Raw genomic sequence first — 67,006 nt, 5'->3', positions numbered from 1 at the left:
CAGTATTCCCTTTTGAATGATGATTGTTAGCTTTATGACGTTTGCCTTAATGACTGTAAAAAAATATATAAAAAAGATTAATTGTGATAGTTCTTTCGATCTCGTGAGAGGTGTATGAAAGAGTACAACTTTGTATGCAGGAAACTGGGAACAAATCAATCTATCCAGGGTGTCCTCCCGAAGTACATTGCACTTGGTGCACTCGCTACAGGAGGAAGAATGCTTCTTCCCCCCCCCCTTAGATATACAACTTTTGAATGACTTTTTTCAACCGTGGATTTTTACAGTGTTTTATGCAACCTTGTATATAGTGTACAATAAAGCTTGATGCTGAACACCTTTGAAGTAATGTTTGTTTTGTGCTCGGCGTAAAAGTGTATTGCATCCTACATGTTTGGCGTGAGTGCTACCATACCTACTATAATCACCCAGAAATGTCAACGCTCGTGACATCACCACATCGACCATCCCCCCCCTCATTAATATTCATGAGCAAGTGACGTCCTCCAAATGGACACCCCCCCCTCACTAATAATCATGAGCAAGTGGCGTCACTCCATTGAACAGCCCCCCTCATTAATATTCATGACCAGGTGACGTCCTCCAAATGGACACCCCCCCCCATTCATAATTAGTGGGTGACGTCACTCCACATGGGGGGGCGAGGCGCCTCCTCCCCCCTCCTCGGCGTCAACTCACAACCCTCACTACAAAGGCAGAACCCTCACGTCACGTGATCTCCGTAACGCAGTTGAGACATCGAAGTAAAAAGGACGTCATGATGAACAAAGGATTATAACCTTAAAATGAAATAAGTCTGTCACCGCGCCCTTACAAATTGCACACGCATTATTGCAATGAATATCACGTCGCGGTTTGCTTTTCGCTTCAGATTTACTGCAATACACAAGGCCTTGGACGGGCAAAAGGCTAGATATTTATAACAATACTTCCAAGGGCAAACGCGTTTTGGATCGCCTGACATAACACCGTGTAATAAACATTTTTTTATTTTCGTTCCTGGGTAGTAAGTGTTATTTCATAATTGCTTATGCCTCAAAGGTACAGAAAACGGCTATTATTCTCCACTAACTTTGCTTTTGTGACCAGGACAGTGGTATTTTTAAATGTACCTATTTTCAATGAGAAAATGTGTGCATTTGTGTCTTTCGTTCACATAAAGTCCTCCTGGTCACAAAAGCAAAGTTTGTAGGGAATAATAGGCATTTTCTATACTTTTTAGGCATAAGCAATTAAAAAATAACTCTTCGTACCCAGGAACAAAAATTGTGTTACAGAGTGTAACCCATGCGGATACGTAATTGTTTGTTAACAAATAACATTGCATGTCATTACCCTGACACTCCTGTTATCCGTAGCGATGTGTGGATGCTATCGGCAAATTTTATTATCCGTGAAAATTACTTGTTATCCACACTGATGGTTGTTGGGTAATGGGATGATGAATTGTCTATGCTTTTGGGTCACACTTAGTTGTGTAATACCACTGACAATAGGTTGAGTTTGGTGGCTCATCTGCAGATAACAGATTGCCAACACTTTTTTCTCACTACCAATTTGCATATCTTATCCATGTTTGAGCATAGATAATGAGATGATTCATCACAACCTTTGGATGACTTTCGATAAGGTGCATGAAAGTAACCCTCGGCCCTGTCAGGTTGGTGAAGGTGGGAAGCAGTCTTACCACTTATTTTCTGTGCTTCCCACAACGAATTCGATAGCCTATAACGCCTGAAAGTCAAAACTGCCGACGCGTTCGTAGTGAAGTCCGCTAACCTCTGCGCCGATTCTCCACGCAATTATACCCGCCAGCAAATACACTTTATGTAATTTGTTATATGATAACGTGAAAGCCTTATTTCATTTTGTGAAAATGTATCCCTTTCCATTGACATGAGAACTGTTTTTAATTAGATTTCGCACGGAATTTAATTAGATTTAACAGCAGCATTGAATTGGCAAAATCATTGCGCACACCCACCCTGAAAGGTGTGAAAGGTTGGGGGCAGTAAAATTGTAAAACATTACGCAATGGTTGTTGCTCTGCACGGATAAGATTCTGTTTTGTTTTGTCATTCTGACCTTGCCATTTTCTGGTAAAATTATTATTTTCCCATTGGAGTGAAACTGGAAAAATGCTGCTCAACCTTGTGCAAAAAAAAATCTACGTTTTATTTTTATTTTTGTATGGAGGTGGAACCAATGTGCAGGTGGTTAACGCATTGCGATATAAACCTGGCAACCTGAGTTTGATTCCTGGCCACGGCTAAACATAAGTAGTGAGTGATATTTCAACCAGTGCTGGGCCGAACCACCCCCCACCCCCTTACCAATACGAACCGACCAGCATGGTGAGGTATGGTCAAACAACCCAAATTATACATATGGTGTGGGAAAGCCAGTAGATTGACAGAGGGGCTGTAAATCATAATTACGTGTTGTACAATATAATGGATTCACCTTACCCTGCAGTCATTGGAGGAGGTTACATTCAACAAAGTAAAAACAAAAACTACCCTATTTCTTCTTGCACCAGAGATCCGACAGGAATCATGACAAGTCCTATTTTCCCTCCTAATATAACAAGTGTTAATCGGATGCGTCTGCCTTTTATAGCACATTCGAAAAGATCTGTGATGTCATTGTTCAGGTGATGGTGCCCATCATGTGACCCGTCACAGTGTAAAAGCAGGCTAATATTGTCTGCAAGCATCAGAACGTCAGAGCATGTGACTCAACATTGCATGCGGTTACAATCACTGGGCATCTGTCAGACCGAGTATGATGTAACAGAAGCGTAATCGAGGCCAGAAAGAGTTCGCAGAAGTCACCCAAATGTCAATTACACTACAGTGGCATGTGTCCAGGTGGCGTAGGGGTCAAAGCCCTGACCCTGCACTGCTGAGATCTTGGGTTTGAAGTTTCTGCCCGTGATTACACTGGATTTCCGAGTGTAGCTCGTTGAAATCAGCCTGGTCACCAGTGACTGCACACACAAAACATCCATCGCATTACATTAGAGTTTGCACTTAATTTGGCAAAATGTCAACCTTGTGAATGAATAAATGTCGCTTTCATTGTCACGTGACGAACGTTAGTCCCTCGAGCACGGCGGGTTGGGGAAGTTGCTGCCCCCGAGTGCGGATCAGAGATCACTTGAGATTTCAGAAGCAGTTCTGTGATGTCTAGTTTTCTGCAAGCCATTCTTGAACGTGCACCGGTGAAGGAGGACTGCTGTGGGAGTGTTTCAAATGGAGTCCTCGTCTTGCGATGTTGATAGTGTGCCATTGGGAGAAAGGCAATTACTGTACATACGTAGATTCCAGATTTTGCTTTGGACTTCATGAACAAATAAACTGTAGAAACAGTTGTCTGATTACATTAGCTCATTGTGAATTTCATCGTAAATGTTACTTGCAACAACACTCACATTTTAAATGCACTCAGCTTGATAATACATTCACAATTTGTTCTATTTTAAAAGTTGTCATCTGATTGGGGATGAATGTTTTTTTTACCAGTTACGCTCTGTTACATACACCTGCGATAGTGTCCATGTATCGATTCATATATCGTAATCGATTCTCATGTTCATGATACGCGAAAGAGAATTACCCGTGTAAAGGTCGATTATTTTCCATGTATTTGTTGAAATTCATTTTTATTGATCCTTGCAGCCACATTTACCACGTCAGAAAAATAATCGATTCTTGAATCATGGCACTGAATCGTGACAAGTAATTTAATTTCAAGGGGAGAGCACCTTTACAATAATGTGCAATATGATGTTGCAATACAATGCAATGTATTCACTGCTGTCCGCTGCACGAATGAGCATGCTGCTGTTAGTTGTGTAGTTGTCTACCTTTTTGGACGTTTTACAACAAAGTCATGTTGTGTTCCCCGATGAGGGAGTCTAAACACTGAGGTTTGCTTTGTTTTGAGTAACTGCTGGCTCCCTTGACACCAGTGGGTCGGTTGATGTCAATGTGAAGCTAACGGAATGACCTAACCCTCAAATAATGGTTCATCTATGGTATATAATCTCATATTGTGCTGTTTTGGACCATTACACGTTCTGTAGTAAATAAAATAAAAAATATTCTGAACTGAATGCCCATTCAACTCTCCACATGGAATTATTCTATTTTTCAAGCCACCAGGATTTTATGAGCTTTTGGTCCAGAGTTTACCTGCTTAGCTTTATGGGATTGTTTGACCATACTTCACCACGCTAGTCATTGTAGGTAGGCGATTGGGGGGGGGCGATTCAGTTATCACTCGCCACCGACATTAACTGAGGTCAGGTCTCGAACGTAAGTCACCAGAGTTACAGAGTTCAGAACGCAGCGCACTAACCACTGTGCCACCACTCTACCCATGCACGGTGCTGTATAATAGGTTTTACGTGGATCAGGGGGGGGGGGGGCTTGAGTTTAATCGCTGGGTTCATTGCGTCAACAACTGGCAAACTAGTGTCTTACCGAGGCCCCATCAAATCCTACATTGCACCGACAATGCCCCCTTGCCCCCTCTGATCAGATTGTCTCCTGCGCATTGCATGAGCTATGCACGTGCTCCTATGGATTTGCAAAAGATAGGACGCAGGATACACGAAATATTGATGCTACTGTCTCCCTTGAATTAATTTGTTAGTATTATTGTACCCTGCTTTGATAGGGTAGTGATAAAAAGTACGCGTGGCTATTATTGTGCGTGCTCGTATTGACTGAATTGTGTTTGATGTTTTTTTGTAAATAACCGTAAGAAATTGCATGACAGTATATGTGGCATTTGAAGTACTGAACCTAATCTCCCTGATATTTTTTGTAGATTGTTTTGTTTGTCAATGAAGAAAGAAATTGTAGAAACCATTGATATCAGCAAATGAGATGGAACATATTGATTTTACACTCACTGCCGGTCACGGGGTGGTGGGGAGGGGGGTTGGCGCGCTCACGGCTAACACCAGTGACAATTATCTGAACCGGTCCTGGGCCTCTCCTAGGTCGACTCAGCCTTAAACGAGTACCTGGTGCGGTGTGTAAAACATCGCCACTCGGGAGACAAAGGCGGCCGAGCGTGGTCCTGGCCACCCACCCCCTCGTGTGCCGTTCCGGCCTTCATAGGTGCTGCACTTGCACCCAACAGTCTGTGAAGGCTACACGGGGCATCTTTGTCTTTGGGGAGGTGGGAGGGGGGAGGTTGTGGGGTTGTTGTTTCATGGACTCCAATATTTCGAGAATTGTTTTATTGATGATTTTGTATTGTAGAATGAAGTCAGTTACTGGAATGCATACTTTGTACACAATATTGATGAAAACGTAAATGTATGTATTTTCCTTAAATTACATCCTCCATAATCCCCGTGGTTTATATTATCAGGTCACAGGCATCCCAATTGTGTTCCTTGTAAACTCTGAGTAATACATTTTTTACGTACAGAATATACAATTCAACCTTGGTTCTCTAATCCTACACCTCTTTTTAAATCCTTTATATTAAGTTCGCGTGCTTGCGTGCTTGCTTGCTTGCTTACGACCGTGCAAATCTTTCGGTCGTTTTTTAACCCACTTCCCGTGATCCAATCGAGCTGACATTTTCCACACAGACTCGTTGTGCGTGACAATTATTTTTCGTGAATTTTTTTTTTTTAAATCCTTTATATTAAGTTCGCTTGCTTGCGTGCTTGCGTGCTTGCTTACGACCGTGCAAGTCTTTCGGTCGTTTTTAAACCCACTTCCCGTGATCCAATCGAGCTGACATTTTCCACACAGACTCGTTGTGCGTGACAATTTATTGTCGTGTAAAATTTTTTCCAAAAATTTTTCCAAAATTTTACACTGTTTAGGGAATTTTTTAAAATATTTAATTACCAATTGCTTAATGGTGGCAGACAATCATCTGACCCATAGGTGGCAGCCATCTCAAGCCAGAGGACGAGAGGACTCTAGCCGCCACGCATATAAAGGAGTTATAGTGAAAAACTTTGTTTTTACGGGTTAATTTTTCGAGAAGATATTAGCTTTACGTTTCATCTTAGTATTTTTTTACGAATGAGACTTATTACGGTATATATGCTGCCTAATAAACTGTGTACTGCACTAAAAACCTGTCAAAATGAGTTAGATTACTGGCAAGGGCTATCAATAATTGCAGAGTGATGTCTTCACCGGTCCTGGCCTCCCCTTCTTTGACCTACCTGCACTGACCAGCGTTGTGCATGGTCAAACAACTCCCCATGACCGCCAGTGGATTGACAAACGGCTGTAAATATATGATAAAGAATACTTTGTGATGGACATTCAAATAACAAGTAAGTCTTGAACAATCACGCAGTGCTTGGATAAAAACAAGATGCATCAGCTCAGGATCACGACTGCACGCTACCAGACTTGACTCGTTTGGTCTTCTTTTGCCAATGTCACATTTTTGTAATTGCAAGGAATTTCTTTAGAAAACAATTCTTGTTTTTTTTTCCGAGGCACGCGATACAGATATGACGTCTTGTAACGATGAACGCTTTCCAATGGTCGGTGCAGTTTTATCAAATATTTCATGTTTGCAGTACACTCCTTTGTGTTCTGTTTATGTTTGATCAAATACATGGCTGCAGTTTGTGTATTTTATTATTCGTAAAATTATTTCCTTCCTAGGACAATTAAATAGTAATAAACATCGCATTTAAGTGTTCTTCAGCCTCACCAGTAGAGTGAACGCCTCCCAGTAGCGTCATTAGCAAGGCTAACAGAACAGCGTGAAACCCACTGGTAATTTTGTTATATCTTTTGGAGACTTCAAAAAAGGAATTAGTAGCAAATAAACTCGCATTATTTACCCACAATGGAAATTCAGAATATGTTTGCTTTGAATCCTATACACATGTTTTTAATGTTTGCAATGCCAGCAGTTAATGATTGATAATTAGATTAGTTGGGTTTGATTGTGTCGGTATATGGTCAATGTTTTTAACTATCATTATATCTACATGATCTATCTCAAAATAAGCTAATTATGAATTGTATTATTAGTAGTGAAAGCCTACGTATGAAATTTAAACAGTTAATGATTCAATACTATTCACCTTAAATCAGGTGGAAGCTTCAATAATCCAGCAGATAATAGTGATGCCATTTAGATGTTTTGGTTTAAATGCATATATTTGACCATTATGTAAATAAACATCACCTTCCTTTTTGTGTAAAATCCGAAGCAATATTTTTTTGTGCATGAATAAGAATGAATAAGGGAATGAGGTTCAACATATTTGACCTCTTGCCTGCTATTTTTAACTCCTCGTCGTTACTATCCGTCCATTACAGTTATATACAAAAACAAATCTGGAGCGTGGAAACAAAAAAAACCGAAGTTGTCACCATGCCAATTAGCTAGCGGGTGCCCCAATATATAACATGGCTATATAATTAGCTTTTAGTGTCATATGGACTTTCGAGTTTGGCTGACTCATCCTACCCCGGAAGAAGGGAAGCAATTGGCTAAAGATAAGATCGGCGGAGGGCCTCCTGGGCGTTTAAAGGCACGCGGTGGGCAGCCACTCACGGACTCCTCCGCCTTTGCTATATACCCCGGGCGAGGGCTACGAGACCTGCAGCAATCTATCTCTCCCTCAATGTCTGCGGTGACAGGTAAGGTGCACCCGTTTGAAATTATTTATTCCTGTATTTATTCGTTACGTGAACGTGTGCTGTCGTGTTCTTGCATGGGTGTGCTCCGGTGGGGAAGTGCCTCTTTAGCCGTCACAGTGACGAGGTTCTCCACGAGTGACCGCTGCAGGTGAGCTGCAGGTGAGTGAGTGAGTGGAGGGAGAGTCCGCTACTTTATGGGGAAATGAGTGTGGAAATGCGTCCGTGGGTATTTGACTCAATCTGATTATCGCTGGTACTGACTGGAGCGTTTCTCGTCAAACTATTCCCCGAGTTCACTGAGCACGTGTGAATAACACATTTAACTTCCATGGAATGGGTTCAGCGTTGATACCGAGTAATGTATGTAAATGTTTTATTATTCTTAAATGCTGTGACCATTTGATCCGATAAGCACGGCTGGCTGTATATGGTGCGAAATAAGTTCAACATACATCATACTTAATTTACAGGGTTAACATGTAACATGTTTTGAATGGTTTACAAATATACTTTTCAGGCTTTGCTGAAAGTCGAGGGACTTGTAACTTATACAGTCGGTTTTTTTGCTTGCAACTGAACGAAATGCAGCTGTACCAGCACGGGACTGACATTCCAGAGATGCGCGGATAATTTGCGGGGTTCTCTTCACCGTTTTCTTGCTTATCACTTACGTGCAGTTTTCTGACAATGTTCATACATTGTGGAGAGTATAGCAGAAGTCCACCACAATCCATGTAATTATTCACGCCTCGACACATTCGCCAACCCGCAATTGACCCAGTGTGACGGAAGTTTGGTAGGGCAGGTCCTCATCCAGCAGTGGATTGACAAAAACTCTGTGTTTCTAGATTTGAAGCTTTCGTGACTGCAGGGATTCATACTCTTAGTTTTTTCGGTAAAGTCACGTAGGTAAAAAATAAAATTAAAATTAATAAAATAAAAAAAAATCACGACGTTTCGGAGGCAACACATTTGCTGTATCAATTATGACTTTGAAACCCCCCGCCCACCTCCTACGCATTTCCCATGAATATGCTAAATTCCTCTTGATATGCACATTCTTTTTGTTAAGGCGCTCTTCTTCCACCTCCAACCCAGCTTATGTATAAGCTCCTAGCTTGGCAGTGTCTCATTCTTCACCTGAAGACGGCTGCTTGCGTTGTAGCCGAAACGTCGTGAGAATTATTTTTTTTTATTATGTTTTATTTTTATTATTTTATTACTTCCCTTCTACGTGACTTTACCGAAAGAACCAAGAAGATGAATCCCTGCAGTCACGAAAGCTTTAAATCGAAATTTGATACAGCAAATCAAGTGATACAGCAAATCTGGCTGTGACGGTCCCACCTGATGATGGAGACTTGTGTTGCCTCCGAAACGTCGTGATTTTTATTATTTTATTTTATTAACTTTAATTTATTTTTTTACCTACGTGACTTTACCGAAAAAACGAAGAGTATGAAACTCTATGTTTTAGGCACATAAGAGAGGCAAGTACTGTATAGATCGTAATTGGTATGTAGGCCTGCTTGCTTTGTACGGATGTTACACACACACAAATGGTTGTGCCAGTCCAGTAAATGCGATCGTTACACAATTTTAGAGTAACTCTGCCATCTGCTCATGTAAGCACTTTGAACAAAAAAACAAGGATACATTCCTCAGATCAACAAGATTATTTGGGCCTTCGGATCTAAGGTCATCTGTTTAATGATCACTTTTTACTCTTCACTGTCCACTGCTCAGGGATCCACTCTGCAGTGTTCACGGTTCACTGTGCACTGCTCCCCGTATATTGAATTAACGAAAAGGGCACTTTCATTAACGAGGTTAACTTAGCCAGATATTCCGGACTGCTCGTATCATGTGAATTCTGTGGGGGGAAAAACACATTGATTCAATTCACCGTAACGGCACACCAAGCGTGATTGCTGTGCAAAGAATGTTTGCTATTTTATTTATTTATTAAAGACTAGTTTAAGTTATTGGCAAACAGCTGCAATGCACTCTGCATTGGATATTTTCTCCTGAACTCCTATTGCTTGGCAATTATAGATGGTCATGGAAGCACAGAAGTAAATATATATATTTTTACTATAGTTAAGCAGTTTATAATCATGTCGTACATAAGGTAGATTACCATTCATTGGAGAAGGTTAATTATGGTGGTGCAATCGTTAGCATACTATGCTCCTAATCTGGTGACCCAAGTTCGATTCACAGCCATGACTCATATCAGTGGTGACATATTTCCCCCACATCTTCGCAAACAAACACAGACCAGTATGGTAAAATATGATTTTTTTAATACTGTGACCGAAACGACATGAAGAGGCCTGAATCCAGCGGTGGCTTGACAAAGGGTTTTACATTGTAATGATTTTAAATATTATTATAAAAAATATGAGAAAAGTGACATTTTTCACACGTGTGTCTGTGTTCTGGCCAGACAAGGTCTCCTATGAGGAGCTGAAGCGGTTGCTGCAGAGCAGAGACGTCAGAGTGTTCGACGTGCGGGAGCCATGTGAAACGGAGGAGGGAATGATACCTTCAGCCATCAACATTCCAGGTACAGCCACAGCCATCTCAATCAGCCACTCCATAATTAATTGAATCGCATTTGTTTATTGATTCAATAATGAACTCTTTCACGGTACATGTTGCCTTCTACTAAATTCTACCAAATCTCTTTCATATCATGATCATCGTTGATATTTGAGTTAGATCACATGAGGAAAATGCTAATATGTGTTGTACAACCCTTCCTCTTCCCAACACAGCCAAATAAAGCTGTCACGTGAACAAACGTGCCATTTAATTTCTGCTTTCACAAACCAGTGTGTTGTTGAAGAGTAATCCCACTAAATTTAACATTTGGGTACAGACAATCCGCCGGTAGTGGCAAACACAATCATCAGGCAGTTGCCAGATTTGTGAAAATCTCCAGTGTTGGGCCTTAAAAAAGCCGAAGTGTTAAATTCCCTTTCAAACATTTATCCATTTCATTAATTCACTCATTGAAGTACAACCACTATTCACACATTCAGCCACTCATTAACTAATTCACCAAATTACATTTTTCTAATTTAATTAATTTAATCATTCCCTCATTCATGTACATCCACTTTTCACTAATTTAGCCAAATACTTTTCTACATTCACTCATTCATCAATGTGATCACTCATTAAGGTACAACCACTATCCACTCATTCTGCCAATCACTCATCATTGTATATACACATTCAGGTTACAGCTCCATTTCACTCATTCACTTTCATTTATTCACTCATGCATTAATTATTTCACTCATTCAGGTACAGCTGGTATTCGCTTATTCATTTATCATCCCTTCACAAATAGAATTATAGTTCAACACTGATATTCACTTACATTAATTGGGCACGTTAAACATTAAACTGTTGTTTTGCGATGTATATCATTAAATAAGGACTGACTACAGCACTGTACTTTCCGTAGACTTTCAACCACTTTGCACCCACATACCACCGCCCATTGCATAACCGCAAGCATTGTGATACAATCATTAAAAAAGAAAAACAAAAAACTGGTTCGTCTTCTTTCGCTGAATCCTGTTTCGTTGGCTTTTGTGCTGTGCTAAAGAAACAGAACGGTGATTTCGGTACAAAATGCTGTGTGCTCACTACGGTTTCACGACACAATATCAATATTTTACTAAATACGATGATTCATAGAAATGTCCGTTTCCCATAACTTTGTGAATGTATATGGCACCTCTGTTGTATTTTGATTCCTTTTGTCATGCTTTCAGTACGAATAAAGATGACTTAAAGGGTTCTTCAAGTGCAGTTCACGTAACACAAGCCTGCCACAAGTCTTCCAATCACTGCAACTTTACAATCTATCATAATAAAAAAAAAACTCGTAAACAGAAATGCCTTAAAATAAAAAGATATAATCTGCGACGTTTCGGGAATTACCCTCTTGGTCAGATATGAAGAAGAGCCATTGCCCACAACGTCGGAACATATTTAATATATTAAAATTTTTCTTACTAAATATATTTGTATATATACAGTTTACGTATATTTTCATATGTATATTCTTATTTGCATATTTTATATAAGTGTATTTTTCTTTTGAGGCGGTGTTATTGACGAGTATCTTGTTTGTTTTTTCTGTTGACTGTGCTTGCTAGTGCACCACCGCCAACACAGCAGCAGCAAGCAGCATCACCAAATCACGTGTTTACAATCCATAGTGCTGAAAATAATGACAAAATTAAATTAACCGCAAAAAAATAATTTTCATTAATCGCCAAGTCGTCCATTACGCTCGATCATATTTTACCCAGGATTAATTGAATGAATAATGGCGTATCACTTACAACTTTACAATTATTGCCTTTGTATGTGTGTCAGGATGTCAAATATACATTAAATAAATACAAGAGCAACGATAATCAATACTGATGCCACCATGTTGTCATGGTTAGCATACTGGACTTGCCATCCTGCTTCTGTCTACTCCTGAGAATAAATGGGCACATAACAGTTCGTCCATCGGCAGGTCGCGTGTGGTGAGGAAAAGTGTGAGTGCTCTCATTTTTTCCCGAGATGTCTCGCCAGCGTGGAAGAGTAGGCCAAATACCTCACAGAGAGGTTCTCTAGAGCTCCCTCTAGTGGAGGCCCTTCCTCCAGACGCGGCGTAAGAATGTAATAAAAGGCCTGCGCCACTTTATTACCTTTACTTAATCACGAAATATTGACATTTAACAAAACGGACGATACCATTATCGTGAATCTTATATCGTGGCATCACCACATTGCGGCACACCCTCGTGCTTCAGCCAGTGCGAAGTTGGCGATGAGAGTTAATTTTCCATCGGGGAAACAATTGTGCCACTTGTGATTTGGCCCAGATTTATTACATGGGTATAACATCACACACTTGCGGTTATAATACTGTACAGCAGAGGGGAGAACTCGACCAAGAGTACCGCCATCGTGGAGATGGAATGATGAGATAAGTTCATTTGTAAGAGTGAGATGGATGGTAGCAGCATTGGACCGTGAGGAATGATGACCGCATGGGGTGGTTTACATCCAGTAATGGATAGATAATGACTGTTAATGATATAATTCACATGTATAAATAACATGAATGCAAAATGTCAGAGAGAACACGGGTCTGTGCACTGCACACGAGTTATTTAACCTTTTTTAGAAAAATATTATTTCCATAACCCGCGCCCCTTTCGATGTTTGTCCCGAACACGCACTCCTGTGTTGCACAATGTTTTCAAGAACGTAATGTTCTTGTCGTTACTTGCTTTGTCTAACAAAAAAAAGATGACATTTTTATCTGGGCTTTTTGTTGTAATTTTTTTTATTTTGTTTGCAATATTTAAAAAAAAACACACCTTTGTGAGACGAATGTTTACAGTCTCTTTCTTCAAAATAACTTGTTTTAACAGGTGGCCCGCTGATATTGTCAGTACTCCTTCTGTCAACAACAAAACTGTGCTCGAGCTCACGATGGGGGATGAATGGACATGGCCATGCCACTTGACTGTAAATCCTCAGGTCAATGCTGTGATTGTTCTAAATACTTGTGATAGTATCTAGAATTATAATGATGCCCTTAAGAGTATGGGCCTAGCAATGGGATAATTGGGCAATTTTATGAAAGAGCGTAAATGTGTGAAAACACTGCCTGAGACCAGGGGGCTGCAATGTGACACTTCTATGCAGTGCTGCCAACTTCTCAAATCGGAAAATTGCCAAATTAACCTCAAAAGGTCACCAGATGTCGCAAAATATCACTTTTAATGTCGTCAAAATGTCACTTAGCAATTTACCAAAAGCGGTTCACGTAACTAAATTGATACAGAACACTTAATACACTACTGGAATCGCTCCTAAATTTGCATGTCCTTGTCCCAGAAAGTCACAGGAATCGTCATTAGTCGCTTTGCAAAAAAAAAAATCGCAAAGGAAAGCCAAAACATCTCTTGATCTCGTGACAAAAATCACGATGTTGGAAACACTGCTTACATGTGGTTACTGGCAACACTTACACAGCAATCGAATAAGCTCTAAATAGTTTGTTGAAAGGGGGGGGGTCAACATTTTCCACTCTCCTAACTCTCCTGCACCATTCTTTATCATCCCTCTCTACTCTGGACTGTGCGGGTCTAAACATTTCTTCCCTTGCTGTGCCCTTCCAGTGGGGAAGATCAACGACGCTTTCATCCGAGATTCTGGCACCTTCAAGGGCCTCTACGGGGTGGACATGCCGCACAAGGAAGACAACATTGTGGTTTACTGCCGATCTGGAATGCGTGGACAAACAGCACTTTACAGTCTGCGAAAACTCGGCTACACAAAGTACGCACTCTCAGTTCTGGTTTTAACCCATTCACAATGCGGAGACGTGTTTGTTTTGTCCAGGTCGAGGGCAAACTGGTGTCGGAGATCATTGTTCGGAGTTGGGATTCCGATCTGTTTCAGCGACAGCACTTGTTTAACCTCCAGGATTGTTACAGCACTGATAAATAATCCCTTGTGTTTTTTGGGGGTGGGGGGGAGACCAATAGTAAAGGCTAAAAACAAGCGTAGAACAAATATACCTTACAAGCAGGTATAGGCATGTTCATATTTTTTTTTACAAGCACTGGCTGATCTTATTTACAAATCCAGTATTATCTGGATAACACTCACTTAACCCAACCATTAATTTTGGGGCGCCACGCTGGCGGGATGTTAACTACCTCAACTAGTCTAGAGGAGATCATGGGTTTGATCCCGACCTTGATGCTTATATATTTGGAGTTTGCACGTCCTCCCCGTGGTCGCGTCGATTTTTCTCCGGGTCCTCCAGTTTTTTCCTTCACATTTCTAAAAATGCATTTAGAGAATTTGGCTGCGATAAATGTCCACATGATAAGCAACTTCGTTGAGCTATAATTTAATTTGTGGCCAGGTCGCTTCTGAACAGAGCTATATAGATCAGTAGGCCTTAACTGGTAAAATTAAAAATAATTCATTTTGGTTCAGTTTTAGTTTATATTTCTATTCTCTATTCTGTATCATGCATATTACTACATAATGGGCTTTTCCCCTATCCAATTGAAATACTGTATAAGTTAATATACTTTGATTTATGCACGTGACTACTGTATTTAGTATAACATTAATTCAGAGGCCTTTAGCTTACGATTGTTTTTTTTAAAGACCTTGTCCATCTGCTCCTTTGGGTGAGTAAGAGTTATTTTAACTAAATTTTCCATCAATGATAAAATGCACTTGTGTTTGACAGGTGTGAAGGTCTTTAATGGCCACAAGCAGACTTTGTAATAGCACCAAGATATGACCTGTTCACAACATACTGCCTCTGACTTTGAGGTCAAGATCGCGGTTTTAACTTTTAACACCCGGTCGTAGGTCATGAGCACTCGTTCCACGTTTATGTAACCCAGTCAACCTATTAAAATACAATTTCATAGTTCATATATATAAAACACATTCCTGCGGAGGGAGCTGGTAGGAACGTTGGGTTGCTCGGTCAATGGCCAGGGTCAACGGCAGCGTGGTGTATTCCGCAAATATGGCCGACTGTGAGGGCGGGCACAAGCCGGCGTGAGTAGGTTAAATGTTGAGTTTTATAAGGGCACCACGGGGTGACCAGCCCCTCCCTACCCAGCCACACCCTCCCCACCCAGCCCCTCCCCACCCTCCCTACCCAGCCCCTCCCCACCCTCCCCTCTCCAACCAGCCCCACCCCTCTCATTTTTTGATGCACGATGGACGGACACAATAATCCCCTGTGGGTTGGTGGAACCAGGTGGTTCCTACCAGTAAAAGCTAAATTCCAGCTATCCTCGATTCACCCATGGATACAGTCCTCCCCACGTTTTCTACTGGTCAGTGCAGGTTTGTGAAGAAGAGGGGAGAGGAGAGGACTGGGTCTGATATCACTTTCCACTTTAATTAGGCATGGCCAGGGATTAAACTCAGGAAATGGGTTCATAGCGCACCGTGCTAAGCCGTGTACCACTGCTCCACCCTGTAATTCATATAAAGGACGGGCAGAACAAGGAAGTGCTGCTGCTGCATTAGTCTTGTTCCTCTTCATTTGCGATCGTACAGAATAACAACAGATGAAAGAAAAACATAAATCATGAGATTAATTTATATCATGGAGGGAAAAATCAGACCTCGACATTCTGATTGGATGGTCCTTTTCAGACTTTGAGCACATTGATCAAAGTTCAGCAAATGTAATTAATAATTTAGTTAAATAACTTAAAATGTAGAAATGGTGAGTAATACTACTGATAGAGTGGCAGCCATAGCAGTGGACTCACTCGTGCATAAGGCCACCATGGAGATGGAGCAATGAATATGAATTCGCCTGTATGCAGGATCTAGATTGTTTCATTTCAAGAAAGGCAGTGATAGCGATGGCATTGGTAAGTCTTCATCCAGCAGTGGATAGATCATGGCTGATGCCGATGATGAAGTTACCTTAATTTTTTTATGAAAAGCCAAGTGCAATGTGGTCTCAGATTGTAAGTCACAATATTTTGGTTGACCATGGCCTTAAACATTACTTTTGTCTACATGTGTATGTTTAGTTGTTGAGCAGTGCTAACAATGAAAGTGGCAGTCAGGTGGTTTTTCATCTGCTTACTGCTGCCAAGTGGGTTCCCTACCCTTTATTTAGGCATTTGTAAATACAACGGGCAATTGTGTCGTTTAATAACTAAAACGCAAACAAATAAGTAACTGATTTTGAGGGCAATTGTAGCCAGCTTGTGTACACTGCACGGTGTCCTAGCAAGCAGGTTAAAATAACCAACAAGCCAGAAATGTCAACATTTCAGGGCCATGCGACTGTCACTGCCCAACAATATTAACAAGGACAGGACCCAGGGTGACTGAAGAAGGTCAACGGAAAGCATTCATCATCGATTCATCAAACAAGGCTGCATCCTCTGTTATTTATGCAAGTGTAATAAGGGACTCGATCCTGGTTCTGTCTCCGTCGTCCTTTATTCGGGTTCTTACACTTTTCCCGCACGGCCCTCGCTCAGAGCTCTCCCCTTGGCAGCTCCGTAGCTGCCCTCGCTCCCGTAGCCTCCACACCTCTGCAGCTCCGCTGCAGACCCCCTGTGCAGTCCTCCGGCTGCCCTCACTGCAGCCCCATCGCTGCCCTCACTGCAGCTCCACCGCTGCCCGTTGTTCCTCCGTGCTTGGTCACCGCTGGCCGACGGTGCCAAGTCTTACCCTCCGTGTATCTGGCGATCTCGCCACTCCTCGACCTCCGCCCTGCGTGGCCTCACTCTAACTCTGTCTCCCACACTCCCCCGTCTCTTCCGGTATCTCTCCCTTAAGACCTCACCCCTCTCTCCCACGTGACCTAACTCCTCCCCCCATGACGTCATATCCGCGAAGCCGTTTACGCCCGCATTACACAAGGATATATTATGCAAGCCGTCCACGAATTCAAGTTTTAAATAGAACCAATGCATTGGCAATGAATAATTGAGCCAAGTCAATGTGTATGTTGTTGTTCTGTTACTTGTTATACAGTGTATTACAATATCATAATTAGATTTCATCTAACATTTAAATAGTAAAAGCATCTCAAGGGAAACCATATTTGAATAATCAACACATACAGACAAAGTTAATCAATTTATTTGTACAAAAATCTAAATAAAATCACGGGTTGAACAGATTGAGCAGCAGCGAGATGCACACGCCATCTCGACCGCTGTAGCCCCACCGCATAGAAGAGGCTGATTTGTAATCGTTGGGGCCAACAACATCTGCAGCTATAGGGAAGATCGGGAGGGGTGACGTTTGGGATGGAGATGGAAGGGCAAATTTTAGGGAGTTTGTTTAGGCCATTACCATACCTGTCAACTCCTTATCAGTGGCTACCTTATTGCAGACAAATTCAGACCTTATTGGTCACCCCGTGCCCTTATAAATCTCAACGTTCATCCTACAAAGTCCCACCACAAAGTCCCACCACAAGGGAGAAACACAGACAAATAGACAAAACAATGTTTGCACATATTAAAAAGGCTGTATGCCGTATGGACCTGCAAACTCAATTTCCCTGTACAAGAATACGGGTAAACCGTATGGGTTGACAGGTATGCATTAGTAATCAATGGAAGAGGGATAGTTCTGCCCGATTCTATCTCGTTCAATTATTGTACGTTGTATGTACTGAATATTAGTTGTGAATGTACACTGAATGGGTATTACTTCGTGAGCAGTTTAAATTGTCTTTCCTATGGAGAGACTGGCTCCCTCCATACGAATGTGAAATTTCTACCACCGGCTCAACACCACCAGCAAAGATGAAAGATGGGCATCACCCTGCACTACTTCAAGCAGAGAGCAGCTGGAGTTCGATTCCCAGCCACAGCTAACAGCCACGGGGAGCAAACAAATCTGCTCCTGGGTTCCCTCCCGCCAACTGTTTCACCAACCCGCACTGACCAGAAAAAAAACCCTCGTTATCGGTGTGGCGAGGCCTTCATCTATTGGTGGATTGAGAATGGCTTAGATTGCATTTTTTGTAGAAGTTATACACTCGTATTTGTGCTGTTTCATTTGCAGGTCGCGCAACTACACGGGGGGCTACACAGAATGGAATTCCAAGGCCAAGAAGATGTGATTCAGCATCACCTTCATGGCTCTGCTCAGGCCAATGCGCACACCTGAATGACTTGATATTTGACTGTTTTCATATACAGTAATTACAGTATGTGTGTTGTATGTGTGTGTGTACACACGCACAGAATGTTGTCAATATAAATGTTTTTATTTAATTTTTATATATATATGTTCATGGTTAAATATTTAGTAAATTCAAACGTAATGCTACTGAATCATTTTGGGGGAAATAAGTGTATACAATTCAGGAGAGGGGTTTAAAATAATAAGTATATTACATGCTGCATAGTATATATTTGTGTATTTATGCAGTACAATTACACATGGCTATGATGCTATATACATTCAACAAACCTCTCTGACATTAATTGAGTCCACTATTGTGCTGGTGGGGTTTTTAATAAAATCTTAGACATAATATAATCATATCGGAAACTCAAATGATTAAACCAAAACATGATTGTTCTGATCGTGTCTTATCTTGTAGGTGCATACCTAGGCAGTGTGTTTCAAACACTTCAAATATTAATTTGAATGCTTTTTTGAATGAGAAAAACACTTCAATCTATGGTCAATGCATCATGGCACCCTTTTGATCTAACTCCAGTACATTTTCATAAGATACATCAATGGGTGTGACATCGATATATCCTGTTGGGTGGCACACTTCAGAACTTTAAAGCCTTTTCTCATTAATGGGAGCTCCAAGCTTGTGTCGGACAGCCCAAGAAACACAGCCTGGGTGCGTGTCTGTCTGTCCGTCTGTCTGTAGGCGGGAGGGAGGGAGTGTTATGGAATCATCCTGTTTATAAAACTGGCCAAAGTACTCAAAGGGTTGCCCAAAGTTAGAGATAGGACAGCCTGGGTGCGTGTCTGTCTGTCCGTCTGTCTGTAGGCAGGAGGGAGGGAGGGAGTGTTATGGAATCATCCTGTTTATAAAACTGGCCAAAGTACTCAAAGGGTTGCCCAAAGTTAGAGATAGGACAGGTCCTCTCCAGCACAGTCGCTATCACAGCCCCGTCGTCTCATTGCACCCTCAGCGCGCACCGCATCCTGCACACCTTCCATGAGTTCTGGTCATTAAATGCCTCCCGAGGACAAATGCATTCTGAAAATGATTCCAGAACCCCCATGAATGCGTATGAATGTTCTTCCTTGTTTGGATGAGACCTGCCTTTTGAAGCGATTCAGGGAGCAATATGCAGTTATTAAATGCTCAGAAATGCATTGTAAGCATATATGTATGGTTAATGGGTGCTCCATCTTCACCAACATAAGACTGTATTAATAGATGTGTTTTTAACAAATTGTAACATACGGTGTATAATGGTGAAGACCCATATGCATTTTTGAATGATGTATGAAGGCAACGATCGTGAAATGATATTGCACATAATTTTAGCATTGCATAATCCAGCTATGCTTAGAAGATGTTCATAAAATTTGCATGGAATTGTGTCACAAACATTTAATTTAGACAAAAAGAAAATCTAACTGGGCATGTCAGCTAATAAAAACTTTTTTTTTTGGTCCATGAAAAAAGATTGAAACACCAATTCCTCATATAGAAACAAATCAATTAGTAAACAGAACTTGTGTTTGAATATCAAAATAAGAAAACTTTTAAATATTTAAAACATTGACATTGAGTGCACTTTGGCAGAGCAGAAACTGGAAATAATTTATTTTTTTATCTTATAAATGAACAAAAGGGACACCATCATGCCAAATGTGTGCATGGGTCTCCATCTGTAACAAGTGAATATTTGACTAATGTATCCGCCATATGAGACACTCAGGAAAAGTGAGGCACACCCCAAACTTGCGCCTGGTGTTAATAAATATATACAAATATGGTCGCAAGCACATCTGTGTAGTGACATCGCTGGATGCCACCATGTTGTGGTGTAGTACCGGCCCTAGAGGGGCACGGTGTGCGCTGGACAATAGCGCTGGGTGGCACCAGGCTGTAAGTGCAGTGCCGGCCCTACAGGATAGGGTGTGTGAGTGCCAACCGAAGGCTAAGGTTGTGTGAGGCCATGGCACTCTGGTTGACCCGGGAGGACACGTGACCGGTTAAGTTGACAGAGGGGCCCCAAGAGAGGGCTAGGGGGGTCACGTGATTGGGACCCAGATCCTTCCCGAGGGTTCTGGAAGGTGGACGTGGCCAAGGGCGGAGCCGGCCACGCCACAGAGAATAGAAGCCGGGTCCCGAGAGGGACCAGCGTTGTTCATCTCGGGAAAGAAACCCTTCGTCTACGATCTCCGTTCAACGAGTCTTCCAGCACGTGGACCCGGGCAGATGTTGTAGTCCCGGGTCCGTAGTAACAGTTAAGTGGTAACTAGTGTAGTTAGCCGGGTGGTCACCACCTTAGGTTGTTATTCTGTTAAGGGGAAGTTACCCCGTGTGTTGGAACTGAATAAATGTGTTGCCTCCAAAGTCTACGTCTGCGACTCATGGCACCCATTACATATGTATCCACAACGTCTACTTTAAAATGCAGGTGGGGGGGGGGTGAAAGTGCATCTTATAATGCAGATAATAGGGTTATAGTTTTCCGACTAGCCGAGGGGCGCCACGGTGACGAGATGTTAACTACCTCGCCCGGTATACAGGGGTCGTGGGTTCGATTCCAACCCTAACACCTGGATATTTAGAGTTTGCATGTTCTCCCCGTGGTCGTGTGGATTTTTCTCCGGGGTTTCCCTCCACATTTAGAGTCGTGCATTTAGAGTGTTTGGCTACAATGCATTTCCACACGTTGAGCCACTTCGTTGAGCTATCATTTGTGGCCAGGTCGCTTCTGAAAAGAGCTATATACTTCAGTGGCCTTACCTGGTAAGATAGAAATAATTAAAAATTTGACAAAAAATTGGATGTTGCTTGTATGAAACAATACGAAGTCTGATGGCACCCATAGGAAGTCTGATTCGCACACGTGTTTATGCAAGGACACATTTTGGAGTCAATACTTGTACTTTACTGTTGAACAGTTTATTAAATGACACGAGTATACAAGAAACAAACCGGTGTTATTCGTGAAGCAAATAGTACTGGATTCAATTGCAATATATTTTTTCATTCACCAATCTCTAGCGAAATGATTCAGGACATTATACAATTCATCATTTTACTTTTGGCCAAATATGTTTTTATCCATAATTATTTCCGCTAAAATTATCAACCTGTAATTCATTCTCATCTTTTGTTGAATCATCGTAGGATAAGACATCTGTGGTAGAGTTGGGAGGGGAGCAGAGGCAGAGTCATACACTCACTGCGATATGTATGCATGTATGTTGAACTTCGTTTGCACCGAACGATGCCAACCGTGTTAATTGGAGGTGTGGGGGAAGGACAACAAACTAAACGCAAAACGCAATTTGAAAGAAATTATATGAACCTGGTGACTTGAGTTGTTACTCGCACCTCCAATTAGCACGGTTGGTTGCGAAATAAGTTTAAAATACTACTGCTGTATACTTTATTTTTTTTTATTTTTTACCAGGTAAGGCCCACTGAGCTAAATAGCTCTTTTTCAGAAGCGACCTGGCCACAAATGACAACTCAACAAAGTGGCTTATCACGTGGACATTTACAGCAGCAAAATACTCTAAATGCATGTTGAGAACTTGCAAACTCCAAATATACAGGCGTCAGGGTTGGGATCGAACCCACGACATCCTGCATACCAAGCGAGGTAGTTAACATCTCACAACCATTGCCGGCCACGGCTACCATCAGTGGCAAGTTATACCTGAACCGGCCCTGCCGCGCCTGCCCCCCCACCACCTCACTTCACCAATCCGCACAGTAACCAGCGCGGCGAAGGTGAAAAAAAACCACTCGTGATGGACACGGAATGCCAAGGCCTTCATCCAACAAGGGACTGACAAAATGCTGCAAATTCTGTGTAGATTATGGAGGACAGTTTGAGTACCTTAATGAGCAACAAAGCAGCGTCTTAGCGTACGTGGATGCGGATTGACTTGGGATCAACGCGGTGGTTGGGGGACGCCTTTCTTCGGTGGTTTAACAGCTTTTGCTTCAATTGCAGCCACCTGAAATGGCACCGTATCAAACTCACACGTGTGTATCTTGCGCCTGTGCAAGTGGTGCATTTTTGTTCATACACGTAGGGAGTTGAGAACAACTCATGTGCTCATGAGAGTCACTCTCTCGCTCTCTCTCGTGGGTGCTCACATCTTTACATGTTGAGGTATCTGAAGCTGAAAGTGAATGTGTATAATCTACTCAATTATAATGATATACTCTTGCATCCTACGGGTGTAACGATGCATCCGTTCAACGATACAAATTCTCAAAACTCATAATATGAATCTAATATGCAATCACATTTCATTTGTATTTCATGACTATTCAAAAACGAATGGCCTGCGTGGAAGAATAGGCCAAGTGCCCTCTAAAAGGTCTCTAGAGCTCCCTCTAGTGGAGGGTCTTCTGCTGATAGTAGCGTGAACATGTAAATGTTATATTCATGCAACATTTACGACGATATAATTAACTACATTGTACAAACAAGATGGAAATGTTATGAAGTAGTGTAAATGAGACGGAAACAAATGATGAAACATCAAATGTTCCTGGAATCAAATTACAGTCGTGAAGGACAAGAAATCATTGAATCTCTGTATGAGTGACTCACTCCACTCTTCGTGAATACACATGCACGAATGTACACACATGTGATGTGCTAAACTCGGTATGCTAACTTCTCTTGATAAACTGCTTTAATGAAGAGATGTTATGGACCAGGTGACATGGCATTTTATTGTGACCTTGTGCTGACTGCTGCTTGCATCTCTTTGAATAACCCGACGAACAAACGCTGCTCTCGATAATGCTGCCATTGTGAATTGGATATGATATTATTGAGAGTGACAAAAAGGAAAAGGTGAAAGATCAGGAAACATTGCTCAAGATCAATGCTTGTAAAATGGTACAAATCCAATAATTGCACTTCAGCAGGCTGACAATAATTGTCCTGCAATGATCAATAATGGTGTGCCTCATCTACGATCACGTTCGTATGTAGATACAATACTTTTGTTTTATTCGTTAGCGCCTCTTTACTGCAAACATGCTTGAGAATGTGAATTTTTTTACACTTTGGATTTTTTTTTAACCACATTCACTTTTATAATCATGTGTTTTTTATTCATATTTTAATCTGTTAATTATGCTACAAGCATCATCCTTGTCGTTAGCACCTGCTACCGATTAAAGATAAATGTTCAATCAGGGAAAAACTTACACCAAGATACCTTTGGGCCCTTTCACATCAACATAACAGTCCAGGAACCGTGTTACTTGCCCTGTACTGCAGATGGCAATGTCTAACTGCGCTTGAATGTTAACTCCTCTATTTTGTCTTTGATAATACTGTATTTGAATGAGCTCAGAGCTGGATTCAGTCCAGTCAGGCGCAATGCCACCACCGTATCATTGATTTTTTTACAATTCTAGGTCACTGAGCCGACACCATCAAACTCTCTGCACGGGAACCGTTTCCGCTACACAGGAATACATTCCAGAAACCCATTCAATGCTTGCTCGGCATCTCATTAACCTGCCATTTCCCCATTGTAAAACATTTATACTGGTAGGAACCTCATGGTTACACCAGCCCACAGGGGATTATTGTGTCCGTCCGTCCGTCGTGCAGGGAGGGGCTGGGTGGAGAGGGAGGGGCTGGGTGGGGAGGGTGGGGCTGGGTGGGGAGGGGCTGTGTGGGGAGGGGAGGGGCTGGGTGGGGAGGGTGGGGAGGGGCTGGGTGGGGAGGGGTGGGGCTGGGTGGGGAGGGGCTGGGTGGGGAGGGTCGGGCTGGGAGGGGTGGGGCTGGGTGAGGAGGGGTTGGTCACCCCGTGGTGCCCTTATAAAACTCAACGTTTAACCTACTCACGCCGGCTTGTGCCCGCCCTCACAGTCGGGCATATTTGCGGAATACACCACGCCGCCGTTGACCCTGGCCATTGACCGAGCAACCCAACGTTCCTCCTAGCAGCTCCCTCCGCAGGACAATGTGTTTCTGCCCCTTTTCGTGGTCACCTGACAGCTTGGTAGAGACCCCAGCGGTTGAGCGGTGAGCTCGTTGCAAAGCCGCCTCTTTTAACGAAGCTGCGTCTCCGCACGTTCGTTTCTGTCCACTCTGACCGGAGCAAAGTCCTCACCTCTCCCTGCAGCCGCACGAGGCTGTTGCGCAGGTCCTTGACCTCTTCGATGCGCTGGACAATGCAAGGATGGACAATGGCACATGGAGTCAACGCGTGTTTTGATTTTGATCGCTCAACAGAAATTGAGGTTTCGTGATGTGCATTGTCGTGTACAATATTGAATTGATTTCTCTTTATCGCCATGGTTGTGCTGCGTCTATGTGAGGTGTATGTTTCGGTACAACATGGAACACATCTCAGAGAGACACGGAACACATGCTAGAGTTAATGGTTACACTTATTAAGAAACTTGCTGACTGGTATATGGTGTTCTGAATTTCACTACTGGTCCGATTCAATACCAAGTCTGTAACTCATACATTTGTAGAAAATAAATAAAAACATGGGTTCATACATAATAATTTGGAACACACGGTTTTTAAAATTATGTTTGTCAATGGCGGAGCCAGGATTTTCAGGTAGGGGGGGCAACCCCTACAGCAATAAATAATGATAGAGGAGTTGTTAGTAAGTAAGGACTTGTCCCTTGCTTTTTAATGGATGCGTGTGCGGCGATGGCAAGGGTCGAATTCGAACCGCGTTGTGTGATCGGCATCGCGCTCGCTGAAGGTGAATGCCTTCAGGGAAGTCGTGTCCTGTATACGCAACTGCGCACAATTCTGAGTCACTTATAACCGCTTTGCCGTTACTTATTGACAATTATGGACTCAGACTATTGTCCTATCATCTCATAGAGTTCCTGGCACATAATAATATGCTACACAGTGGCAGTGGGGTCGCAAAATTCCGATTTATTACTAATAAACCTCAATGATCCTATCGAAATTAAGGATTTCGATCGGATCATTGGGGGGCACGTGCCACCCCACCTCTCCCCACTGGCTCCGCCAGTGATGTTTGTACACTTAGAGTTGGGCTTAACCTATTGTCACTGATTTGCTTAATCGTCTTGCAACCAATCCACAACCACAACCACCAGTAGTGGCATAAGCAGTAGTAGCAGTGTGAGTGTGCATGAGTCATTGGTTTGTGGAGGGATTGGGGGGGAAATAGAAAATCGTGTCAAACATACTGAGCCAGAGGCGTGTTTTCTGAGTTAATGGTTTTGGCACACCTCCAAATCCATTTAGCAACAGAAAAAAGCGCTCCCGTTCAGTGCAACGATGCCTCTCTCATAAATGCCCTTCCACTGACAACACTGCCCGTTTGCGGCACCCCCACCACCACCACCAACCCGTGCCAGCTGCCACAACGTGGAGAGTGAATTACAGACGGCGTTAAATGCCATTGCGCGCTTCAAGAGGTTGACGGGGATGGGGGGGGGTCAACGTGAACTCACTTCCTCGGCGATTTGTTCAAACCTCTCCTCGTGCTCGGCAGCCCTCACGGCGAGGGCGACGAGCCGGGAGTCGACGTCTGCCAGGACCCGAGAGCTCCTGCCAGTCGAGTCGTGCATGTCGCGTGTCATCGTGGCGGCGAGCTGCAATCCCCCGGTACAGCAACAACGAAAACAATCACGACAACAACGACAGCAACAACGGGCGCGTTTGCACAACGCGGTGGGAATCCATAATATAGGGGGGGGGGGGCGGGGGGTTAGATCGCGTAAATATCAATGTGTCGTTAAACCCGCCACCACCCGACACAGCCGATTTAGTAAGGGTTGTCACGAAAAAATTGCGTGCCAATTCGTTACTAGTACAGCAAACCGGTGTTTTGGAAAGCACAACATTTATCATCTGAACACGACGTTTCGCCAGTAGTTACAACGAGCTTCATCAGGCGACAGCCAGATTTGTTTAGGTCGGGTGTGAATCCAATATATATTTTAAAAAAATGTAGGCAATTGTAGCCGGTCCGCCCCGTCCCATCTCCTCCCATCGTGAATCCTTTCGGGAGTGGGGGGGGGGCTAAATAGACAACAGCAATACAAAATTTGATTAAGTTCGGAGACAGTGAGTAGGTACTCTGTGTTCTGTTCTCCGGAGACGTGGGCGACTCGATAACAGCTGCAATAGCGATCAGAGGACACCCTCCACGTCACAGCACCGCAGCTGAATTCCTTGGTCCAGAAGAGGGCCCAACATCTCAATTTGGGACATCCCTCGTGCTCTGCTGTGCACGTGGGGGCTCGGGGTACAATCTCCGGTCACCATTGCCTGATCTTAAATCATCGTAAAAATACGCACCTGGCTCTCCACAGTTGTGCGAAATGATTTCTTAGGACCCTTTTAGTTACAGAGTGCAGAATTGTTCATGCGATTCATGACAGGCGAACCTATACCGGCTTCACAATCTGGAATTACAGTCAAGGCTTTTAGCCTCTGGATTTCAATAGTGTGTGATTTGAATTTCAGGTCTGCTGAATTGTAAGAGATGCCCAAACATCTCCACGTCTACACCCACATCGTAGCTAACCCTATGTAAATCTCCAAACGTCAAGATTAAAGCACAGCAACCCACTTGAAGCCCCCTCACTCAATCCGTGGAGAGCAACCTGGGACAAGGCTGACGTTCCTAACAAGCACTCTTTTTGCCGACCCCGCATAAAACGTTCCCGGGTTCCACTTTGCTCCGCAAACAATGATCTGTAATTGAACCGCGTCAGAACATTTGCACGGCAGAGGCAGCCAGCTCCTATCCCGATGGAAGATTAAGAATGGCCGACAAGTGCGACTGCAGTCACCGATTTCAAACGATCGACGGCATGACACCGCTGCCCACCTTGCCAAACTACTGGCAACATTTTAGATATTCACCGATTTCAAACGATGGACGGCGTGACACCGCTGCCCACCTTGCCAAACTACTGGCAACATTTTAGATATTCACCGATTTCAAACGATGGACGGCGTGACACCGCTGCCCACCTTGCCAAACTACTGGCAACATTTTAGATATTCACCGATTTCAAACGATGGACGGCGTGACACCGCTGCCCACCTTGCCAAACTACTGGCAACATTTTAGATATTCACCGATTTCAAACGATGGACGGCGTGACACCGCTGCCCACCTTGCCAAACTACTGGCAACATTTTAGATATTCACCGATTTCAAACGATGGACGGCGTGACACCGCTGCCCACCTTGCCAAACTACTGGCAACATTTTAGATATTCACCGATTTCAAACGATGGACGGCGTGACACCGCTGCCCACCTTGCCAAACTACTGGCAACATTTTAGATATTCACCGATTTCAAACGATGGACGGCGTGACACCGTTGCCCACCTTGCCAAACTACTGGCAACATGACTCATGCACACTCACATTGCTACTACTGCTTATGCCACTACTGGTGGTTGTGGTTGTGGATGACGATTCAGCAAATCAGTGACAATAGGTTAAGCCCAACTCTAAGTGTACAAACATCACTGGCGGAGCCAGTGGGGAGAGGTGGGGTGGCACGTGCCCCCCAATGATCCGATCGAAATCCTTAATTTCGATAGGATCATTGAGGTTTATTAGTAATAAATCGGAATTTTGCGACCCCATTTTAGATATTCACCGATTTCAAACGATGGACGGCGTGACACCGCTGCCCACCTTGCCAAACTACTGGCAACATTTTAGATATTCACCGAGCAACACCTTGCAGCTGTTACACTGGCTCGCTCACCAACCTCGACGTGACCACCTGATATGAAAGGATGGCTGCTGTCAGTGGCATGCTTGGGCGCACAGCCTATAATCACTGATTTACATCATTGTTAAGTGTACGCTCACTGTTTTTGAGCCATCCACGTGGGTGTAAAATAAAGTATTCCGCCCTCCTTCACGCCCACTGTTTAGTCTGCAGAGGGTGCTATTGTCAAAGCGAACCCACGAAGAGGACTACAGAACTTGAATGGTATCAAAGTTGAGCGAAACACAATTGAGATCAACTCATAAGGTTGTCATCCTGTTAAATAATATGTGAAATGTGTTGATACTGATTGCTTCATCGTTAGTCACGGTCAATGCACTGCTGGATGAAGGCCTCCACAAACTGCCACCGCCTCTCACAATCTTACGACGTAATATTCCACCTAGCACCTACCTGCACATGAACAGATTGCGTCTCTGCATTACAAGATATGCAATCAGCAATGTAGAAATACAAGAAATGCATTCAGAAATGGAGAAATCGAGTGGTAATTGATGATCAGTTAAAGATCAGAAGTAAAGTTAATTTAATCGATTTAAGTCCCCCATGAACTTGTTTGTGCGTGTCATTCAGAAACCGTTCAATATAAGATCGTGGTGTTTTTTTCATTTGATAGCGCGTTAAACAGCCAATATAATTAAAGAGAGAACCATTGTTCTATCTTTTATTGTTTTTGAGATATTTCGGATTAAAGCGGTTCTTAACGATAAAATACGCCTCGAAAACAGTAAAAGATAGGAGCTTCCCCTTATAGAGTATTACGTTCATGAATGTGTGTTCTTTCCAATAACAAAAAAACCCGGAATATTTAAATTCAGTGGTTTCCGATGGGTTTGTCTTTAAATCTAAGAAGTTGAATCAAGTCGTCAACAATTTTTGTGTGTTTTTTGTGGAAAAATACAAACTTTTGGAGTAGTTAGTGTCTTACCATAGATTTTAAAAATCATATCAGGTTAATTATATTTGTTCAATACGTTTGCCTGGTGAAGTTAAGCTTCATGAACTAGTTATGAATACATTGTATCTTACACGTTCTGTCTCTTGGCCTATTTTCTGCTGGGTCCCACTTATCGCCTGCTGCAGGGCTGTTATCGCAACTTGAAGATGTTCCTTCAACTCATTGGTTTTCTTCTGCAGCTCTTTAACTTGAGAATCTCTACCGTAGAGAATAAGAAAGCACAGTACAATTCACAGTTACTGGAGCAAAAACTGACATCACTCCATGTTAAGATTCTGAATAGCTGAATAAGGATATAAGTCTTTAAAAGTTGAATAACCACATTGAGTAAAGCTACAGTATATCAAAGAGCTTAACATTAATTAAACAATAAATAACAGATAATTTTGCTGGGTCTAATTAAATATTATAAATTGCAATACCTGTTGTGGTCTAGGTATTAGTTTAAGCATCTATTCATAAATGATGCACAGATGGATAAAGAGCTAATTTAGCACATGCAATATTGACTAGGTGGTATCACAGAGCACCTGTAGTTTAAATTCTTTGGGTCTTTCGGTAAAGTCACGTAGATAGGTTCAAAGAAAATAACAAAAAATTACGACGTTTTGATCGCAACACAAGCGGTCGACATGATGACGACCGCCAGAGTCCAAGTTACGCCTATCCATAGTAACCATTCCATCCTCTTTTTGCTACACTGATGAATATATATATTTTTAAAGGACAATAATGACAGATAGATGTGTCGTGCCAGAATGCTGCAAGCAGAATGCTGCAAAAGCATTCTTGGACTTTTTTTGGGCTGAAATGAAGCACTGATTACATGCAAACGATGCAATCGTTTCGCGAGAGATGTCAATGTTCGAGGTCACCTGCGATGTTTTGGAGGGTGCAGTCAGAGAGAGAGAGAGAAAGGGCTCATTGCAAACGATACCTTTTCATTATCTCTGCCTTGACGACTTTTCTCAGCTCGTGTCGGCTTCGGTCAAGGTTGCTCGCGAGTCGTGCGACGTCTTCATCCATCTTGCGGTACTGTTGCATTATGCTGTTGCTCTCCACCTCACACATAGCACTCGGAAGGTTTAGACAAGCTGCTCTTTCGAAGAAAATGTTGTGCGCTACCGTCACATTCACCATGTGTTCATACTGTATATAACGTTCTGCCACTCAATGAGTCAATCCTTGAAGAGAAACTTTACCCTTTGTAATGCCTGCTGTGATCAGTTTAACTTTCACGATCACGACTATGGCTTGCACACATTTCGTAATGCAAGATTAAACTGCTGGAGGCCAAGTACATCTTGGAAAAACAGCGTCAATACTGTAAATGTCGCTTTCCATGATGTGGCAGAATAATCATCTCACAGTTGGAAGGTCGCAGGAGTTCATTCAAGTCATTATCTCTCCAGGGGTGATAAAATGCAGACCAATTTGTGGAATGTCCTTGTCCTTTGTCAATGCACTTATGAATGAATGCCTCCCCATGCTGTGTTAGCCACAGGGGGTGTTTGACCATACTTCACCGCACTCTCCTGTGTGGGGTTGGTGAAGGGTAGGCCCAGCACTGCTTCAGATGTCACTTGTACTGATATTAGCCGTGACCGGGAATCATACTCATGCTCTTGAGTTCATAGCGCTGTGCGCTAACGACTGTGCCACCCATTGAAAATATTATTATCAGAGTATTGATAATAAGTGCTCTAATTTGAACAATGCTTTTTAGTTCTCTCCAACGAAGGTTCAATGCATTAATGCATTAGCTCTGTCCGTCTTTCTGTCCATTTATCTGTCTCGAACATTGGGTCACAATAACTCGAGGACAGACGATTAATCACAACTTAAATTCAAGTCAAGAATTGTGCTGCTATTAGGGACACTTTGCCATGCCTTTCAAGCCTTTTCTCATTCATAAATCGTCAAGGTCGTGTCGGACAGCCCAGAACACGCAGCCTGGGTGCGTGCCTGCACGTCTGTAACAGGGAAGGTCACGATAGCTCTCCTAAAGACGATCCAATAACAAAACTTTAGCATGAAGTTGCCTTGCTATTATGGAATTACCCTCCTATGAAAAAAACTGGGCTAAATGATTAATAGAGATCCAAATTTTGGGGATAAAAACCCAGTGGTAATGGCTAAGACTTTTCGGCCAAGGCAATAATAGCATCAAATGCCATGCGTGCCTCGTCTCTCCATGATGCCCAATTGTGAGATTATCTCATTTGGCAACTCAGAAGGTAATGCTATTATCTCGAATTAATTACTAGATTTTTCTGGGGGCAAATACGTATTGGAAAGCTTGACATTTGCCACGCATATGCATCATTGTTTCTGCCTTATTTAGCATCAAATTGCGCTGGTCGCTGATACCTTCTGCAGATCACGAAGAGCCGTCAGCTCCTGCTGGTGCAGCCGCTGCAGTGCCGTCAGCCGCTTCTCGTTGTCTTGCCGAAGGCCTTTCTCAAAAGCCATCTGTCCACATTCCAGAGCTCGCATGCGCTGGACACAACAATTCCGTCAGTATTATGCATTTAATAAGCTAAAAATACGTTAATTCATTTTAGCTGCAATTTAAAATTCGATTATGTAATCTGAGTTATGAAAAACCCAGTCATTTATAATGTACTTTGCAGTCTGACTTCTCCTTTGCATTGTTGTGCACATTTATTAACGTCCTTAGGCAGTGCCAGATTGTCTCCAAAGTGATCACGGACGGCTTAAAGCCTCAGAGGCACAAGGCAGCAGTAGGCGAAAGTAGCTTCACTGTACTAATGATTTGTAAAGAAGATGGAACTCATTGTTGTGTTCTATGGGAACCTCATTTGCCAGTAAAAAATATGATAATTGGTTCTTTACCCTTCTATCTGGCAACAAAACTGACACCTTTTTACAAGGAGTCATGTTTGCATAGACCGCAATACCTGCAGTCATAATACAAACAAAAGAACATAACTCTGATAATGTGCACTGTCCGTAAAGTTGATTGATTGGTCCAACCCATATGAGACTAGGCTCTAAGGAAACCTGTCTCGGGTGTGGATCAATCAACTTTACGGACAGTGCACATTATCAGAGTTATGTTCTTTTGTTTGTATTATGACTGCAGGTATTGCGGTCTATGCAAACATGACTCCTTGTAAAAAGGTGTCAGTTTTGTTGCCAGATAGAAGGGTAAAGAACCAATTATCATTGTTGTGTTGCTGTCTAAATTAATATGGCCACAATTGTGACCCTTGATTTGATTTAAAACAAGGCTGTGTGCATTATATACGCAGGATGGTGATATCGCACAGCAAGGTCCGATGGGAGGACCAATCCTATTGGCTACAAATCTATTTTTGTCTATGAATAATTAGTCTTATTACCTACAGCCAGCATTAACTGTTTCGTCAAATTAAGTTTCTTCTTCATAATTTACAGAGATTGTTAGCGTCGGGTTTTGCTGTGCACTTTGGCATAGCTACCTTCTCGATTGCCAGGAACCTCTGTAGAGCCTCCTCCCGCATCTTCATTTCCTTCGACACAATCTTCCCGCTCACCTCGTCCACCATCTCTGAAAGCTTTCCCTGAGACGTGTGAACATTTCATTCGGGATTATTCTCGTGCCAACAAATTGAAGATATCGGTTGTAAGGACACAACTGGAGTATTTTTTTGACGAGTGAACTTAATAATGAAAAGCAACATATCAGTATACGGTATGAAGAAAGTTTCAATCAGTGCATATTAGCTTCTATAGTTAATAGATCACAAACATGGACACTGCGAAAGAAAATGCAACAAAAGCTGAAATGATCACAAGGAAGCGCGAAGAGGTTCATACTTGTTATTACAATACATTGAGAGGTAGAATAAGGAATACATAGAGAATGCATGAAGTTGAAAGAGGTATTGATGTAGTCATACTCTCTCCAATGACACGTGCCTTCACCATTCACCACTTAATTTGTTTCCCGCTTCGTTAGCTGCGTTATCACGATGTGTAGGAATAACTAAAAATACTCAAGAGCGAATGGTGAGCAGTGATATAGCTTTCACCTTCCTGGCATCTTTTAATTGCCACTTCGACCTTCAAAGCGGCTTTCATTTCGCTACTTTGACCTTTGCAGGCCGAATTTAATCAAAACAAGCGCGTTCCAAAGCAGGTTAATTTAATGGTTACTTTTTTTTTATTACTTACACCTCTCATAGGCTCGAGGGTGCTGTTATTGATTGATGAAGTGAAATGATTTGATGCAACAACATACGTGAACATGCCCTCAGCTATTTTTCATTTGAGATTTGTATGGACTATTGATCATTGTAAATGCTGAATTCATCAAACGTGCATTTAGGTTAATGTTGCACGCTTTGGATGCCAATGGTTAACACAGTATATAGTAGATTATAATTCTAGGTTTAACATGAAAAATAAAGAATGCTATGATTTTTTGCCTTCAGAAATCCTTCAAAGTATTACTTTTTAATTATTCCAATGATTCTTAAAAATAACTGAAATTATATTTATGGTGATGTGTTAAAAATGTTACATAAAATAATTTAATCACATTTTCAGTTGCAGTCAAGTGTGAATTGTATATTTAAAGTTGTATGTAGTTATAATTCAAATAGCTGAGGATTCATTTTGTAAAAAAAAAACTATGTGGCTTCTGCCACTGCACACTGAAGTAGAGCCATGACTCAAGTGTTGTTCTTGCACCTTTACATAAAAGCACTCCTGAAACCCACATAGAACACCATATTACGCCAAATTCTCTGGAGTGTAAGCCCTCAAGGCTCAACAACCATGACCTACAAAAAATAATAACACTTTGAATACTTCTGGTATCAGAAATGCACGCTGAGATTCTATATTTAAGTCAAATCAAGTCATTGCAATTCAGTACAGCCTATTCATTTAAATAATGTCACACGAACTGAAACCCTGGCCAGATTCTACAAATTTCCATTTAAAGAGGTACATTGCATGGCTACATAGTAAAAGCTTCAAAGTTAAGGCAAACACTTTGAAGTTTAAACAAGAGGTATAATTTTGGCAGGCTTTAAAATTATTTGTAATTTGGGGTCGAATTTTGGTACAGTAATTAGTGCAATGTGCTACTAAACCAGCCACCTGAGTTGTATTCCTGGCAACATCTAACGTCAGTGGCCAATTATATTTGAGCTGGTCCCAGGTACCCCCTCAACCGCTATGCACTAACCAGCACGGTGAAGTATGGTCGAACCCCCATGACTGAGATGGCACAGGGAGATCTGCATCCAGTAGTGAAAGACAACGGGCTGTAAATTATATTTGTATTTAAATATGTATAATATGTTCACGTATAGCCCATTACACCTGTCTTTTGTGCAAGGTGGTCACCCATCCAATCACTATCCAAAGTCAACCCTGCTTGGCTTCCGAGATAGGACAATGTCGGACACAATTGAACAGCCAAATAGAAAAATGTAGATGTTGCAGTGGAACATTGTATAAAGCGTAACGTATCATTGTGTGATGTAGGGGAGCACCAAACACCTGCATGAGCGCCCCCTGTCCCTCCGTCTCCTGCTGTCGCTCCTCTATGTGTCCGCGCAAGGCCTGTAGCGTCTCCGCGTGCCTGCGGTCGTGCTCCACTTGGGCTGTGCTCAGTTCATTCAGCCTGGTGATGGGCAGAGACATCCATGGCAGAGACATTATCATTGGCATGCTGTTTCTGTGCAGTGTCTTGATATGATGTAGACGCTGCATCCATCTAAATGGTCGCTGCTGATGTTGTACTTAACGCTTTGATTTTACCAGAAACTATTGACAGAAAATTTCGGGACGATTGGCAAACCGTTCATATGTTTTGTTACAAATGGGGATACAGTGTATCTCGGCAATGTTGTTCTCATGTGTTCAAGTCACTGGTTATAACTTGGAATAATATGGTATTCAATTGTGAAGAGTTTTGTGCAGTACTGTAGTTTCAGTACTATTCTAAAGACAAATTAGAGACATGGTACAATCATTGTGTGGCACATTAGGAAGGGACCACTATTTTAATTATGTCCTTGTGCAGCAAGGGAGTAAAGTGTGGTTCTGTGAAAGTCCTGATGTGCTGTTCAGTGCATCAATGGACGTGTGAACAGCAGCATGTGATGCCTGAGTTGGGCCTGTAGGTGGCTGGCAGGGTTAATGATTAACCGGACTTGGACGCCAGTCACATGGTTAATGGCGACTGAAGAATTACTGTGTGTGACACACGTGCTGCTACATTTTACAGAGTGATGGTGCTGTTCTTCACAAGATTGCTATTAACCACAAAAAATGTGTCTGCCCTCGATTTGGAGCACCTGCCCACGTCCTTCATTTCGAGTGTGCAACAATTGAATCATCATCCACGTGTACATTGAAGAGAAATGGAAGGTTATCTCAGTTATTCAGTGGAAGAAGTATTGTTGAAACAAAATGTTCATAATGCTGTGATTCAGTGCAAAATACATGGAATGGTAATTCGTGACAACTCTGAAAGTACTCAAATGCACTTAGCAGCGGTCAGAATTAATAACTAAAAGTGGATATTTACGTAAAAAAGTTGCATGTAATGTGCATCCTTTGCGATTTGATGAATTATAAAGATTTTGGGTCAGAGGTTGTATTCGATAATCTTTTTTGGGATATTGTGATGACTGTAGCAGCCTCTAGTGACAGCAGTTATCACGTAAATATCTTACATACAAGGCATACGAATTCAACAGTCAGTTCCTACACGCTTGATTCGATGTATATACAGCAAAATATAGGTTCGATATCTATATCGATCAACTAATCATTGCACAATTACATCTGTAATATAAAGCTTGAGTTATATAAATGTATATATGTGTGTATATCGATACTTACCTTGCCTCCATAGTCTGAATCAGACTTCTTTTTTCAGATTCCACCATTGCCTGCTTGTTTCGAATATCTAGCAATGCATTGTGGATATCAGAAAACCTACGAACAATAAGAAATAATAATCATGCAGAAAATGATGGTTAACCTTGTGTATTACACACCAATCACACCAAATATATTGTTTTTAAATATACATTCACGGAATGTTTTACGGCACGCAATATACCAACCCATTAACTCCATCATAGATTTACTCAAAATAACGTGGTTAAGACTGGTGTGGGTTAATGCAAGTCGGTGCTAGTCTGTAGCATCGGGAAGCAAATGACAAATTCGTGTTGGAATCTGCTTTTTAATAGTAAAGAAGATGTAATCCATTTTATTGTCAAAGTAATGAACTTAATATAATTCGTTTTTGAGCAGCAACTAATACTGCACGTTTGTACCTGTGCTCAAGCATGCTTTTCAAATGATTGCTGGAGTACTCCGTCACGTGCCTTTCTCCACTTATTCTCTGCAACGTCTCCACCTGAAGTAAAGCAGGTGCATTTAGAGAAGGTTTAGTTATTGGTTTTAATATTACGTAAAAATTGCAACCAAAACAAAATCAATCGAGATGAGAGATGCCACAAGTTGTTCTGAGGTCAAGAAAGGAAAGTCAATGTAGGGACTTGAGGATTGGAGTTAAATGGTTCCATGTATGATCATGGGTAAGGAGCATTGAAGCTTTCATTTACATTTAAATGACTGGATCAGTGCAATCAATGTCCATGTATCCACATTTTTCCTTGTAGGGGTACAAAAGGATACATTTTCAAGCGTGGTTATCTCTGAGTACAACACATCTACGATAGTTTTTTTTTTAAATTATATCCCTTATTAATTCTACCAGCCCCTTTTTGGCCAGTATCAATATGATAAAAAAAATAGGCTTTACCCTTTCCAGCAATCATACAGGTGTTACGATGTTCAAACAGATCTTTACAAATCAAATAATACCAGTATCCTGTAATAAATTTCGATTTAAATGCTTTCGTGACTGTAGGGATTCATCTTCTTGTTTCTTTCGGTAAAGTCACGTAAAAGCGAAATGATGAAATAATAATAAAACATAATAAAATACAATTTTCACGACGTTTCGGCTGCAACGCAAGCAGCCATCCTCAGGTGAAGAACAGGTCTGTCGGAAAGACAGCGTCTTTTTTACCGAAAGAACCAAGAATATGTATCCTGTAATACATACATTACATGCAAACATTTCTCTTCTACAAAAAATTGGCTAAACATCACAAGCGCGACTCTCCAAAAAAATCTGGAGATTCAAATATTTCCTGGGCATATAACTAACCCATCTCTTCAGATCTCGTAGACTAATCAGGCATGAGCCTAGACAGTGTTTGGATGGGTAACCACCATGTATAACCGGTTGTTAAAGGTTGTGCGGCTACGTAGTGGGGAGTAGAGAGCTGTGAAGTCAAATCCATTGTTCTAATGTAATTCTATGCTTTCGCTCTTCTCTCCAAAAGTGGGCTCACGTAGAATTTGGTAGGACGCCACTTTTGTTCGCACGCAGACACTTGAATGAATGAATGTTAAAAAGAGATCCAAAATCGTCTTTAAAATCTTCTCTCTCTAACATCAGAAGATTTTAAATTCAAAACTCATCCCTAATGTACACCGCATCTCATCGTTGACAGCAAGGTTCCTTCTGTGACACAATTGAGTTATGCCCCCCACCCCATGGTCATGGTACTGCTGCTGTTGGTGCTCACAGCTGATCTGGCTTCGACGTCGCTCCTGCGGATGAGCTGTCGCATCTCGGCGTGGAGGAGCTGCAGCGCCGCCGCCTGATCCTCGAGCTGGCCACGCGTCTGCCGGGACTCGCGCGCGAGCTCCGCCAGGGACTGCCTCAGATCCACCTCCCCACGCCGCCTCTCGCCCACATCCTCGCGAATATCCGCCAGCCTTCCGCGGCACAACGAGCACGTAAACGTTTGCAACGATTTTTGTAAATTATTATAACGATCAGTGATATGCACTGGTCAAAGTTGCACTCTCGCCGCAGCGGCGAGGTGTTATTTCATTCTACTGGTATAAATGAGGGTGTGGATTCGATCCCGAGCATGACGCCTGTACGTCTGGAGTTTGCATGTTCTCCCCGTGGTCGCGTGGATTTCTTTCCGGGTCCTCCAGTTTTCCCTTCTACATTTAGAAACATGCGTCGAGAATATTTGGCTGCTATAAATTTCCACGTGATCAGCCACTTCGTTGAGCTATCACTTGTGGCCAGGTCGCCTCTGAAAAAGAGCGAAATAGCTCAGTGGACCTTACCTGGAAACATTTAAATAGTTGAGTTTTAAAGGTACGGTTTGCTTATCTCCATAGGTGGCACTGAGGCAGTGGTGGGAATTCCACTTTCCCCTACGGTACAGGGTAGAATGTAGAGGCCGACAGCAATTAAAGATCGATTGACGACGTAAAAAGGGGACCTGTAACAGAACGTTTTGTGGGACTGCATGAAGCGATTGCCGGAAAAGTGGAGAAATTTCATCCATCCTCATCATCGACCGACTCTTGATGGTTGACAGAAGAGAAGAATAGAAATAAGATGGCATATACCAGTTTTTTCATCGCACAATTATTAACTTCCAACGTAGAAGTTATTTGAAAGGATTTCAGATGAAACCCTGGAATCCGAATGGAAACTTAACCTCATGACCTGATGAGGACAGGACAATTAGGATGAAAATTTGGCACAAGACAGACAAGTGGAAACAAATGGCAGAATGTGTAGCGGACACCTACGGCGTATCTACCCATTGCTCGCGATGATGATGAAACAAACAAACAGATGGAGGAAAGCCCAGCACAGGTGGCAACTTTAACTACCTTTGATCGAGCTGGGCCCTGCATGCCTGCACCACGCTCTGCTCCAGCTGCTTCGTGCGAGTGGCGAGGGTACCAAAAGCCAGCTTCTCCTCGTGCAGCGTCCCCTCGGCACGCTGCAGACGGGACACGATGCCCGCCACGGCGTCTCCGCCCGCACGCACCGAGTCCATCAGGGCGACTCGAGCCGCCCGCTCAGCCACCAGCCTCTCCACCGTCTCCGAGCGCAGCTGCCTGAAGTCGCTCTGCAGCTGGGCCACATCTGTCCTCAAGCCGTGCACCACCTCCGAGCGGAGCTGCCACACCTCGCCCTGTAGGTTTCTTGCCAGGGCGTCGTCCGTGGATGCGTGCGGAGGCGCATGCCTCTGTGGTGCTGAATACTCCGTGATGGGATGTGTCGAGCTGAGTCTGATCGCAGGCAGGCGTAGGACTGGGACCGACGACAGGTCCGAGGCATCAGCACGGCCTTCTGACATGACCTGATGAGCAGGAGGAAGCGTGTCGTCATGGTCAGTAGATTTTTAGAAGGACGTATCATATTCATAGCGTGGAAGAGTAGGCCAAATTCCTTTGAGGTTTTCAGGCTGTGGATTTACCTTTTTTATGTGTTATTTTAATACTTCGGTTTTTTAAAGCAATATACGTTAAAAAAACACATTCAATAAATTGTTTTTTTCGCTGACCAATGCTGCTAAATCTTTAATCTAACAAGTCTTCATCTAAGCCTTTATAAGTGAGGTCTAACTTTCTCCCCCATAAGGGCTAAGCGGTAAGCCATGCCCAACCACTGACTGCCTATGCCACTCTAGGCATAGGCAGGGAGTTCAACACAAAGTCATCCGGATTCTGAAATTGGCAAAAACGAAATGCAAATAAAATTCAAAAACACTTCTGCGATAATCTTCTAGAATACGGTTATGAAAATAAATCGCACATTTATCAAACTGACTATAGACATTGACAATAAGCTTTTCTCAAAGGCGAAAGCAAATAAGAGTTGTAAATTAGCCTAAGCCATTAAGATAGAAGCCGTGTACAAAAATCACATTTCGATAACGTAACAATATTTATACTCTTTTATTTACAATATTTCCTCAATAAATACAACATCCACACACACACATATAAAAGTAACCTTACAATTCGCAGAAAAGTATCCAGGAGACTCAATGCGGCGCTGCTTATTGATAAACTCAATTGTGACTGCGATTTGAGTTCCTGTTGTTTAAGGGAGGTGAGAGCCCTCGAGGTGTAGCCGTCATCAAGTGGCTGGAGCACCACCCTCACGCTCCACTCTCACAACTGAAAGTCATCGAGGCTATTACTGTACACAGATCGTGGCCATTGACACTCCCCTATGCGTGTGTGCGGTTTTTTTTGGGGCTGTTCGTGCAGGGGACCAGCCATGTGTGAGGCTATACGAGTTCACGGCTGCCACTTAGGTGGGGCTTTTGGATTGAAAGAAGCTCTGTTCAACGCTGATGGGGCGGCACACGAACAGAAGAGTGGGCTAACAAGAAGGGCACTTCAAGCAGTCTCCTTCACGCGCGGCCACTCTCTTGCACCACCCTCTCCTCCTTTCGCTTGTGCTTGTCGAGGCACTCCTCTGTGTACAAATGAAACACGTTCACGTACTACCCATACCTCCTATATGTTTTTTTAAATTCCTCGTGTTCATTTAGAACAACAACCATAATTTTACATTCAGCTGGTCGAGCCAGATGATTGCGTCAGGAGCATCAGAGTGGTGGTCGCCCTGATGATGCCTCCGTTTTTGTGAATCGGGTGGCCAGCTGAATCACTGAAAAGTCAATCTCAAAATGAACATTTAAAAAAATGTGGATGAAAATCAACACCTATGGAAAACAACTACATGTACGGTTCTGGAGTGAATGTAGTCGACAGACAACACATTATGTGAAATTTAATGCTGTAATGCCAACACAAGATGTGAAATTGCATGTGGATACAACACTAGTGGTCTATAGATTTCGATGCTTGGAAAGATGGCACTTGTTTGCAGTTGGGCCATGTCACTAGAAAACGTGTGAAAGCAACTCATGGTTTTGTTTAACATATTTTCTGCTATTTTTTTGTGAAAACGGGAAATTGGAAACATCATGATTCCCACCGAGTGGCACAAGGGCGCAGTGGTTAGCGTACCGGAGTTCAAAACTTAGCCTTAGCTCACATACTGGCGAGTGATATGAGAACAACTCCCCTTCCACCAACCAGTGTGTTGAAGTATAGCCCCCCCAATGACTGACACTGCAGCATTGATTCAGTAAATTAGAAGCAAGACTCTGGACTGTTTTGCTTGAATCAATGCTGCTGAAATGATGCACTCCACAGACCACAGAACTGTCGTGGCGCTGACTGTTGTGTAATTTTATTTATTTATTTTATTCACGCGAAGAGAGAAACATTTGCAGGAGACAGCTTCTGCTTATCTATATTTGGGACATTCTCCACCGGGACCCGATGGTTATGTTGAGCTCTAGTCTCCACATCGTGCTCTCCTGCCTGCCACAACATGTTCAGGAACTAAAAGCCAATGTCGAGGTCTGCTGGCCACCAAGAGAACATCTGGATCTTTATTTATACTGGAGGAATCCGATGAGCTATAATGTTACTTTTTACAGATGTCCAGTAGGGGCGGGTCAGAAAGTTACAAAAACAATTTAAAAAACTCCATGGTTCGTGTAGCGTGTAGCGCTCACTGCACTTAGTATAACGCGTAGGTTTTCACGACCAATATTATACATAATAAAGGTGTTTTGGATTAGATCATGTAAATATCAATGTGTCGTGAACCCAGCACCCGACACAGCCAATTAGTGAGTTTTGTCACGTAAACAAAACGTGCCAATTAGTTACGACCGATGTGTTGGAGAGTAAACTAACAACATTTACAATATTAATGACGTTTCACTGGTGATTACAACCAACTTCATCAGGCGATTTCCAAGAATTGTGAACAAGTCTTCCTGTTTCGGGCTTAAATAGAGGAGCAAAGGTGATGGGGTCAGACATTGTGACGATGTGTGACGAGGGGGGGGGGAGTGTTTGAGAAATGTGACGTCACATCAAAATGCCCAACTTTAAATAAATATAGACAACACGTTCTACTTAATTAAATAGACTTTTTAATACATGTTTTCTCCTACAACATCAGAGTGCAGCGCCACATTAAATACACACTACAATGACAATAGTTTAAAGCGATCTGAAGCAAGTTTTGTTTTTGTGGGGGGGGGGGGCAGAGCTTTGTGACGTCATATTTGAGGGGGGGGTCTGACTTTTTGTGACGCCGTGTGACGAAATGGGGGGGGGGTCAAAAATCGTCCAAAATCGCGTGACGTCATTTATGGACGGCCCCATGGCATCACTGTGAGCCGATCAGGTGCGATGACTAGAGGGGGGTTAATGTAGTCATATACATTACAATGAGTTACCTATTACCAGTTGGGTTAGTCACAGTTAACCAACATAATTTACTAATATAATGAGCCAAGAATGTATGTGTGTAACGTCACTCCATGTCGACCAGCCCCCCTAATTAATAATCATGAAGAGGTGGGGTCCTCCACATGGACCCCCCCCCCCCCGTCATTAATAATCATGAACGGCGGACGTCACTCCGCATGAAGACGGTGGAGTGGAAACGAATATTTGTTTACGCAACAATCACAATAAAACGTTGATTTACATCTTTAATATTACAGCTTCCGTCTTAGGACGGGCTAACAAGCTAGTGAATGAAATAAATACGTAACTAAATGGTGTATTACTTTTTGTTATTTCTCTCAATTTCAAAAGATTATCTAATTAGTCTTGATTTGAATCTTGATTTGAAGCTTTCTTGACCAGTTAATTAGTTTTTACGAAAAACATTATCACAATCAATATAACGTCATTGCTGGCACGCATGTTCTGGTAACTTCCCGACAATCTTTGACATTTCTTTGGACTTTGTACCAGAATTCGCCTGTAATTGATGTAAATGTATGTTATTTGTGTTAATTCATCGATGCCAGTAATATGGCATTGGGGAGAGGAGGGGGGGAGAGGAGGGGGGGAGAGGAGGGGGGGAGAGGAGGGGGGGAGAGGAGGGGGGGAGAGGAGGGGGGGAGAGGAGGGGGGGAGAGGAGGGGGGGAGAGGAGGGGGGGAGAGGAGGGGGGGAGAGGAGGGGGGGAGAGGAGGGGGGGAGAGGAGGGGGGGAGAGGAGGGGGGGAGAGGAGGGGGGGAGAGGAGGGGGGGAGAGGAGGGGGGGAGAGGAGGGGGGGAGAGGAGGGGGGGAGAGGAGGGGGGGTGCGCGAGCCGCACCCCGCCTCCCTCCACGTCACTTCCGGCACTCCCGGCATGCCCCCTGCGTGCTGGGCGAGCATCCGAGATGGCCGACCTGTCTCTGGACGAGATCATCAGGAAACGCGGCATCCAAGTGAAGGGCGCCAGGTGAGGCGGGGGGGAGATTCTCTCTTTCTGGCTGTGATCATACCGCGACTAGAGGCCACCGCGGGGCCCGAAAGCGACGACCGCGCGTGGCCAGGGGGTAGGCCGCGATTGTGCGACGCCTCCACTCTTGTTACACCAGACGGGCGCGAAGCCCACACGCCTAGGCCGCACAAAATGAGCCACTCGAGTTATTTGTCTTAGGGGCTTTATATATTTACGCGATGTAACCCAACAACAACAACAAAATACTCGTGTGTTATGGATGATGTTGGTCGCGAAAGCCTACGTGTTAAACCGCGGGGTTGTCGTTGAGGTTATTAAGTTGACGATTGGAGTTGCCGATAGATCGATAATGATCGCAGTGTCAGTTGTTCATCCGGTGAGGCTCGCCGAGTTTCGAATAAAAACAACTTTCTCGGGGAGAGGTTTTGCATTGGATTGGGGTTGGTTTTTGTTTTAATTCAAATGCGCGTACCGAGGCGGTGCCCCCCCCCCCACTACCACAGATATCTTCTCTCTTCACCCCGCACTGATGAGTCGTGGTTAAATATCCCATTACCGACGCGGCGTGGGGAGGCCTTAATCGGTGGAATCAGGATCACTGGAATATATTAAAATTGAAAAGTTAATTTACACAGGTACAGTACCGCTCTACTGAGTAATGTACTGTGTACCATCCACCGGTGTGCTGTACTAGTAACGGCACGTTCTGTTTGCGTGACAAACCTTACTAATTGGCTGTGTGGGGTGGTGGCGGGTTTAACGACACATTTATATCCACGCTATCCCACAAAAAAAATCGATATTATGGATGATATTGGTCGCGAAAGCCTACGTGTTAAACTGTATACCATATTGTATATATACAGTGCGGTTTCATCTCTTAGTTCTATGTTGCCAAAGTCCAATGTTTCAGATCCATATTTCATCGCAGGTAATATGCTGTTTAAAAATGTATTCATAAGCATCTATAAAAAGTGCATGGTTGGGGTTATACTTATCGATGGAACACGTGGATCAGAGAACATGCGCAAATTAGAGATGTATATTCTTGGGTCTTTTGGTAAAGTCACGTAGATACGTCACGTATTTACGTGACTTTACCAACAGACTCAAGAATATGAATTCCTGCAGTCACGAAAGGTTTAAGTCAAGATTTAATGAGACGTGTTGACTTAAAAGTAAGTGAGCTTGGGCAGGCCAGGTCGTTGGAAGGAATTGATGATGGTTGCTTGTCAAAGGAGAGACCATGCCAGAGAGTACGTCTACTGCTAAGATGTAGAAATGAGATCAGTTAATGTGTCAAATGAATTGCTGCTTCGCATGGCTGAAAATCCTTTGTCCAGTAGTGGATTGATCATGCTTAGTTGTCTCTACTATTACAATAATTACCACAAAATACACATGTTGAGTCCATACATTGACTAAGTTAACACATTCCTGTGGAGGGAGCTGGTAGGAACGTTGGGTTGCTCGGTCAATTGCCAGGGTCAACGGCGGCGTGGTGTATTCCGCAAATATGCCCGCCGGCGTGAGTAGGTTAAACATTGAGTTTTATAAGGGCACCACGGGGTGACCAGCCCCTCCCCACCCAGGCCCACCTCTCCCACCCCCCACCCAGCCCCACCCTCCCCACCCAGCCCCTCCCCACCCAGCCCCTCCCCACCCTCCCCACCCAGCCCCACCCTCCCCACCCAGCCACTCCCCACCCTCCCCTCTCCACCCAGCCCCACCCCCCCCATTTTTGGATGCACGGCGGACGGACACAATAATCCCCTGTGGGCTGGTGGAACCAGGTGGTTCCTACCAGTATTATACGTGTTTATATAAGCCTCACCTCTGTCAGGAGAATTCTGCCAAGTTTTTGCAGGATCGGGTGATGTAATTAGCAGATGATTTTCACCATTGAGATGTTTGGCTAATAGCAGTTACATTGTATGTCTGTTTTGCTATGGGAGGAAACCCATGCATAACATGAGAACATAAAAAGTCCAGGCCCTTTTTGCTGTTACCACTGCACCACCCTGCCACCCAATTCTGTACTTCTGCCTTACTTTTGCCTTTGCAGAACTGGGCCCCGACCCACAAATGTTAACCTGAGGGCCAGACTGGGTGACACTGTCCCTGCACCATACAGTGGGCGCATCAACCAGGGCCCGTCCGGGGTGCGGCCTTTGTTGTCTCGCCCCTTCGATGCCCGGGCCAGGCTGGGCACGAGCGATGGACGGCCACAACCGCTGCTGGTGCGGGATGCTCGCGAGAGGCTGGGACCAGCAAAGATTGTTGACGCACGGGCGAAGCTGACAAACAAGCCGCCCACGCAACGGGTGATGGATGCACGGCAGAAGCTGTTGAGTGCCCGCAGAGGTCTGGGTGGGCCTGTGGCAGGGCCGGTGGTGGGAAGCGCACCCGCAAGGGTTGATAACAGGATGGCAGATGCCCGCCTCAAACTGAGCGGCAGTCGCAATGGAGTCACTGCGCCCGCTCAAAATTTTGCTGCCGTCACGCCGCAGTTCACTCAGGGAGCTGCACCGGTCTTCCGTCATGGGTTGGGCCTCAGCAAGACCATCATGGTGAGTTTGTGAGAAATTAGCATGTGGGTGAATTTTCTGACAATGAATCATGTAAAACATTGTTAATTGTAATCTTTCCTTAACTTTTAACCGGACCCTTCCTGTCATATTAATATGCTATCTGAATATACTATAGATTTGGTGTATAGTCTTGTATTGATATATCTGCATGCATTTGGTGTGAGTGGGAAGCATTAAAGGTTTAAATTTGAGACTTAAAACAAATATAGTGCATAGTTAACTCCCATTGTTTACTTAATGCTGTGTTCAAAATAAATATAACCTTGTAATTGTACCATTAACATAGATGTCAAGTGTAACTCATGAATTTCGGTGAGGCTTAGGGTACTATAACATTTTGTGTATACATGTGCTTGTAAAGGGGGGACATTGTTTCAATATAGCTTCATGTTTATTACGATGTAAAATATAAATGTAGAATGTGCGATTTTTTTTTGGCAATATATTTACATAATGGAGGCATTTTTTTCCTAAAATGGTTTTTCATATTGAAAAGCTGTGAAAATGTGCATGTTTTCCATTTTTCAGAAATCTGGACCAGGAATCAAACCTCAGACTGGACAGCAGGCTTCCACAGGTGTCCCACCTAGACCAGGATATATGTCTGGTCCTGGGCCTACATCAGGACAAGGTTATATGTCAGAACCAGCAATGCATTATAAGGATTTATACATGCCTGGACAGCAATACCTGGATAAACCTGCAGTCACGTCTGGACAGGGTTACACATCAAGACCAGGTGCTAATACTGGACAAGAATACTTGGCCAAACCCACAATGATGTCTGGACAAGGATCTGCACCTCGACCTGGAATGACCACTACAAAAATTGGGCTAACACGGACCATTGGGATGAACGTAAACCGCCCAATGCAGAGTGAACCACCGCAGGTAAAGACCTTAAAATACATTTGTCATTTTGTTTTATTTCCACATGTTTAGTTTCTCTTGTTTTCAGAAGAAAGCAATTACCAGTTTAAAAATGGTGGGTATATTTATAATAATAGATAATTCTCTGTTTTGTATATTTCAGAATGAATATAATATGGGAGATGAAGCCTATACAGATCCTAACATGAAAATGGCAGCAATTAATAAAAGGGCTGCTGATGAAGTAAGTACATTTACGTTAAAATATTTTCTAAGGTAGCATCTTATGAAATATGTACAGTGCCCACAAGTTCCGTTTTTCTGAAATGTAGATGTTAAACACAACTGTGTATTTGCTTTGTTAGGGGTTGAAAGGATGGACAAAGGTTGTGCCAAACCAGTCTTACTACACTCCTCCAGCCCCACCACGACCTGCCCCTACACCCCCATCTCGGCCTTCACGTCAGATGGATCTTCGTAATGAGATGTTCACCCCCAAGCCACAGACCATTCCGGTAGGAAATTGAGGTTTGAAAAAAGGTTGAGCTGCTGATATTTGTAGTATTGACCAGCAAGAGTTTGTATTTTTTTGTATCGAAACATGACCCAAAGCATTTTTTTTTCTTTCAGAAAGCTGCTTCCAGCACAGGTCCAAGCCCACTCGAAGGGGTAAAGCTAACAGTGGAAAATCTACATCCTGAAGTATCCGAGGAAGACATTGTTGTACGTATATTTCATTGTAAATTAGCTTTTAACATGGTTCACCTTGAAAATTACTGTCTGAAATTTAGATTTAAAAGTTACAACTTTAAAAACATGTTTAGTTTTAACTAGGATTGAAGGACCTTGTTCGATATTTCTTTGTACTTCAAGATTCTTCTTACAAAAATACTTTTGTCTTAATGGGCTCTGATGTGGTCCTAATTAAAGGCACAATAGACTCGATTATCCACGTTAATGACAGGGAGGATGGCCGCGGATAATTCAAAATCATGGATGATCCAAAATATCCCTTTTCTGTGTATTTCTATGCCAAAAACCACTAATATAGGTATAAATTATGTTTCGGTTCAGAAAATGTTGTTTGTTAATGAACAAAAACATTTGTTGTAAATAATCGGCTGAGCAATGCGCGTGCTCTGGACACTTTCCTGCTCCCACGCAGAAGACTGCCCACTAAGTGGATAGCAGCAGAGCCACTCCAATCAAAATCAAACGCCCCCCCACCACTGATGTAAAGATATGCAGCTTCTGTACTGTAGAGGCGATCACGTGGATTTCGGATTAACCAGAGCACATTTTTTTTTGTTTCAGCACGTGACTTGTAATTAACATTTTCAAGAATATCAATGTTTAGAAGTTTTAGATTATAAATTTGGGCTTAAGGGAAAATCAAAGAGTTATTAATTTATTTAAAAATATCAGGTGCGCAGTTAATCCGCAAATCGGATAAACCGCACGCGGATAATCGAGAGTCTACTGTATTTTCTTTGGAAAATCGTGTGTCGCATGTGTGGATATTTGCTGCTTTGATTGCATTTTGACCTGATTTTTGGTTCTAAGAAAAACATGCTACTGTTTCATGTATGCTGGTATTTTAAATAAGTGTGGAATTCAGGTGAGCAAGTGGCCTAAGAGTTTAGTGCCGAGCTGACGAGACTTATACCCTGGGATGAATCCTGAAAGCTTCTCGTAATTAAACCAGGTCTTCAAGTGTAGTGCTGTAATGGTCTTGGCTCAGTCACCAACAACTAACACACAAAAAAACCCCATCACATGTATTTGGCATCTGCACTGAATGTGGTTAAATTCCAGCTCCATGTGACTGTCATTTGATGCACTTTTCTCTGTAGCAGGGTGGATGGGAAAGTGATGCCCCCCCGCCCCTGTTATTTGGGCCTTCACTGTATGTAATAAGTATTGCTGTAACTCCTTTCAATGGGCTATTCTCGAACACAAAGAGTTGCACTTTTTCTATGAAATTTTCAATCATATTTTTAATCTCATGAAATGATACTGATAGCATAATTTTGGCCACAAGGAAGATGAAGGTTTAAAAGTAAGAGTGTGGAATTTTTGTTGTATTTTTAGGAGCTGTTTAGTGCTTATGGAGCACTCAAGCGCGCCCGCCTGGTCCAGGTTGGCATTGCGGAGGTTGTATACGTGCGGAAAGATGATGCCATTACAGCCTATGAAAAATACAACAATCGCTATCTGGATGGTAAGCCAGATTACATTCGCAGGCCCATTACCATTCATTATTTAGCTCTCCCAGTGGGTTTTCAGATCGTAGTGCGTCTGGTATCAGCATGATGTCCGACGTTTCGCTCCATGTACTGGAAACTTCAGGAACTGAACTAAATAGAGTTGCTTGCGGTTCCCAATGAAGCACACAGAATGTGGAGTGAAATGTTGAACATCATTCCGTACAAGATGCAATACAAGCCGAACACCATTGATAAGAGCTGTACAATAGAGCTGCAAATCCATGTAATCAATGATGTAATAAAGACTGACAATTGCATTTTCTTGCACTCTTAATTGACATTTTTTAAAATCCCATGTACTTTAACAATTACAATGTTGATTTTTAGTTTCTACTGTACTTGTAAAAAATACGTTATGTTCATAGAAATAGCATTTATGTTACTCTTTGGTTCTTTTGGTAAAGTCACATATAAAGAGAAAATAATAAATTAAATAATAGCATATGACGTTTCGATTGCAACACAAGCAATCATCATCAGGTATAAATGAAAGAGAAAACAAACCTAGTATACTTAGAAATATAATGCAATACAACACAGTCGGCTAACACAACAGTAATCACCCTATCTGGTTGATTATGTTCTTCCAGAGAATGCTAAATTTGAGAGAGAGATAAAACACAGAACCGGAGACAGACAGACATATAAGCAGAGAGAGATAACACAGAGACAGGGAGAGAGAGACACGCATAGGCACACAGAGAAACCAAGCCTCCGTGTCGAGGCCTTAAATAGAGAGAGAAGGAGGGGGGGGGCGGAGAGAGAGGGGGGGGGTAGAGAAATTAGCATGTTAATGAGTGGCACGGAGCATGCGCAACAACAAAAATGAGGGGAGACGGAGAGAGAAAACACACTAAATCAAATGAACCTAGCAAAATTTCGAAATGTAATGCAATGCAACACAGAGTTGGTAAACACACAATGCATGGCCTGGTTGATTACGTGTTATTCAAAGATTGCTAAATTAGAAGTTGAGTGTGAAATTTGAAAGACACAGACAGGAAGACAGATACACAAGCAGAGCGAGACAATAACAGAGACCCACAGAGAGAGAGAGAAAAAACAAACTTAAAACTTCCCCGTAGAAGTGGTTCAAACTTAATTTGGAGCTTTCGTGACTGCAGGAATTACTCTTTGGTTCTTTCAGTAAAGCTTCCTAACAAAGTCATTATGCTTGTTTAAAGTGCTCATTGTATAATGTATTTTGTTTGTATTTTACAGGTCAGCCTATGAAATGCCAACTTCACTTGAGCAAGCATGATCAGCAACCAAACTCTGCTCTCAAGTAAGCTTGCCTTGCTAATAACCATGCAATGGCTCTTGTTTTTGTTGTCCACTTCTTGCTAATGGCCTCCCAGATTCTCTTCTATTTTCTCCTTTACCCAATTTCGTATATCAAGCAGTGGCCTCCGTGGCCTCAAACCCTTTGAATTGGAGCTCTGAGATTGCGGTTTATTAAACATTTATGAAATATTGTATTGATAGCATTAAAATGTTACATTATTTGACCAGAATTCCCAAGTGTATTTCTATAGACCATATTATGCAAAAATAATCTTGGAGTTAATGAAAAGTCGTGCATTTGTGTTTTAATCATATTCAATTATCAACGATTGAGAGTTGTCAACTAAATCTAAGGTGGTCTAACGGGAGCTGTTTAGGCACTATTCCTTGCCATTTTTCCTGGGAAATGTCCAGGTTTATTGCATATATGTACAATTGATACTAGAGGAATTAACTATAATGTGATTAACACCAACACTGTCAATATAGGCCACTTAATATTGATTTAACACACAGGCTTTAATGACTAATATTCAAAATAAAGGTATTATGCGTTCGATCGTGTAAGATTAACATAATCAACTGTACGGTAATTGATTGTGACTCACCCGGCCATTAATACGTACTGCATATTCTCAGATGAACATAATCCATTGTAATTTATAGGACTACATATAAATGTTTTTTGCACTTGATAGGCTCATAGTGATAACATCACCTTTGCTCTATTTAAGACAGAAACAGGTTGACAACTTCATAATTCTTGGAAATAGCCTGATGAAGCTGGTTGTTTTGGCCAGTGAAATGTCGTACTCATAAATATTGTGTGCTGAAGTAGTCGCTTATTGGCACCTTTTGTTTACGTGACAATCTTTAATAATTGGCTGTCAGGTGGTGGTGGGTTAACAACGCGTAATATTGATTTACTCGTGACACTCCTACCACTGCCCGTAAGGTAGAGTAGGTGGTGTTGCACCCACCTGCGTTACGACCTGGGGTAATGCACCATTTTTATATTGAGTAAGCCAAACATTAACACACCTCAGCATTAACCAATAATAGTGCAAAAAATAATATGCATGTTGACAGTGTAGAGGCCCAAGTTGTAGTGACTAAAGTTGACTGAATTATACAATTAAAAACTGTTAACAGGTCAATTGAGCCCCTCTATTACCTGATTAGTGTGACTAAGGTGTTTCGTAACAGATACATTTTTGTAGGCTGTCTGTGAATGGTAAGGCCTCATTTGGCCAAGGGCTGTATTATATAAAGTCGCGGCAATATGTTCCTCTCCTTCAGAAAGTACAGCTATAGTGTGTGTGCATGCATTGTGCTGTCAGACGGTTGAGTGACGGTCCTTCCACCGCAAGCTACATGCAGCAGACTGCCTGGCGCCAGGAGAGCAAGCGTGCCGCATCTACTACCGAGCTCGACCCAGACGTCATCCAGTGGGCACTGTTCAAGTCCACAAGCTCAAAATCCAACACGTTCCGGCCTACTGCTTTTAACATTAAAATTTAAAATCCACAAGCGGCGCGTGCGTTGCGTGATGATTGTGAAAGAGCGATGTTGTAGATGTCTGCATGCTTCGGGCCTGCAGATTTATACATTGGGTTATGTTACTGTGGGTTGTATTCTTTTTCCCAGTAGCGGTATTGCTTCAGTGTGTTTATGAACACAATTTATACTTTTGTTTTCCATAAGCTTGACACGTGAGCCTTGTAAGAAATGGTAATCTTATAGCAAATTAAATTTGAAAAAGCCAGTTGAGAATAAAACATTACTATTATAAAATAGAGTAAGAAACATGCATTATTTGCTACCATCAAGATGCAAAAATGTACTTTTGTTAGCTGTTAGCTATGAGTGGATTGTGATAGTTTTTATTAAAATAAAATAATTGAGGTTTGCTTTTTAGGCTTTGTTTCATGTACATTTTTTTTGTTTGATCACCATCTGCTGTATGGCATATGCAGCTAGTAGACTGTTTAATGTAACCTTTTGTCATACCTGGTCTCACAAATATGAATGTAGATTTTTCCACATTTTCAGCCCGTAATGGATACACGTTTGTGTTTTTGTCTGCCATGTTGGTCTTAAGAAATTAAGCTAAATAATGCAAATATGAACAGTTTTGTTTGAAAAGCGTGCTTATAATAATGCCCGATCACAAATTCGTTTCCTTAGCAAATTGTATTACCATGGGGTAATTTCTGCTGAGGTTCTAAATTAAAATTTGGTTATAACATTCCTGTGTTTGAGGGCAAAAAATTACTGCATTGTTACTGAAACTTTACCATTTGAGTCCAGTATCCCCAAGCTCATGTTAGATATCTGGAGAAAATACCAGCCAGCAATATCACACAACATGTACCATGGGAAAGTGTAATTGCCTCTCCGATGAATATGAACTGTTGTAATATACTTTATCAGTAAGGTCGTGAATAATACCATAACCTTTTTTTCCCAAAGGATGCAATTCGCCTTGACGTTCTCTTGATAACACATTTTCACATAACGTAAATAGTCCGGACAACAGAACATTGCTGTGTATATTATACAAGTTTTGAATTTTGTAACGTACAGTACTGCAAGGTTTTCCACCTTACCTCTGCTTCTGAGTTAATTTTGTTTCCTGGAAAAAAATAAACTTTCTTTTGAATGTTACATATATGCTTGATCTCATCCAGTCGCGATAACAGCATTGAACCTGATATGTTTGTGACTGCTTACCACACGTCTTAAAAGTACACCGACTACTGTAATTAGTTCTGCAAGAAATGCAGTGCAGTATTGTGAATAGGGCAGGTGGTAAGGTATCGTTTTATTAATGAAAGTTGGGTCTCGGTACATGAATGAAATTGTACGCATATCTGTACAGCAATAACACATTCTCTAAATAAAATTGTGATCCCATGCCAAGCCATTGAATTGCAAGGGAAACACATGGTTACATTCCTACTTGTCACCTATCTTTCCATTTACAACACCGTCAGAATAAAATGATCACATTACACATTTGGATGCTGCCTTGATATGTTTAGGACATTCGGCCAAAAGAGTGACCACGTCTGAGAGGATGACCACAGGGTGACGAGGAGCGAGGTGGATGATTGCATCAAGTTTGCATGTTAATGTGACATTGGGAGGCCTTCATGCAGCAGTGGATTCATTAAAGCTATTCATAAAGATTGCCAATCTTGATTCTTTCGGTAAAGTCACGTATGTTTTATTTTTATTATTTTATTATTTCCATTCTACGTGACTTTACCGAAAGAACCAAGAAGATGAATCCCTGCAGTCACGAAAGCTTTAAATCGAGATTGCCACAATGTCAAGTGAATGCACTGCATTCTGGTGCTGTTGGAGTATGAAGGTTATCACTCTGGACTTGCAATCCAGAGGTCGCCGTCTCAATTTGATTTCGCGGCAGTAAATGTACACAGTCGATCGGCAGGCCCCATGTGGATAAAGTGTCGTTTTCCCACTTCCAAGATGTTCTCCCGAGTGGATGACCTTTTTCCAGCAGTGGTGTAAGAAAGCAGTTGTGGCGCTGCACCTTTACACGGTGTTAACATTGAAACGGAGGCTGAGGCACATCTCAAGGACTCCGATTGGCATTTTCAAGCTTTGGGTAGCAGTCTAAATTTAAACCTCCATTTCCAGCATTTTTCATTCGGCATTTAATGGGCATTGTACATTTAATTGGAATGATGGACCTTGTCTGATGTGAAAGCAGAAGTTACTCATCAGTGTCCTAATCCTATAACAGCTTGGTGAGAATTATATTGACTGTGTTTTTCCCTTAACGTCGGAAAAACGGATGTTGCAGACAACTTACCAGGTTATTGCTATTTCTTTATAAAAAAATAACCTGCCAACTTCCTACACCCATGTTAAATCACACTAACCCCACCTTTTAATAAACTCACAAACCACATTTGTATAACTGTCATTAACGTCATGGTGTTAAGCTATATAGAAAATGTCATGAGCCTCAAACCTTGTAAATCCTACTTCCAAGCATGTTATTTCCACCCTGATGCCTTATTTCCAAGCTGACTCTTTCAATGGCAATGGCTGAATTTTCGATGCTTTTATCATATGATAGCATATGCACGACGAACGGATTGTCGAATGCAGTCAAAAGTTCACTAAGATTTTTGCAGTCACAAAAACTTCAAATTTAGAATTCACTACTAATACCTGCGATCCATTGAGAACATTTCAAATCGCGCAATTGTTGAAGTTTGGTTCAATTCAAAATTAAGACAAGCTGTCATTGTGTTCTCACTTGTAAGATCGTGCCAGTAATATAATACACCCTGGCAATGGCACCTGAATGAAGAAAAATATGTTCGATGGCGTAATATAGACAGTGGAGGTGGAGGAGGTGCAGCTCATAGTGGCTGGGGATTCACGTGGATAACACTGGTCAACACACTTTTTTCTGGCATAAGGTATTCCAACGGTTTTAAGGTAATTTTGGGGTGCTGATTCCAAATCTGGCATCAGTTTTCGTCTATCACATCAGGTTTTTGAGATATCAAATATTGCATTTTCAATAAAAACTGCAGAATAAAAATATTAAATAAATGTGGATATCTACATAAAATTATATAAACACACTATCCTAAAAATACAGTCACTGACTCGCAACAACTTGCAATCATAAGTGACAGAGTTAATTTCGGGTAAAATAAATGAAAATGGGGTATGCCGATAGCATAAAAATGAGATGTGATAGAGCAAATCTGAGATCAGATTTGGAATAAGCACCCTGAAATTAGTCTAAAACAGCTGCAAAAGTCCAGGCCAGTGTAATAATAGGTGACCTAATAAAGATGAATACTTTGGATAAAGAACCATTGCAGCTTGTTGAATGTGCTCTATTACTCTTCGTAAGAAAATCAGCTACAACAGCTGCGCTACTTGCAAACAGCACACAGATAATCCGCTACCTTTCCGACACTATTGTGTTTAGCGCGTAAAAAAAGGGCCTGACTGCCAATTATCACTTTCGGAAATTGAGTTTGGGCTTCATTGTAAAGTCACGTTGGTCGTTATTGTGGGGCTTTGCACATGGGCGTTGTGCAATTTATGTACTTAATCTGACATGCAAGCGGGTTTTTTTCTTTCAAATCGGAGGTAGTTTCAAGATATATAAGCAAGAGGAGCATCGCAACTCTGCCACAAAGACACTCCTGCAACGCAAAGCAAGACTGTGAAAAAGGGGAAAAGGTCTGTATTAGAATATTCGTTACAAAATAATTTAATACAAACTTTAAAAAAAATGTTTAAGAGCCGATTTAACTCAAATTATAATTTGACAATATAATTTATTCGAAGACCAATTTACAATAAAGTAACCTCAAACTTATTAACGTTGTTTGGTTTCACCCTTGTACATTAACACAATCACGTGAGTTTATTTTCCATTTCTGATTTGAGCTGATAAAAGATGTCTGATTTGGTTCAATCGTGACAGAAATAAACTTCGTACAGTAATTTAACAATTGAACGTGTACTAGCATAGTTGTCAGAATGTAGTCGTTCCATGCTAAGATTTCAAGTGGTGTTTAACATTTTTACATGACGTTTTATTCCTGTTGTGCACACGTGCTCAGTGCTGCTGGAATGATGGGAAACTGCTCTCGACTGCTGCTTCTGCTGGGGATGCTGTCAGTCATCTCCCCAGCCACCAGTGCCATGTGCTGGGCACGGCTGGACCAGGTGAGGGGGGAAACACATTACCACTACTTCGATGGGCAGTGCTCGTAAGGCCGCTTGCTTCTAGCTCTACGAGGTATAAATTTCGATTTAAAGCTTTCGTGACTGCAGGGATTCATCTTCTTGGTTCTACGTGACTTTACCGAAAAAACCAAGAAGATCTACGAGGTATGTTTACATTGTACCGCATGTTGTTCAGCATGTCTGACATTTCACTCGTGCTGGGAGCTTCAGTCAAAAATAAATATCTTTAGATATTACGTGAAGGAGCTTCCAGAAGCAAAACGTCAGACATGCAAAAAAACCCGGCACAAATTTGAAACACATTCTAGAGCCGCTATACAGCACAACCACAGCAACCTAAGCAGTACAATGGGTTCCTTCTCTGACTCTTATTGTAAGTGTCTTTGTTGCGAGTTTCTTCATCTTTTAATAACCTTTAATTACAACCAGTTGAGAGCCTCCAGAATAGACTCTTCTCCTTCAATGCAGACATGCTAAAATATATGGTAGTGGTTATATGGTCAATTAATCAAGCCACCGACATCTTTCACAATCCGGAGATGTGATAATCCACCTAATATCTGCAAACGTGTTTCAGCCTTTGGCGACATTTGACAACTTGCCTTAAAAATATGCAGACAATTATATATCACCCCTGGTTAAATGTTTCCCCGTGATGCACGTTCTGCTACTTTGCAGTTAGATGCTTCATAAAGCCAAAAGGTAATGATTTCAGCCAGAAGATTTGTAATTTTCACAGACACTGGCTTTTCACCCAATCTTAAAAACAGCACCACCATTATCATCAGGTATTACCAACCATGACTCCTCAACTGCCAAACAACAGGATTACAAGAACTTCCTTGGATAGGATTTCCTTTAGGCAATTAATCCCCCCCTAACCTTAGCAGTTTATTTTATAGGAAATTTAAGGAGCACAAAAATACTGTTCAGCCGCTGTGGATCATGCCGCCGTGGTGTATTGGTTAGCTTGCTGAATTTGAAATTCAGAGGCTGTTGGTTCAATCTCCAAGCATTTGAAACAATGGGGAAATGTATTAAATCGCCCCTGCCTGTCCTCCCTGCAGTATAAATTTGTACACCACGGGTAGTCGATCGGCAGGTCTGGTGTGGTTTTAAAGTGTGAGTTCTTCCACCACTTCCAAAACGTCTGGCCAGCGAGGAAGAGTAAGACAAATATCTTCTGGAGTTCTGACAAGCTCTTTCTTATTGAAGCCTTTCTACGAGCAGTGGCCCGAGGAAGCAATGGTAGGGCAGCACTTTAAAATTTCCACATGCGGAGAAATGTAAAGGCTGGTGATCTCGATGGCACAACCACATCCTCTCCGCCAATATCGTATCACTGTCTCTTCCACCTCTGCTGCCACCCAATATCTCATCACCGTCTCCTGTCTCTCTTTCCCATTCACTGACACTTCCCAGGGGTGCTTCACCGACTGCAAGAAATACTGCAGCAATGGGACACGGGCAGGCACGCCGGCGGCGGTGCTGGAGAATCTGCTGGCATGCGTGCAGGTCAAATGCAACGACGACGGTGATGACAACGACGACGGTGACGACGCTCCCCTGCTGCAGTGGATCGCCAGCAGAGCCGAATCCCACAGCGATTTCGACATCGCCAACAACAAGTGGTGGCTCGTCCGCTGGGGTGGACAGAGTGGCCTGAGTGGCGAGGGTGGCCAGAGTGGTGGAAGTCCGAGGGTGGAGCAGGTGGATTTGGCGGGGCAGGTGGAGTCCTCCCCGGCCAGTAGTTCCAGCCAGGCCAAGCGTTCCGTGTCCTCCCCCAAGTACGCCATGGGGCATTTCCGCTGGGGCAGCCCCGATAAGGCCACCATCCGCAAGCGCAGACCGGTGCGACCCAACACGTCCGACAGCCCCGAGGTCCCAGACTACGCCTTCAATGGGGTGGACGGTCCGGCAGACGACGCGGGCGACTCCGTGTTCATGAGCCGCAGGGAGACGCCGGCCTCGGCCGGGCACCGTGGAGTGGACGCGGCGGCGGCGGTGACGGGGGAGGATGCCGAGGTTGGAAATAAAGACGGGGTCTTCCACGTGCCTCCGCCATTCAAACGCTACGGTGGCTTCATGAAAGTGATGCAAGAGATTGACCATTGGCCACTGGTGCCAGTAATCCGCAAGGTCATGCACAAGGAGAGCACAAAGTCGCTTTGAGCGCCTCCCGTGTTGAGGCGACGCAGTGCTTTGTTTAGGTCGGTTCATGAAACGTCGATTTGATTTGCATGCATTGACGTCAGGATGCATTTGTTGGTGTCGTTTACTTAAATTCAAAAATAAAAAATCTATTAATCGCTTCAGTTATTGTCTTTCTCCCTTGCAATGCAATACGACACGAGTGCTTACCAAATGTTGAAGGCTTACATTGAACATTTCTGCAATATAATAGATACAACTGGCATCATTACGCAACAGACAAACGCAAATATTGTACACCTCTCATTTAACAAGCCTGTTATGTGAACATCGAACATGCAGTCCTGCCTTATGCTACGTCGGTTGTGAGGGTTTTTTTGACCATACTTCACCACATTAATCACAACGGGTTGGTGAAAGGGGGTGCCCTCTGATATTAGCCGAGGTGGGAAACAACTCGCCGGTTCACGCAGTAGTGTGCGAAACGCTTCAGTTACTGCACCCCTCTGCTTTATTTAACGGTGTATGCATCTTCACTGGGGTCATACATCGAAAGTGTTTCTAGTAAAACCGACTGTGAATGACAACGCACACCTATGACTTGAGGCGTGGTGTACATTGTCAATTACATTGTGCATTAGAATGTCGCCACCCACCAATGTAGCCCTTGGGGAGAGTAGGCAGGGATGATGGGTGAAATTAATCAATTATTATGAGTTCCAAGTCACAGGCTGTGCTCCACCTAAGAGAGGGAGCCTGTGCACATGGTCTCAGCCAGGGGTGTGCAACCTTTCAAAGAAGAAGAGCCATTTTTTTGGTCTTTGACCGAAATAGTGCCGCATCACACGCAAAGCTACTTGTACACATACACAAACATAGGTGACAAACAAATTCTGACTTAAATAAACAAAATAGGTGATGGAATAAACTGCATATATTTAAATACCCCCCCCCCCGTTCGTTATTATTTAACAATACAGTTTCGCTCGATATTTTGTTGCCACCAAGACATTCCATAGTGACCCATTCTCTGCCATATTTAATCAATTATCTTTACGTTAAATTACGTTTAAGAATTATGGTGTTTTTTTTAAAAAGACGGCTGCCCGCAAGAGAGCAGCCAAAGAGCCGCATGCGGCTCCGGAGTGGCAGGTTGCAGACGCCTGGTCTCAGTTTTGTGATAAGAGGGCAGCCTTTACAGTGAACCAGAAAAATAGTGTTGCTGCCTCACTCATCACACTACACTACTACTGCTGCCACCGTCATTTCTGCTACAGCTTGATGCCAAACACAAAGATTATCCGTCAAATGTAGGTTTCGTTTTATCTTCACTCGAGGTTTTTGGGTTAGATCGCGTAAATATATAGATGTGTCGTTAAAACCCGCCACCACCCGACACAGCCAACTAGTAAGGGTTGTCACGTAAACAGAAAGTGCCAATTCGTCACTAGTACAGCACATCAGTGTGTTGGAGAGCCAAGCCACAACATTTACAAACTGAGTACGACGTTTCGCCAGCAATTACAACTAGCTTCATCAGGCGACAGCCAGATTTGTGGAGAAGTCAGTGTCTGGCTAAACGAGCAGTGGGGCAGCATGCACCTTAGTTGGTGGCCCGGGGTCAGTGGTGGAAATTCTGTAACTCCATAGTAGGGGTTATTCTCTCCATAGGACTATTTAAGTGATAAAGTAGCTCCCCGTTGTGTTTTCAGGTTGTACCCCAAGTTGTTCGGCATGATGTGTGATGTTTCACTCCACCTGTTGGGAGACACGTGGAACGAAAAGTCGGACATTGTGCTGAATAACACGCAGTACAGCCCGAAGATAAATCTTGAAGAGCTGATTTGTTGAATACATATTGGAAAATTATTTTCCCGACGTGCCTGGGTGGCTCAGGGATGGGAGAACTGAATCAACACCGATGAGATCCCAAACATGAATCTGAGTAGCCATCTGAATGAAGGTTTAGCTGATGGTCTCAAGCTAGTTATAAGAGCCCATCTCATTTCATGTGGATGAAAGCTCGCTGAGACTTTTTTTTAATGAATTGGGCTTTACTGCCATGTGACAAACATATCTCTATAGCAGAACTTTTGAAAACGTGAACCCCCCGAATGTATACAAGATAATAAAATTCGCTTTCAGGATCTTAGAAGTAGTTGTATGAAATATAATTTCGCAAGCTGTCCTATAACACGGGGTGATGCACTGCTTGATGAGAGTACCGAATGTATACGTCGTCGCATGGCATGGTACGGACATAAAACTTGGACACAAATGTAGAAAAAAGGACAATGTAACGAAAACATCGTGTTGTGGTATTAAACATTCCACAAAGGGCTTCTACCGTGGTTTGTGTTGGCTCTATAGTAGTACAACACAGCCAAGGAGCGATCACTGTGCGTATGGGAAAATGAAATTAAGCAGTCACTTCGGGTCGGGCAGTCTTGAGAGAGACGCAGGGCGCACGCTGATTGATTCTTGCCAACAAAAAAGGGGTCAGGGGGGTTAGGAGCGGGAACTGGCAGCATAAATGTAATTGCACATGAGGTGCTGGGTGACGGTTTAATGGGAAGAGGGCAACATGGCGTGTATGTAGGCTGAACTTCTTCCGCATCGTACGCAGCCAGCTAATTGGAGGTGCCGGGGAAGGACAACAAACTAAACACAACAACAGCATTTCTGAAGAATTGAGTTTTCAATCTAGATTTAAAAGTGCCATAGCTCCCAGCTTGCTTTCTAATATCGGAAGAACTTTCCAGACGACCCCAGAAACGCGTCTGAAAGCGTGCGATGCTGTGACCGTCTTTGTTCGCGCATCTCAATTAAGAGGCGCGTGAGATCAGCTGTTGGGTGGTGGTGGTTTAAAGGGAAGGGGGCTTATTCAAAGGGGTGGGGAGCCATTAGCAGTGGGTTTTTGCTTAGTGACTCCGAATGCAAGGTGCTGTGTATGTTGTATAGGCTTCATACACAGCGATATAGGCTTCGTAACCAGCGGTGGGATGACACAATGACATGTCTAAATTTAAGGCGCAAGAAAAACATCCGCATAGAGTTTCAACTGGAGCAAGAAGAGTGGAAAATGCTCTGAACGTTTTCACAAGAGGGCAAACCCCAGAGACATCGCAATGCCAAGACATCACGGCCGGACCAGCTTCTCCTTTGGCTGCAAAGGAAGAATCTCAGGCTCAGACTGGAGAAACATTTTGACTGACGCAGTCAAAATGTTTATTGGTTGGTGCAAGATGACTGCTGGAGCAAACACGACCAGCCAGCCATTCGCATCAAGAAGAAGAAGAAGATCTGGCACAAGAACGGCCTCAATCTCCACCGCTTTTGGGTGAGAACCAAGCACCCTCTGAACCACAACGAAGGATAACCACTGGCTCTCACAGGCTCTTCCAGAAGAGATTCAGAATATCTGTACTGGAGGAATCCGATGAGCTATAAAACTATTTTTCACAGATGTTCAGTAGGGTCACGGGGTCAGAACGTTACAATAACAAACAATACAAAAACACGATATGAGTGCAAAGTATAAGGTAAACAAATCATTTAAACAACATACAAATAAAACCACCTCCAGAGTCGATAACAAAGACAACACGAATGGACACAGCGCCCCCTACCACCTATTTAGCCATCCTAAAACCAGCGGAATATTCCCCCAAGGTTTCGTCGACTCGGACCAAGATAATAAAAAAAAATCGTAGCAGCTGACGGGGACTGGGAGGCTGTCGTGCGTCGATTTGAGACTGCCGACCAAGCTGTGAACTGCACTGAAGAGGAGGCTTCGGAGTCTGTGTCCACGGTTCTGAATGACGAAGCGCCATTCATCTGATGGGCAGGGTTGCCTGCACTATAGCGCAAGGTGGTTAAGCACACATAGTGCTTTAATTTGATAAATGGAGAATATTCAATGTTTTTTTTATTGTAGTTATCAAAAGCATCTAATATAAATTAATGCCTTTAAAATACAGTTCATAAATAACATTTACATGAGCATCACAAGGGCTAAACTAAACTATTTTTTATTTATTTTACCAGGCAAGGCCCACTGAGCTATTGAGCTCTTTTTCCGAGGCGACCTGGCCACAAATGAAAGCTCAACCAAGTGGCTGATCACGTGGAAATCTATAGCAGCCACATTCTCGAAACGCATGTTTCTAAATGTTGAGTGAAAAGCCAGAGGACACAGACAAACCCACGGGCACGGGGAAAATATTCAAACTCCACACATACAGGCGTCGGGGTCGAACCCAGGGACTCCTGCAAACAAGGCGAAGTAGTTAACATCTCGCCACCAAAGGGGGCCCCCTTGGCGACTCGGAAGATAGATGCTGTAGATGTGTGATAGGGTAAATAAACAGCCCTTTAGAACTGTTGAAACTCTACGCATATACTGCAGTTTTGTGTATCTACATACGTAAAGCAAATAAGCGTATGTGTATAGACCCCTTTGTTAAGGGTTTGCACGTTACAGATGCCACCCTCTTCAACGTTCCTTGTGATTGTGCAAACTATGACAGCAAGAACAATGAGCGATCCTGTATGATCCGGAAACAACACAGATGAAGCAACAGGTGTATACATTAGACTGGCATGTGTACACATTAATGAGATTCACGGTATTGGGTGAGTGGGAAGTCCCAATACTGACTTAAACAATTATGGGCTCATGAAGGTCAAGGAGTTTGATGATTTCCCATTTACCCTTGCATACAATTGGTTATGTTATCTTTAGGCATATGACAGATCTTAGAGAGGGCTTTTGCCTGTAAGATCGGCGGCTCACCATTATTGATTCTAGCAAGCTTGACTGCTGATGAGACTGTCGAAATCGGTCCATAGATTTTGAATGCTACTGAAATTTACTCGCAGCTGATGGGTTGCATAATACTTTTTTTGATATGACAACTATATGGAGACAGTCTGCTCAGTTGTCTTTGGGAATGTTTGTTGTCATACTTTTGTACCCTCTCTCCTGGGGATATGTGGGGGCATATTGTGGGGCATATGCTGTATTGGGGCCTGATCCAGGATTCTAGATGGCCCCAGCCCTCTTGGTTAACAGACTTTCCATGGGAATCTCCATGCTGGAGTATCCTATCACAAAAGTAAAGGCAGGGACGCTTGGGACCTGGGTCACACATGCACACCCATGGCCACATCGGAGTTTGGATGGTCAGATTTGTACATCTAGCCAGTTTTACAATTTCGGATGTACATTGCAGACGCTTTAAATGTGGGTAATGTTGATTTGAAGCTTTCGTGACTGCAGGAATCCATACTCTTTGGTTCTTTCGGTAAAGTCACGTAGGTATAAAATAAAATAAATCACATTTCGATCGCAACACAAGCGACCATCATCAGGTAGAACAGATACAACAGAACTCCTGACATAGGAGAAAGAGCTGCTGCAATAAGAGTTTATATCGGATTTTGGTGGGCTCAACCCAAGGGTAAGTGGGCAGAGCTAGAGAAGGAATTTGTATGCAAGTGTAAATGTGGGACCGTCTCACATTGACATGCTAATCTCTCACATTTACGTACAAATTCCTTCTCTAGCTCCGCCCACTTACACTTGGGTTGAGCCCACCAAAATCCTATATAAACTCTCCTGTTGTATCTGTTCCACCTGATGACGGTCGCTTGTATTGCGATCGAAACGTCGCGATGTATTTTATACTTACGTGACTTTACCGAAAGAACCAAAGAGTATGTGGGTAATGATTACGATAATCATTAAGTGGCTTATTATTTATCTTACTTTGTCTCTGTGACAACTCCCATTTGCCTCCACATTCACACCCTACCATATGGATGGGACTAACGATTTCTCAGGGCTCATACAAGATTTAATTTTCCAGACCAACTAGGATTGTGATTGTACGACAGAAGGAAGCACTGGGTTCATATTTCTCAGCATTTTATTCTGATAACATTATTTAAAGCATATTGTTTAAAACATTTTTACAATGTACACCCTCTGTACATGCAACAGCTAAGCTTAATAATCTTCAATAAGTACAAGGAACATGTTTACAAATGCAAAAAAATATTTCCATTAATAAATACATTTTCCATGCTATAATACAATACCTGTCAAACGTGCAACAACACTGAGGTGCTATTTCAGATGTGCTGCACACAAAAGTGTCAACAGAAAATGTGGAACTAAAGTGATACATTTAAAAAAGCACCAAATGACTCGGCACCTGCCTGAAAACAGCTGTAGGTGAGGAATATGCACATCATGTAGTTCATGGGCTCGAGCAGAAATTAGTATCACCGAAGGCAGCAAAACCTTTGCAGTAACAATGTATAAGGTTACGAAGAATGGATTACTTGAAAGCACACGTGTAAAGTAGCCATCACATAATTCACTGTAATTGGCCACATTAAATTGTAACCACGAATGTTATCCCACCTAAGGTGCTATCGACAAGTGAAATATCTGTTCTGGACTCATGGACCAAAAACCGTCCAGTTCAGCTCAAAGAATGAATAACCAGGGGTCCGTGATATGCCCGGTGACATATCTTTATGTATGTACAGCCCTTTTGTCAATCCATTGCTGGATGAGGGTCTCCTGATGGCATGCGGGTCGCAGGTGTATTTGATCATATTGCAACACGCTGTTTAATATCACGGTTGTGAACATAGACGGGGGAGCCTGGTAGTGCAGTATGACAATAATCTTTCTGCACCACCTTCTGCAGCCCCCCACGTAGCTCCACAGCCTATGCCCACCCATTGTGCTTGGTGGCCAGAAATCCCAGCACTATACATGTTCAACCCTTGTTTAGCTTCTCAACATCTTAAGAGATTGGGCACATTCTGGGTGACTTGGTCATACGCTTCTATTGCTGGTGGGGAGGGAATTAAACCGTGGGTTATGGGTACTGAATAAACAGGCAAGCAAATAGGTAAAGGTAGCACCTCAGATATCATGAGCAGCAGCAACAGTTGGGAGCTTTTGCCTTCTCGCGCTGCATGTGCACGGAGCCAAACGCGTTCACAGATTATGACATTTGCAGGTGATGGTACCGCAACCTAAGGGAACAAGTGTTGGCATCCATCTATTCAGCTTGGCATGGTATTTTCCCCCAAATCAGTCCAGTTTCTTCACCATGTAAGGCCCTTCCAACTCGTAGCCAATCTTGCGGTAGTAGTCTCGTGTCCCAATTCCTGCGCAGACAGCAAGTAAAATAATTCCTTGGTTTAAACAGTGAATAAATTAAGCCTCTGTGCAAGTATAAGGGAACGGACTTTGTCACCGATTTGGAATGTGCACATCAGATATTAGGGTGATGGTCATGGAACTTGATGGTGTTTGGCACATTACCTGAAATGACAGCTATTTTATTTGCACCATGCTCATCCTTTGCTATTCTCTCTGCCTCTTCCATGAGCAGCATCCCAAATCCCTGCAAGATATAATTCAGCACATGTTAACACAAGTCCAAACAGAGTAAACATGTATGGACATGTATATCCCTTTAGTCATTCACTGTTAGAGAGCATCACCACGCAGTTTGGGTCTTCGGAGTTAATGGACCATACTTCACAAATTTGCTCATAGATGTGGGACCATAGATGTTGGAGCATAGTTTAGTACAATAAATATTGCTGCACTGCTCTCTGGTGTCCATAACACAGCCCCACAAAGATTGCTATTATATACACCATATAAAGGACATCATGATGATCAAGGGATTATAATCTTTAAATAAAATAAGTCTGTCACCGCGGCCTTACAAATTGCACACGAATGGATGCAATGAATATCACGTCGCGGTCTGCTTTTCGCTTGCAAGTTTCAGATTTACTGCAATACACCCGTCCTTGGACGGGCAAAAGGCTAGTACAGTATATAATTGCAATATGATCATGTGTAAAATAACTCGTATAATAACTTGCAACATTGCCAGTGTCAAATTTTGTATATAACACGTCTTTGTAATATTTTCAAGGCTTGTTGACTGCAGCGCAAAATGCAGAGGTGTAGGGTTTCACGGTTGTGCTGTGTAGCTTTCCGATGTGTTTTCGAGTTGTACCGTGAACTGAACTCGCTTCCTGAAGCTCATGGGCACGTGAAGAGAAACGTTGGACACTAAGCCAAATAACACACGTCACAACCGAAAAACACATCTGAGAGTTACGGAGGACACATCCTTCAACTTAAGGCGGTGCGAGGAGCTCATCGCCACTACCTGGTGCTGGAACTTGGTGGGATCGCGCGCGCTCACGGGCACCACACTGCCGTAGACGTGCAGCTCACGCACGATGGACACGCCGCCCTTCAGCTCGGGTCGGAAGCTGTCGGGCGAGCAGCGACGAAGACGCAGCAGCCCCACGAGCACGTCCTGGCGCGGGTCCTCGTACGCCAGGAACGTCTCCCAGCCGCCGTTAGCCACGTAGTCCCGCCGGATCAGCTCCACCTGCAGAGACGCAAAGTGTGCTCTTGCCAGGGGCTTCTGACCCACTGAATGTATGACGGGTCAAGAGCAGACATGAACGACTAGAAGCCATCCCGATAGCAAATACTATACTACAAATGGTGTAACGGGTAGACAACATTTTTTGTGTACTATCAATAATACAGTTGTAAATTACAAGGTTAATAATGTTCAAGACTGAAAATGAAACATGACATTTATCTCTATCATTAGGTAATCACATCTAGATTATGAATGTTGCATGCCACCCCAGTGATGGGATTACCTC

The 67,006-nt window shown here is 42.8% G+C and overlaps 7 protein-coding genes across 7 annotated transcripts in view; 3 read left to right on the top strand and 4 right to left on the bottom strand.

Annotated features, from left to right (window-relative positions):
• The first annotated feature begins 7,520 nt into the window (after positions 1-7,520).
• LOC144718856 (thiosulfate:glutathione sulfurtransferase-like) lies at positions 7,521-20,787 on the top strand. The gene is made up of 4 exons (XM_078594429.1): positions 7,521-7,670; positions 10,120-10,239; positions 13,880-14,039; positions 18,291-20,787. The coding sequence occupies exons 1-4, from the start codon at positions 7,655-7,657 to the stop codon at positions 18,346-18,348; spliced, it is 354 nt and encodes a 117-aa protein (XP_078450555.1). The 5' UTR covers positions 7,521-7,654; the 3' UTR covers positions 18,349-20,787.
• A 540-nt stretch (positions 20,788-21,327) lies between these two features.
• Positions 21,328-30,313, bottom strand: LOC144718854 (uncharacterized). The gene is made up of 5 exons (XM_078594427.1): positions 30,088-30,313; positions 29,222-29,348; positions 25,882-26,022; positions 24,418-24,593; positions 21,328-22,409 (listed from the first exon to the last, which is right to left on the bottom strand). The coding sequence occupies exons 1-5, from the start codon at positions 30,288-30,290 to the stop codon at positions 22,313-22,315; spliced, it is 744 nt and encodes a 247-aa protein (XP_078450553.1). The 5' UTR covers positions 30,291-30,313; the 3' UTR covers positions 21,328-22,312.
• A 1,183-nt stretch (positions 30,314-31,496) lies between these two features.
• On the bottom strand, positions 31,497-36,537 carry LOC144718855 (coiled-coil domain-containing protein 154-like). The gene is made up of 5 exons (XM_078594428.1): positions 36,461-36,537; positions 36,018-36,113; positions 34,668-34,791; positions 32,615-32,716; positions 31,497-31,649 (listed from the first exon to the last, which is right to left on the bottom strand). Exons 1-5 carry the CDS (start codon positions 36,472-36,474, stop codon positions 31,497-31,499), a joined length of 489 nt encoding a protein of 162 aa, XP_078450554.1. The 5' UTR covers positions 36,475-36,537.
• A 1,201-nt stretch (positions 36,538-37,738) lies between these two features.
• Positions 37,739-40,160, bottom strand: LOC144718573 (uncharacterized). The gene is made up of 3 exons (XM_078593945.1): positions 40,041-40,160; positions 38,904-39,379; positions 37,739-37,979 (listed from the first exon to the last, which is right to left on the bottom strand). The coding sequence occupies exons 2-3, from the start codon at positions 39,374-39,376 to the stop codon at positions 37,739-37,741; spliced, it is 714 nt and encodes a 237-aa protein (XP_078450071.1). The 5' UTR covers positions 39,377-39,379; positions 40,041-40,160.
• Positions 40,161-43,222: 3,062 nt separating this feature from the next.
• POLDIP3 (DNA polymerase delta interacting protein 3) lies at positions 43,223-53,038 on the top strand. The gene is made up of 9 exons (XM_078594425.1): positions 43,223-43,356; positions 45,425-45,929; positions 46,479-46,841; positions 46,984-47,064; positions 47,186-47,335; positions 47,451-47,543; positions 48,912-49,041; positions 50,309-50,372; positions 51,712-53,038. Exons 1-9 carry the CDS (start codon positions 43,295-43,297, stop codon positions 51,890-51,892), a joined length of 1,629 nt encoding a protein of 542 aa, XP_078450551.1. The 5' UTR covers positions 43,223-43,294; the 3' UTR covers positions 51,893-53,038.
• Positions 53,039-56,002: 2,964 nt separating this feature from the next.
• On the top strand, positions 56,003-58,440 carry LOC144719208 (uncharacterized). Its single transcript, XM_078595100.1, has 2 exons — positions 56,003-56,104; positions 57,548-58,440. Exons 1-2 carry the CDS (start codon positions 56,009-56,011, stop codon positions 58,295-58,297), a joined length of 846 nt encoding a protein of 281 aa, XP_078451226.1. The 5' UTR covers positions 56,003-56,008; the 3' UTR covers positions 58,298-58,440.
• A 5,748-nt stretch (positions 58,441-64,188) lies between these two features.
• Positions 64,189-67,006, bottom strand: part of ELP3 (elongator acetyltransferase complex subunit 3) — an 11,817-nt gene continuing 8,999 nt past the window's right edge. The window contains exons 12-15 of the mRNA XM_078594424.1: positions 67,004-67,006; positions 66,493-66,720; positions 65,625-65,706; positions 64,189-65,467 (exon numbers count right to left, since the gene is read on the bottom strand). The exon at positions 67,004-67,006 is cut by the window's right edge and continues 63 nt beyond it. Coding sequence (XP_078450550.1) covers positions 65,391-65,467; positions 65,625-65,706; positions 66,493-66,720; positions 67,004-67,006 — 390 coding nt within the window. The 3' untranslated portion in view covers positions 64,189-65,390. The remainder of the gene's footprint in view (positions 65,468-65,624; positions 65,707-66,492; positions 66,721-67,003) is intronic.

This window comes from Lampetra planeri, chromosome 5, assembly GCF_965212315.1.
Source record: "Lampetra planeri chromosome 5, kcLamPlan1.2.h2, whole genome shotgun sequence".
Classification (NCBI taxonomy): domain Eukaryota; kingdom Metazoa; phylum Chordata; class Hyperoartia; order Petromyzontiformes; family Petromyzontidae; genus Lampetra; species Lampetra planeri.
The sequence above is the reverse complement of the archived record's forward strand: the minus strand, read 5'-3'. Positions and strand labels throughout refer to the sequence as shown.

Excerpts from the sequence above, each read along its gene's own strand:
- POLDIP3 (XM_078594425.1), top strand. The coding sequence starts at position 43,295 with ATGGCCGACCTGTCTCTGGACGAGATCATCAGGAAACGCGGCATCCAA. Across the intron at positions 45,930-46,478 it reads GCCTCAGCAAGACCATCATG|AAATCTGGACCAGGAATCAA; the intron begins GTGAGTTTGTGA and ends TCCATTTTTCAG. Across the intron at positions 49,042-50,308 it reads CAACAATCGCTATCTGGATG|GTCAGCCTATGAAATGCCAA; the intron begins GTAAGCCAGATT and ends TGTATTTTACAG.
- LOC144718854 (XM_078594427.1), bottom strand. The coding sequence starts at position 30,290 with ATGGTGAATGTGACGGTAGCGCACAACATTTTCTTCGAAAGAGCAGCT. Across the intron at positions 26,023-29,221 it reads TAGGCCAAGAGACAGAACGT|CTCGCCGCCACGATGACACG; the intron begins GTAAGATACAAT and ends GGGGGATTGCAG. Across the intron at positions 24,594-25,881 it reads TTGAACAAATCGCCGAGGAA|CGCATCGAAGAGGTCAAGGA; the intron begins GTGAGTTCACGT and ends TGCATTGTCCAG.
- LOC144718573 (XM_078593945.1), bottom strand. The coding sequence starts at position 39,376 with ATGTCAGAAGGCCGTGCTGATGCCTCGGACCTGTCGTCGGTCCCAGTC. Across the intron at positions 37,980-38,903 it reads AGGGCCCAGCTCGATCAAAG|GCTGGCGGATATTCGCGAGG; the intron begins GTAGTTAAAGTT and ends GTGCCGCGGAAG.
- LOC144718856 (XM_078594429.1), top strand. Across the intron at positions 10,240-13,879 it reads TTCAGCCATCAACATTCCAG|TGGGGAAGATCAACGACGCT; the intron begins GTACAGCCACAG and ends GTGCCCTTCCAG. Across the intron at positions 14,040-18,290 it reads CGAAAACTCGGCTACACAAA|GTCGCGCAACTACACGGGGG; the intron begins GTACGCACTCTC and ends TTTCATTTGCAG.
- LOC144718855 (XM_078594428.1), bottom strand. Across the intron at positions 34,792-36,017 it reads ATTCAGACTATGGAGGCAAG|GCTGAATGAACTGAGCACAG; the intron begins GTAAGTATCGAT and ends GCCCATCACCAG. Across the intron at positions 31,650-32,614 it reads GGTTCCTGGCAATCGAGAAG|CGCATGCGAGCTCTGGAATG; the intron begins GTAGCTATGCCA and ends TGTTGTGTCCAG.
- LOC144719208 (XM_078595100.1), top strand. The coding sequence starts at position 56,009 with ATGATGGGAAACTGCTCTCGACTGCTGCTTCTGCTGGGGATGCTGTCA. Across the intron at positions 56,105-57,547 it reads GCTGGGCACGGCTGGACCAG|GGGTGCTTCACCGACTGCAA; the intron begins GTGAGGGGGGAA and ends GACACTTCCCAG.